Here is a 72,089-nt window from a genome sequence, read left to right as displayed (position 1 = left end):
CCAAACATGGCAACTAGCCCAAACTAAAATTATATTAATTATGTCTCAGTCAAAATACCATAGAATCAACAATCGGGATGGACCTAATCCGAATTCCTAGCAGTAATGGACCCCACGCTCATCATGCGGCGTGTGTCTCACCTCAACATAGCACTACGTTGTGCGATTCCGGGGTTTCAAACCCTCAGGACATCATTTATAACCACTACTCACCTCAAGCTGGCCAAAGTCCTAGCTCGCTATGCCCTTGCCTCGCAAATCAACCTCCTCGCGCGTCGAATCTGGCCAAAACCACAATGAATACGTTACAATAGGCTAAGGGAATATAACCCAATCGAAAAGACTCGAAAAACATCGAAATTCACGAAGTTGGCAAAACCCGAGCCTCGGGCCCATTTCTCGAAAAATCAGAAAATTAACATCACCGGATTCCTTATCTCGCCACGAGTCTATACATATCAAATTTACTAAAATCGGAGTCCAATTGGCCCTTCAAATTCCATTTTGAAATACCAAATTCCCAAGCCCTAGCTTTACCCTCTTTTGATGAATTTCCACAAATTTCCATGTTAATTCTACCATTAAATCATGTATTAAGGTCGAGGAACTCACCTCCAATCACACCTAGTCGAAATCCCCTTCAATTTCCGTCCAATAGCTCTCAAGGTTACTCAAAAATGGAGGAAATGAGACTTGGTTCCCGGATGAAATGTCTAATAAAAACCTTCTGCCCAGGCTTATTTTCCTCTATGCGAACGCGAGGGCCCTCTCGCGTTCGCGATGAACAAAATCCACCTCTGCCAAAAATACCCTTCGCGAACGCGGTTGCACCCACGCGAACGCGAAGGTCTGGACCCTTAAGCTTACGCGAACGCGAGCCTTGTGCCACGAACGCGAAGCACAAATGCTGAGGGGCCTCAAATCCTACTACGCGAATGCACAAGACATACCGCGAACGCGATGCTCTAGCCCCATAACTACGCGATCGCGACCCCTCAGTGCGAACGCGAAGAACAAAGTTCCAACCTCCCCTTTTTCCTCTACGCGATCGCGACACCCCCATCGCGATCGCGATGACCAAATCTCTGCTGCACTGACTGCTGCATTTTCTGCAACTCCCAAAGGCTAGAATTGGTCCGATTGACCCTTCGAAATCACCCCGAGGCCCCCGTGACCTCAACCAAAAGCACCAACACATCCTAAAATATTATTCAAACTTGTTCCAATCATCAAAACACATCTAACAACGCTAAAATCATCAATTCTCATCGAATTCAAGCCTAAGTTTCTCAAAAACATCCGAAATACGCATTTGATCAAAAACCCGACCAAAACACCTTCGAATGACCTGAAATTTTGCACACTCATCCAAAATCACCTAACGAAGCTACAGCAACTCTCGGAATTCCATTCCGACCCTCGGATCAAAATCTCACCTATCAATCAGAATTCGCCAAAATACTAACTTCGCCAATTCAAGCCTAATTCTACATCGGACTTCCAAAACCAATTCCGATCACGCTCCTAAGTTACAAATCACCCAGCAAAGCTAACCAAATCATAAAAACTCCGATCCGAGCTCCTACACAAATAAGTCAACTCTTGGTCAAACCTTTCAAATTCAAAGCTTTCAACTGAAACTGTTCTTTCAAATTCATTCCCAATTTCCTGAAACCAAAACCAAAAATCTACATTAGTAATAACACATAACACGGGGCAAGTCATGCCCGGGAACTGGCGATCAAGGTGCAAAAGCTCAAAACGACCGGTCGGGTCGTTACAACACGAGGTGGTACCTCGTTGTGATTCTTGTTGTTCTATTCTGCCTTGTTTTTGTCAATTCATTGTCCGTATATGATCATTGTGGTTCTCTTTAACTGATTTTTTATGTTATTTTCGTGCTTATACTTTTGGTATAGTTCATGTTGTTAACTGTTTGTATTAGTTATTTCTCTACTTTCCATTATTTATCCTTTTTACATTTTTGCACTGTTTATTAATATCCTAGTAGGTGTCTTGGCCTGGCCTCGTCACTACTCTAATAAGGTAAGGCTTATTACTTACTGTTTACCATGTGGTGTACTCATACTACGCTTCTGCATATTTTGTGCAGATCCAGGTACGTCTGCTCGTGTCGGTCGTTAGAGATCATATGTTAGCTGCTTTACGGAGATTTCAAGCTATGCCTGCTCGGCGTCCACAGGACTAGAAGTCACCTTCCCTTATTCTTATTTACTATTGTATTTTCTTGCATATGATGATGTAGTAGTCGTAGAGACTAGATGCCACCATGACATCCTACGGAGGAAAATTGGGATCGTGACAAGTTGGTATCAGAGCTCTAGGTTCATAGGTTTTACGAGTCATAAGCAGGTTTAGTAGAGTCTTGCAGATTGGTACGGGGACGTCTGTACTTATTTTTGAGAGGCTACGAAACTATTAGGAAAACTTTACTTCTTTGACTCCTTATCGTGTGAATTAGTTGACTTCGAAAACTGAATCTTTGACTTTATATTCTCTCAAAGATGGTGAGGACACGCACTGCTGGATCTGATGATCAGACACCTGCGCCCCTGCTTGATCCTCAAGAGGCTGAGGTTGGGGCAAAGGCTGATGAGGGTCACGTGGTGCGGCTAAAGCACCTTCTTGAGCTGAGACATAGGAGCCACTAGTAGCTCCACTTAGGAGACAGGCATCTGAGGCACCTGTTGCCACCCCAGCACTTCAGGAGACCCTCGCTTAATTCTTGAGCATTTTTGGTACCTTAGCTCAGGCGGGGTTGATTCCACTTGCACCAGCCACATCTCACGCTGGGGGAGGAGCTCAAACTCCCGCGGCTCATACCCTATAGCAACGGGTCATGGTTGATCATGTCCTAGAGGTTATTCCAGTACAACATATTATTTCGATTCAGCCTGCGGTTACGAAAGCAGCATCTGAGGGGGAGGAGCTTATACTTGAGACGTTCAAGAAGTGTCACCTCTACTTTCAACGGTTTAGCTTCAGATGATGCATACAGGTTTCTAGAGGAGTGCCATCATATTCTTCGCACCATGGGTATTGTGGAGACGAGTGGGGTTGCTTTTACTATATTCCAGTTATCGGGAGCATCATTTCAATTGTGGCGAGTGTTTGAGGGGGGTAGCCTAGGCGATGCAGCTTCACTTTCATGGACTAGGTTTTTAGAGTTGTTCTTGAGAGAGTTTGTATCTCAGACCCTTCGGGATGCATGGCGCATAGTGTCTGAGCAGCTCTGCCAGGGTACTATGAAAGTGTCAGAGGATGTTGTCTAATTCAGTGATTTGTCCAGACATGCACCCACCTTGGTTTCTTCAGTCATAGAGCGAGTTTGTCAATTCATTGAGTGGCTCAACTATGGTATTAGATCCAGCATGGCTCGAGAGTTGGAGATAGATACCCCATATTAGCAGGTGGTAGTGATTGCACAGAGGTTGGTGGGTATGTGTGGCCGTGAGATAGAGGACAAGGAGGCCAATAGGCCACGAAGTACTGGAGCATTTAGTGGTGGCCACGCTGCAGCTACAAACTGTCATGGTATAGGCTGTGTGAGTCATCCAGTTCATTCAGCACTTCTAGCTTCTAGTGGTGCTCCAGTTGTCCGAGGTCTCAAGTTGCACATTTGGCTCAACCACTTTCTAGTCCACCTCCGGCACGGGGTTCCTTTAGCGGTCAATCCAGCCGACCAGGCCTGTGTATGTCCTAACAGCCACACCTACCGAGAGCTTTCTTTGAGTGCATATGGTTAGACACTGCCCCAAACTCAGGATGGGTGCACCTCCATAGACCACTCATGCTCCACAGATTCAATTAGGTCCACAGATTTCTCAGGCCATGATAGCGCCCCAATTGCTACTCCACCCGCACAGCCATCTATAGTTAGGGGACGGGCGGGTAGAGGTCGCTTTAGAAAGGGAGGCCGGGCCAGATTCTTTGCTTTTCTGGGTAGGACGAAGATAGTTGTTTCAGATGCTGTCATTACAGGTATGGTTCCGGTTTGTCATAGAGATGCATCAGTCTTCTTTGATCCGGGATGCACTTATTCATATGTGTCATCTTACTTTGTTTCGTACTTGGATATATCTCGTGATTCTTTGAGTTCTCCCATTTATGTGTCCATGCCTGTGGGAGATTCTATGATTGTAGACCATGTGTATCGGTCGTGTTTAGTATTTATTGGTGGTTTTGAGACAAGAGTTGGTATATTGTTACTTAGTATGGTAGACATTGATGTTATCTTAGGCATGGGCTAGTTATCGTCCTATCATGCTACTGTAGATTGTCGCTCCAAGACTTTGACGCTGGATATGCCAGGTTGACCACAGTTAGAGTGGATGGGTGCATTGGATTATGTTCCTAGCAGGGTTGTATCATTTCTAAAGACTCAATAGATGTTTGAGAAGGGGTGTGATGCTTATCTAGTCTTTGTGATAGATGTCAGTGCTGATATTCCTACCGTTGAGTCAATTCCGGTAGTGACAAACACCCCATCAGCATTTATTCACCTAATAAACAATGTATTCTAGCCATATCTTGATTCATTCGTCATTGTGTTTATTGACGACATCTCAGTGTACTCCCGCAACCCGGAAAATCATGAGTAACACCTGAGGATCGTGCTCCAAACCTGAGAGAGAATAAGTTGTATGCAAAATTATTAAAGTGTGAATTCTGGCTTGATTCGGTAGCGTTTTTTGGGTCATGTGTGTCACGCCCCAACCTCGGAGAGCGTGACCGGCGCTCAACCGAGTGGACCTGGTTGAGCAAGCATGTTAGACACTTTCTACCCAACTTACTTATGATCAAGAGAAGTCGCGTTTCCATTAGTTAAACAGTAGAAAGATCATATATATAAACATTACTGATTCATTTCATTTTGCTACATCATTGTTAAGTTCCAAAATACATACATTTCACGATTTAGTGGAACAAGAGTCCAAAACACAGCATAATCCGCGTGACCTTTCTGGCACCCATACACAACACACATAATGCCTACGGAGCCTCTAAAGATACGAAAAGAGTGTAAAGATTGTGCCGAAGACAAGGCCCCGGCTATACCTCGAAAGTGACTACAACATAGCAAAAGATAAAATACAAGACCCCAGAATGAAATGGGGCTCACTGAGTCTGCTGGGAAGAGGATACACCACTAGCTGCGATCAACACTGTCTGTTGTGGAACCACCTACATCCATTTAAAGATGTAGCGCCCCCGGCAAAAGGGGCGTTAGTACTATCGAATAGTACTAGTATGTAAAGCTAAAACACCATCTCAATATAATGAACAATAATACAAGGAGGAAAAACAATCATGAGTTTCATAAGATCTTCAAACAATACTAAAAACATCAAGTAAGGATCACATGAATTCTCAAGTCAATTCCCATCTTATTAGGTTGGGTAATCTTTAGTGCCATATGCCACGATTCACAACACCACCGTGTTCTTACACGGAGTCCGATCTCGACCCGATCGGCTAGGTCATCTCTTTTGAGACATCAACCATATCCACAATTTCAATCAATCATTTTCAGCACAGTTACCACCATGTGTGCGACATGGCCTCCGATCACGGCCCGATCGTCTAGGCCATCTCACTTGAGACATCAACCTTTCAATCAATCATATCACTTCATATTTCTTTTCCATCTTTCAATACATTGGCACGAGTGGCCTCATTTATTAAGTCATTCTTGGCACTTGGCCGTATTTCACAATTCAAATTTCCCCTTTTGACACATTAAATAACATTATTATCAGCAACAATAAGGCGTATCATGTAAGGCATTTGCACACATAAGGGAAAAAACCTGGAAAATCCTAAGCACATAGAGGCTTTTCATACAAATTGGCATAACAACCTTTATTCAATTTTTGACATGAATTCATAACCTTTTTCAACACATATTCCACATTTTTAAACACATTCTCAAATGGAAAGATGACGTGATAAGAATTTAGAACAAATATCGAACATATATCATTCAACACAACACATTAGAGGCAGTCAATTCTAGTATGATCAATTTGGGGGAATTATACCAACTACATGAACACCAGGGGTTTCGATTCTACGAAGAAGGGGATTTATCAATGCATACCTCAATTGAGCCTCTTAAAACTCTAAGATGTTCCGGAATTAGAAACCTCAATCTATTTTAGCAATGTAGCAAAATTGAACCCAAAATTAGGGAAACGATCATAATTCTAGCTCACTTGAGCATTCTATCAAATACTTTGTATGTATTAAGGTTTCATGGCCCTTTTTATGAAAGACTCCACCAACCTATACTCCGTTCTTTTCTATTTTTATCTCACAACCTCCCCACATACCTTAGGAATACATGCATGCAAGGTAATAACTCCCATCCCCATGAATTACCTTGCTGATGGCCCATTCTAGTAACATTTTGAAATTAAGAGTTTGGGTGATAGATTCTTACCTCTTAGGAAGAAGACCTAGGTGCCTCTCTTGATAATCTTCAAGGTGTTAAGAAAGAATTGAAGGGCAAATTTGATGAAGATCACTTTATCCCTCTAATACTCTCTTTCTCTCTCTAAAGATACCAAAAAATTTGCTCAAAATTGTCACGACCAAGTTTTTGAACAAGCCGGGACCGGCACCCAATCACTAAACATGACCGAGCGAACCATATGTGCTTATCAAATCTATTACATGCCACAAGACACTACTGTAACCAAATACTTTTAAATAATTTAAATATCTAAAATAAGCAAACTTCAAAACTTTATTTGTAGTAGACAATGAAATACTGCTAAGTTATTATCAAAAACATCTGCATTTTAACCTACCGACTGTGTCTATGAAGCCTCTACTGATAAACTGACGCACTGCTCAAGACATGAGATTTTCTGGCCAGTTCTCTAAGTAAACAAAGAAATAGCTAAGTAAAGATGACTCTAAGGAATACTTCACAAACAAAAGCGGAGCTCACTTATAGCACTGGAAGAGAAGGAAAATCTAACCTTTAGCCTGCTCGCCTGCAAAACCGGTTCCTATGTTGTACCGCAGACCAACGTAGGTTCCCAAAAGAGAACGTCAGTACCATCCATTGTACTCAGTGAGTCTCAACGACAGGGGACGAAACTTTAATAACATTTACATTATGAGCAAAGATTCTAAATGCATGTAAAACATAAAGATTATAAGAACAATTCTAAAATAATTGCATAATAGCAGTTTTTAAATATTCTAAAAGAAATTCTTTTCTTTTTCTTTCTTATAAAAAAATACTTCACTTTATACTTTGGGAGTTCCAACTATCCTGACTTAATTCTGTCTCAGCCACCGTGTGATCGGCACGGGTTCGATCCCAACCTGATCGAATAGGCCCAATCCACGAGGTGCCACTCGATTCATGGTTCTCAGCGCTCATGTATCATACCTTAGCTTGGCTAAGTAAATTCTTAGCAATGAGACCCTCGGCTCGTGTGCTCCCTACTTTAGCACCAGTAGTTTCAGGAAGTCAACGCCTTGGTCAGGACCCTCGGCCTGGACGATGACCCCTTCTCAGAATAAAGGATACTCCCAAAAATCTTTTCTTTCTAAAACTTCTTCTTCTGACTTTTCAAGTCTATATCCTTTATGGAACATACTATACATACTCATACTATTATCCTTAAATGTAAAGCATGGCATACGAATGAAACAAATATTCAAAAGTATTTCTAAAGAATCTTTCTTCTTCATAAATTTTTAACATGAAAAAAAACATATAAGAATAACACAAAAATCTGAAAATTTATGCACATATATCAGAATAAATCATCTAAACTTTAGCTAGAAAATAATTCTAAGTTAATAGGTACTCACTCGCTCCAATTAAGTACATATTAACTCTTTCAAGCAATTCATCAAACACCTTGTATGCATGCTTTTGTGAGTTAAACCACTTCACTAAAGTGTTATATCAACGTACCTCAAATCTTCTTGGGCCAATACGTAGGCCCCAGTCTGTGATGACCCAAAGGGTCATCTTTCATTTTAAAGTCCATTTCCGTGTTCTGAGGCCTTGAAAACCTCCTTGTATCTCCGCTCGATTTGCGTGCGCGGTCCGGGCGCTATTTCGGAAAGCTTTTATGTGAATTCTAAGAAAAATATAAAATTTGGCCTTTAAAATTGATTAAAGTTGACTTCTGTCAACATTTTTGGTAAACGGACCAGGACCCGTGATTTGACGGTCCCGTAGGGTCCCTAGCCCGAGAAAAGAGTTTTTTAAAGAAAATTGTTTGCTGAAAAATATAAAGACTTCTGGAAATGGTGGCGTGTGTTTTGATGGTATCAGGCCCGTATTTTGGTTTCGGAGACCGGTACAGGTTTAATATAATATGTACGTCATTTTTGTGAAATTTGGTAAGAATTGGAGTTGATTTGGTATAAATCAGACCTTTAGTTGAGCAAAAGGAAATTTCAATGTTCTTGAAGAATTTCATGAATTTGAGGTTAAATTCGTAGTTGTTGATGTTATTTTGATGATTTGATCGCACGAGCAAGTCGGTATGATGTTTTTTGACTTGCGTGCATGTTTGATTTGGAGCCCCGAGGGCTCGGGTGAGTTTTGGATAGGCCATAGAGTGTCTTGGAAGTAGGAAAAATTTGTTGCAGGCATCAGTTCTGGTGTTGGCCTCTAATCTCGCAATTGCGAGACCAGGGCTCGCAATTTCGAAGAAAACAGAGGTGGCAATTGTGAGGCCTTTATCGCAAATGCGAAAAAGGCATGGGCCGGCTTAGTTCACAAATGCGAACAAAACTTCGCAATTGCGAAGAGAGTTTGGGCAGGGGGTGATCGCGTTTGCGATCTTTTTTCCACAATTGCGGAGGTCGGTGTTCGCAATAGCGAGCATTCCTTCGCAATTGCGAAGGCAACAGTGGTGTGATGGTCCTCGCATTTGTGATGTTCCTTCGCATTTGTGAGCTTCGCAATTGTGAGCTTTGCAATTCTGAAGCTCCCGTCGCAAATGCGACATCTGCAGCTGATCAAAACTTCATTTGGATGGGATTTTCACTTCGCTTCTCAAAGTTTCAAACCCTAAACTCCCATAGGCGACTTTCTTCAAGAGAGTTCTTCCCCAAATCACAGGTAAATGATTTCTAACTCATTTTCTTCAATCTATTTCATCTTTTTACATGATTTCGTTTCAAAATCTACGATTTTTCATGGGAAATCGGGTGTTTTCGGGTAGAAGTTAGGATTTTCGAATTTTAGGGATTTGGACCTCAATTTGAGGTCGGATTTCAAAACTAATTGCATATTTGAGTTTGTGAGTGAATTGGTGATTGGGTTTTGGTTCAAACTTCGGGTTTTGACCAAGCGGGCTCGGGGTCGGGTTTTTACTTTTTGGGGAAAACATTGGGAAATTCATGTTCATGCATTAGAATTGGTTTAATTAGCATTTATTGGTGTATTTGAATCAATTATGGCTAGATATGTGTGAATTGGTGGTGGAATCGAGAGGTAAAGCAGTGGTTGAGTTTTGAATTGTCCGTTGGCTTGAGGTAAGTGTTTGGTCTAACCTTGACTTGAAGGAATATGAGTTCCCGACTTTTGTGCTAAATGAAATATCATGTGTGTGGTGTATAGGCGTGGTGTTGAATACATATTCGCCACCAAATTCAATTTTTAGTTTACTTTCCCTTCCCCGCTTCCTATTATACTATTTCTCGTCATATTTGCTACCTGCTTAAACTCTTTCCATGCCTTAACTGCTACTTGATCATAAATGTCCCCATGCCTTAATTACTACTTGGTCATAAATGCTTACGTTCCTTAATTGCTACTTGATCACACATGTTCCATGCCTAGTTGCTTATGTTAATTGTTGTTCTCTCCATTGAATTATTTAGTTGTTACATGTTAGTTGTTGATGTTTTCGTTGAGGTATTATTGGTTTCGTAGCTTCATTTTACTATCCTGTTGGTTTATAATGATTCATTGGTGCCTTATGGTGCGCGTTGGTTGGTCTCGCTGATTTTGTTTCATGAGTGAAGTTTATAATCGCGGCCAAATTCCATTTTGTGGTTGAAGTATAAGAATTGTGGAAATTGAGTTAACTAGTGAAACACCTTGTGTATATTCATTGTGATTGGTGTTGATATATACATATGTTGGGATCGGGTTGCACGCCGCAACAAGGAGTAATAAGGGTGGACAGGTGGGATCGGGTTGCGCTCCGCAATAGGAGGGATAAGGGTCATATGTGTTGAGGAGCAACAAGGGAGGATAAGTGGGATCGGGTTGCGCGCTGCAATAAGGAGGAATAAGGGAGAATATTGATACTGTTATTGTTGGAGATATTGATATTTTTATTGTTTATATGATGGGATCGGGATGTGCTGCATCACTTATTGTTTTGGCATTTATTTCTGTTGAAGTTATTATTGAGATATTGAATTCCCTAAGGATGTATTATAGCTGAATACTAGTAGACTAGTTGGGTCATGTGTTCCTTTAATGCAAGTTCCGGTTATTTTCATTCCGTACTTCTTTTTCTATGGTTATAAACTGCTGCATGTTATATATATTGATATGCCCCGCCGTAGCCTCGTCACTACTACGTCGAGGTTAGGCTCGGCACTTATCAGTACATGGGGTCGGTTGTACTAATGCAAAACTCTGCACTTCTTGTGCAGATCCCGGTGATGGACCGTACGGACCGTAGATCGAGGTTGCTGCCTTCAGTCCAATGGAGACCCGAGGTAGTCCTGCAGATGTCCGCAGGCCTTGGCGTCCCCCTTCTATCTTGCTTTTATTTTTTTTTAACTACTTCTGAGACAGATTTGTATTTTCTTGTTTAGACCTCTATCTGTAGTATTCGTAGACAGTCCGTGAAATTGTGACACCAGTTTTGGGTAGAGTGTCATTATGGATTTCGTATTGGTATTAAATTAAACTGTTAAATTCTTCTCTTCCGCATTTTAGTTTTCCGCTATTTTCTTACATTATTTGGTAATTTGTTAAAAATAAAGGAAAAAGGGTAAAATAATCAGTAATGTTGGCTTGCCTAGCGGGTTCAATGTTAGGTGCCATCACGGTCCCGACGGTGGGGAATTCGGGTCGTGACAGGTGGTATCAGAGCTCTAGGTTGCTTAGGTCTCACAATTCACGGACAAACTTGGTAGAGTCTGAGGGATCGGTACGGAGACGTTTGTGTTTATCCCTCAGGGGCTACAAAGTTAGGAACAATTTCACTTCTATTCATCTCTGTCGTGCGGTTTGATATCTCAATGCTAATTGATCTACTCTATTCTTTCGCAGATGGCGAGAACGCATACCACTTCATCAGTTGATCAGCAGTCGGAGCCCCCAATGGCAGCTCCTACGAGGGGCAGAGGACGAGGCAGGGGTAGGGCACATCCCAGAGCAGCAGCACCAGCGGTGGAGCCTCAGGTTGAGTTTAATGATGAGGTTCCGGCCCAGACCGTTCCAGTGGGACCATCTCAGGTCCCAGTGGGGTTCATAGCTACCCCAGTGCTCTAGGATGCTCTGGTCCGTCTAGTGGGCCTTATGGAGAGTGTCACTCAAGCAGTCATACTTCCAGTAGCACCAGCTGTCTCTCGTGGTGGGGGGAGGAGTACAGACTCCCTCTACTCACACACCGGAGTAGATGGCTCCCCAGTTTCAGACTCCAGCAGCTTAGCCAGTTGGGGTAGTCCCTTCGGGTGTTATGGCTCAGACCGGTGATGGAGCAGCTATGTCCACATATGCTTTATGGAGGTTGGACAGGTTCACCAAGCTTTTCACTACTACCTATGGCGGTACATCTTCATAGGATCCCCAGGATTATTTGGACAGTTGCCATAAGGTTCTCCGGAACATGGGGATAGTGGAGACCAATAGGGTCGACTTTGCTTCTTTTCGCTTATCAGGTTCCACCAAGAAATGGTGGAGGGATTTCTGTTTGGCTAGACCAGCTGGGTCGCCTGCTTTGACTTGGGATCAGTTTTCTTAGCTATTTCTGGAGAAGTTTCTCTCTATCACTCAGAGAGAGGACTATCGGAGGCAGTTTGAGCGTCTTCAGTAGGGTTCTATAACCGTCACTTAGTACGAGACCAGATTTATTGACTTGGCCCGTAATGCTCTTCTTATGCTTCCCACCGAGAGAGAAAGGGCAAGGAGATTCATTGAGGGACTCGCTCAGCCTATCAGATTGTAGATGGCTACGGAGACAGGGAGCGAGATTTCTTTCCAGAATGTGGCTAATATGGCCAGACGAGTCGAGATGGTTCTAGCTTAGGGTAGTGGTCAGGGGTTTGATAAGAGGCCACGTCATTCTGGCAGGTTCAGTGGTGCCTCGTCTGGAGGCAGGGATTCTTTTGGTAGATGCCACTATCCCAGGCCGTTTCATTCAGCGCTTCAAGCATCCCATGGGGATTCAGGGAGTCATGGTCCTTATGTACCTCCTTCAGGGCAGCCAGCTCATAGTGCACCGTCAGCTTCTATCAGAACACCTCCTATTTAGAGCTATTATCGTGGTCAGCTAGCCTGTCAGGGTCAGTCTCAGTTTCCTCAGCCACAGTATTCAGGTGGATCTTTTGAGTGCTGTGAGTATGGTCACATCCGGAGGGCTTGTCCGAGATTAGTGGGTGCTCAGTCGTAGCAGTAGAGTTCTCGTGCCATGATTCAGGCACCACCGGCCCAACGAGCTAAAGGTAGGGGTCAGGGAGCTAGAGGTAGGTGCCAGCCCGCTAGAGGTGGAGGTCAGGCCATTAGAGTTAGAGGCCGGCCGCTAAAGGTGGAGGCCAGACAACAAGGGACCGTCCTAGAGATATAGTTCAGGGTGGTGGGGCCCAGCCCTGATGTTATGCTATTCCGGCTAGGCCCGAGGCCGAGGCCTCTGATGTATTTATCATAGGTATAGTTTTAGTTTGCAGTAGAGATGCTTCCATTCTGTTTGATCCAGGGTCTACGTACTCCTATGTGTCATCTTATTTTGCTCCATACTTGGTTGTGCCTCGTGATGCCTTGAGTGTCCCCGTGTATGTGTCCACTCTATTAGGGATTCTATTGTTGTAGATCGTGTCTATCGCTCGTGTGTGGTTGTTATTGGGGTCTTGAGACTAGTGTAGATCTCTTACATCTTGATATGGTCGATTTCGATGTCATTTTGGGGATAGATTGGCTGTCACCTTACCATGCTATATTGGATTGTCACGCCAAGACCGTGACCTTAGCCTTGCCGAGGTTGCCTCGATTGGAGTGGAGAGGGACTCCTGGTCATTCTATCAGTAGGGTTATTTCGTGTGTGAAGGCTCGTCGTATGGTTGAAAAGGGGTGTTTGGCCTATTTGGCCTATGTTCGTGATTCTAGTGCTGAGATTCCTTCTATGGATTCCCTGCTAGTTGTTCGGGAGTTTCCAGAGGTATTTCCTGCAGACCTACCGGGGATGCCACCCGACAGGGATATTGACTTTTGCATTGATTTGGCTCCGAGCACTCAGCCCATTTCTATCCCTCTATATCGCATGGCCCCGCCAGAGTTGAAAGAATTGAAGGAGCACTTGCAAGATTTGCTTGATAAGGGCTTTATTAGACCTAGTGTCTCGCCCTGGGGTGCGTCGGTGTTGTTTGTTAAGAATAAGGATGGATCAATGAAGATGTGTATTGATTATCGACAATTGAACAAGGTCACCATCAAGAACAAGTATCCGTTGCAGAGGATTGATGATTTGTTTGATCAGCTTCAGGGTGCCAAGGTATTTTCGAAGATTAATTTGAGATCTAGCTACCATCAGTTGAGGATTAGGCCATCCGATTTCCCTAAGACAGCTTTTTGCACTGGGTACGGGCATTATGAGTTTTTAGTGATGTCGTTTGGGTTGACAAATGCCCCAGTAGCATTCATGGATCTGATGAACCGAGTGTTCATGCCTTGTTCGGATTCCTTCGCGATTGTCTTCATTGACGATATTTTTATCTATTCTCGCAGCCAAGAGGAGCACGAGCAGCATCTTCGAGTCGTTCTTCAGACTCTGAAGGACAGTCAGTTTTATGTTAAGTTTTCAAAATGTGAGTTTTGGTTGAGTTCAATTGCATTCTTGGGCCACGTCGTATCAGCAGAGGGTATAAGGGTGGATCCGAAGAAGATAGAGACAGTCAAGGACTGGCCTAGACCCACATCAGCTACAGAAATCCGAAGTTTCTTGGGTTTGGCGGGTTATTACCGTCGGTTTGTGGAGGGGTTTTTATCTATAGCAGCGCCAATGACCCCGTTGACCTAGAAGGGTGGCCAATTCAGGTGGTCGGACGAGTGTGAGGCGAGCTTTTAGAAGCTCAAAACAGCTTTGACGACGGTGCCAGTGTTGGTGTTGCCCACAGGATCGGGGCCATTTACGGTATATTGTGATGCATCTCGTATTGGACTTGGTGCAGTGTTGATGCAGAAAGGCAAGGTTATTGCATATGCTTCGCGGCAGTTGAAGATTCACGAGAAGAATTATCAAGTTCATGATTTGGAGCTAGCAGCCATTGTACATGCGCTGAAGATCTGGAGGCATTATTTATATGGCATGTCATGTGAGGTGTTCACGGATCATAAGAGTTTGCAGTATTTGTTCAAGCAGAAGGATCTCAATTTGAGGCAAAGAAGGTGGTTGGAGCTACTAAAGGACTATGATATCACCATCCTGTATCATCCGAGGAAGGCCAATATTGTGGCTGATGCTTGGAGTAGGATGTCAGCCAGTATGGGTAGTCTTGCGTATATTCCGGTCGGTGAGAGACCACTTTCTTTGGATGTTCAGGCTTTAGCCAATCAGTTCATGAGGTTGGATGTTTCTGAGCCCAGCCATGTGCTAGCTTACACAGTCGCTCGGTTTTTATTATTTGAGCGTATCAGGGATCGGCAGTATGATGACCCTCATTTACTTGTCCTTAGGGACACAGTGTGGCACGGTGGTGCCAAGCAGGTTACAGTTGGAGATGATGGAGTTTTGAGGATACAGGGTCTTATTTGTGTGCCCAATGTGGATGGACTTCGTGAGTTGATTCTAAAGGAGGCCAATAGTTCCAGGTATTCTATTCATCCGGGCGCCGCTAAGATGTATCAGGACTTGCGGCAACATTATTGGTGGAGGAGGATGAAGATTGATATTGTTGCGTATGTAGCTCGGTGTTTGAATTGTCAGCAGGTAAAGTACGAGCATCAGAGACCTGGTGGTTTTTTTCAGAAGATTGAGATTCCTGAGTGGAAGTGGGAGTGTATCACTATGGATTTCGTTGTTGGACTCCCACAGACTCAGAGGAAGTTCGACGCGATATGGGTTATTCTTGACAGGCTAACCAAGTCAGCGCATTTCATTCATGCGGCAGTCTCCTATTCATCAGAGAGGTTAACTGAGATCTATATCCGAGAGATTGTTCGTCTTCACGCTGTGCCCATGCCTATCATTTCTGACCGAGGTACGCAGTTTACATCGCGTTTCTAGAGGGCAGTTCAGCGTGAGTTGGGTACACGGGACGAGTTGAGCACAACTTTTCATCCTCAGACGGACGAACAGCCCGAGCATACTATTAAGATTTTGGAGGATATGCTCCGAGCATGTGTTATTGACTTTAGAGGTTCGTGGGATCAGTTCTTGCCATTAGCGGAGTTTTCCTAACACAACAGCTATCAGTCGTGCATTCATATGGCTCCTTATAAGGCATTATATGGTAGACGGTGTCGATCTCTAGTGGGGTAGTTTGAGCCGGGGGAGGCTCGGTTGTTGGGTATAGATTTGGTATTGGATGCCTTAGACAAGGTTAAGATTATTCAGGATAGGCTCCATACAGCTCAGTCCAGGCAAAAGAGTTACGCTGACCGTAAGGTTCATGATGTGGCATTCATGGTCGAAGTACGAGTGTTGCTTCGGGTGTCGCCCATGAAGGGCGTGATGAGATTTGGGAATAAGGAAAGCTAAGCCCTAGATTCATCGGTCCTTTTGAGATTCTTGATCGTGTGGGAGAGGTGGCTTACAGACTTGCGTTACCACCGAGTTTATCAGTTGTGCATCCAGTGTTTCATGTGTCCATGCTTCGGAAGTATCACGGCGGTCCATCCCACGTGTTAGACTTTAGCACTGTCCAATTGGACAGGGATTTGACCTATGAGGAGAAGCCGGTAGCTATTCTAGACCGACAGGTTCGTCAGTTGAGTTCAAAGAGTTATCCGTCGGTTCATGTTCAGTGGAGGGGCCAGCCTATTGAGGCAGCTACCTGGGAGTCCGAGTCCGATATGCGAAGCTGATATCCCCATCTTTTCACCGACTCAGGTACTTTTCTATGTCCGTTCGAGGACGAACGGTTATTTTAGAGGTGGAGAATGTGATGACCCAAAGGGTCATCTTTTGTTTTAAAGTTTATTTCCGTGTTCTGAGGCCTTGAAAACCTCCTTGTATCTCCCATCCATTTGCGTGCGTGGTCCAGGCGCGATTCCGTAAAGCTTTTATGTGAATTATAAGAAAAATATAAAATTCGGCCTTTAAAATTGATTAAAGTTGACTTCGGTCAATATTTTTGGTAAATGGACCCGGACCCGTGATTTGACGGTCCCGTAGGGTCCGCAGTATAATGTGGGACTTGGGCGTATGCCCAGAATCGAATTCCGAGGTCCCTAGCCCGAGAAAAGAGTTTTTTGAAGAAAATTATTAGCTGGAAAATATAAAGACTTTTGGAAATGAAATGGTGTGTGTTTTGATGGTATTGGGCCTGTATTTTGGTTCCGGAGCCCGGAACAGGTTTAATATAATATTTACGTCATTTTTGTGAAATTTGGTAAGAATCGGAGTTGCTTTGGTATAAATCGGACCTTTAGTTGAGAAAATAGAAATTTCAATGTTCTTGAAGAATTTCATGAATTTGAGGTTAAATTCGTAGTTGTTGATGTTATTTTGATGATTTGATCGCACGAGCAAGTCCATATGATATTTTTAGACTTGCGTGTCTGTTTGGTTTGGAGCCCCGAGGGCTCGGGTGAGTTTTAGATAGGCCACGGAGTATTTTGTGTCACGACCCAAACTGATGGGCCGCGACGGGCACCCGGTACCTTACTAAACCGAGTACCTACGTAGCGTATCATTCGTATCATACTATCATAGGTAAATGAGCCAAAGAGGTTGTCATGAGATATGTACAACAAAACATGGAGAAATACTCTACATTGGACGATCCAACATGTAGTCCCAACTTATACATATGACGTACGAGCCTATAAGGCAAAAATAACCACTTGTACACTGAACATAGGCCAACAAGGCCATACAATCTTTTACGTACATGACATCTGTCTACAAGCCTCTAAGAATACATAATTTTGACAAAGGTCGGGACAGAGTCCTGAACCAAACAATACACGTCTAAATCATACTAACCAAACAAGCAACTGCGAAGCAAATGGAGCGCACTAACATCTTCCGCTGAGTTGATTGCCTACTTGGAGGGATCTCGACCTGTCTATTGGGACCTGCGGGCATGAAACGGAGCATCCCCAAGCAAAAGGGACATCAGTACGAATAATGTATAGAGTATGTAAGGCACGTAAATAAGTACATAACAGACATGGAAGAAATATAGAGTAAATGACTCAACCTGTTAGTCTGGATAATTCTGTAAATTACAAAATAATTATAGTGTCATGCATGTGTATGAATGTCATGTCGTGCATAGGTACATGTGTTCATAACATCATCAAGCCTCTGAGGGCATCCCATCATATCATCTCGACCACTGTGGGAAAATCATTAACGTATACCAGCTGATCAGGTGGTGATGCGTATATAACGCCGTAACCTTTTTCCATATCCCATATACATATATATACATATATACGCGTATATAATGCCATCTGGTCATGGTTCAATGCACATGTATAAATGACTGAAGTGCATGAAAAATATGTAATAATCTCAATATTCCTTTCGGATAAACTTTTTCAACTGCATATTATTCTGAGACCATGAACAGAAGATATAATAATATGTCACATGGGGAAATCAAGAACATAGAGACCCCTAGTATTTCTATGAATAGAGTCGTTTATGAAAATTGTGAGTTTGCTCATTTCTTCTGTATAATTTGGATCATGCAAAAAAGAATGAAGGGATAGTCTTAACATGCGTGAGTCGATTATCTTGAGAAAGATTACACCGTACTCCCTTATCCGAAATTACTCTCAGTTCATTCCCTAAAACTCTTGAGATTTGATTTTGCGTACATACGATTGATGTCAAATTGTGTGTGTGAATGACAATGATACCTTCTTCCATTTACGTTTTTAATCTTCCAAAATACCTTTGCAGACCTTTAGGAGTGGTTGGTTCGTGATACAAGTGGGACAATATCAAGGGAATTATAAGTTTGGATTAAGAATGTGCCTGTAGTTAACGATTTAGTGGGATGGAGAATGATTAAACAAAGATTTTGGTAAAAGGAATCTCATTCTTACTATTCTAAAGTTCACGCCTGTTTTTGTGTCTAAATTGAAAGCCTTTGAATTCTTTATGACTAAGTACTTAAATAATCTTGAATTCCTAAATGTTGCCACCTTTCCCTCAATTGTATGAGTCATATGCACATAGACATAGTGGCTGTCACGTGGGGTGGGGTGGAAAATATTAATCATTATCCACTTATTAGGTAATTAGGTAGTGTCTCGTTACCCGATAATTAACCAATTACCTTCAAAATTAAGAATTTTGTCAAATTACTTAAAATTTGACTCATTTTTTATCATACTTTATACATCATACTATCACGGTCCTATGGTACCTTGTATGGTACTAGTCCATAAATATCGGATATTATAGCTCGGACCGTATTTTATCCCAAATTTACAACCTTTCAACGAAACTCATTTTATTTAATTCGTGTACCCTTTATCCTTCATGGCACTTACTTATCGCTTGTTGTAAATAGCATAAATATGCTAACCTAGAGATAATCTCATTTTCGAGATTCTATCAATTTACTTATGGCGTATTTCTACGTACAAAAATGTGGGGTGTAACATCATTCCCCCCTTTGGAACATTCGTCCTCGAATGTTGGCTAATGCACTTATCATTTTCATAACCCGTAGCTCTTACGAATACTTTAGTGCTCTTCTTGCCATCTAGGCAACTGTTTTGTGAATAACTCCAAAGGCCAGGGCATCCACCCCTTTAGGCCACTTTCTCACACTACGACTTATGGTCGGAATCCTTCGAGTCTCGTAACTGTTGCTACCTATTATCATGCAGCCTGTACGACTCTTACCTTGTAAGTGCACTTAAGCGTCTCTTCTTTCCTTTTTCTTCCGATTTTTATCCATTACTGAAGTTCTTCGCTCGGTATTTTATCGAACTTACGAATATTGCTATATCTTATTTCATAAACCCGGTTATCCTTCCGTATGACTTTACTGTATCTAAGTAGGTCATTTTATACCATAACTCTTACCTCGATTTCTCGTTACTGAAGTTAGCTACTAAACTCCAGGTTACTTTCATTGCTTATCCAATAGGTATAAATCTATGTCCTTTACTGCTTCCACATTACTGTTCATCTTAAGAATGACGGCCTAATCTCACCTCATGTTTTATAACTTTTATCCATCCATTGTTCATTCACCTCAATATTGATCTATAATCTACCCCTGATAACTTAACCTTTATGTAGCACTGCATCTAGGGCTCACGTTTCATCGGGGAACATCTGAAATGATTAGACTTATCCACCCGGGGCGATACCATGCTTTCATAACCGTATCTCACAGCATCCCAATGCGATTCACCTTGCGTGGGTATTTTAACCCTGTTCAATTCATGAGATTCCTTTCTTTTCTTTGTCAGATCATTACTCAATCGAAGGTCCAAACGTCATCCTTTATCTATCACAATTACACCCTCATTCTATTACTAGGGCAACATTCCACATCTTCTAAATGTTATTAGTCTTAGACTCCTTTGATTTCATTCAGGCTACAGTGAGCTTTGTACAACTTACAGAAATCATCTACACTTCTTGTTTTCATGGGCTTAATCCTGAGGACTTGTCCATTTTCTTTACCTTCTCACTTGCCCATTTTTATCCTTACTCCTGTCTTCAAGAACCTTGTCACTTCACCATACAATAGCTTGCGACCTACACAACTCTATTTATATTACTTGCAATCTTTCAACTTGCTTGCATCATAGATTTCTTAATGTCATTTTGGAACGTCAAGCGAGACATCACATTGTCTCTAACTCTTCTTTACTCTCTTAGTCAGGCTTTTCGATACCTAGACCATAGGCTGGAAGATATGCTACTGATGATGCCGCTATTATTCCTAGATACTGAATCCCCGTGCTTCTAGCCTTTTATTCGAGGAATGGACTATTCACGATCTTTTGCCTTTGAGTATCTCATACGTTGCTTACCTTTGCCTTAAAATCTTGCATCATATCTTCTATCTCTTTCATGACCTCCCTTCCACATAGGTATGACACCACAACTTGATGCTCTATTATAATACTATAATCCGGTGGGAGCTTCATACTGACTACTTATGAGGTTATTACTTTTTTTTTAACTGGCTTTATCATAGAGCCGTTATAGACTATGGTTGCTGTACTATCTCTCCCGTACCTCTGATTTTAAGGAAGATCCTGCAATGTTCTCGAGCACGATGTTTCCATTTTTCTGGGTCAATAATCAAACTCCTGATTTACTTGGGTGATGTAACTCTTTAGTTTCCTCCTTCTTCTGATCGGCCTTTACATCGGCTTAAGATATCTTCCGATCTGTGGTTCCTGGTATTAGTTATTTTCTTTAGCCTTTCATGGGTGCTGAGCAATATGCATGGTACAATCCTTTATAATTGAATCCTTCATTTATTACCTGGGCTCAATTCTTTCTTTTAACGTATACTAGAATCTTCTACGGCTGTATATGATGCATGTATAAAACTCCGAACCCTTTAAGTGCGTTCATAACGTAACCAACTCTGGATCATTGATCGAATAATTTCTTTCGTTCCATCTTAGCTTTCTTTCAACGTAAGTTATTACTTTTTCTGGTTATTTTGCCCTCTTGTTACGTCCATTCTTAGCTTATCTTAGTGTCCACACATGCCAGAGTTTTCGTGCAACTCATATGATCTTGAATATTACTTTTAATTTTACTTCCCGTTCAATTGCCACGGTAGGTGCCACTTTCCTTTGGAGTGTTTACAATGTTGTTGTGAGACTGCTGTTACAAGACCATTTTCTCTTTAGGTCATTGTGCTTGGGTTGAAGCCTTCTTCTTTATTTTCTCAGCTAGTCTTTCGTTGTAGTACTTAGGGATAATCCCTGACCCTCGTAAAGTTGTGAGCTTGTTACGGACCTTTTTATGTCCTTCCTTGCCTATAATTATTCGTAGTTGCTTACCTCCGTGCCGTTGTTCTTGTAGGGTTGCTTCTGAACTAACATTTTGATTGCCTTCCCAGTGGCACTTTCTTTTATCCCCGTAACACTCATACGGTACCTTTAACTACCCCGGCTCCTATTTGAATATATCTCAAGTATTATAATGACATTACTGCGAGGATGAATTCTCCATTTTGGGGTTTACAACATTTATCTTGCTTGATCTGCTGATTTGTCTGTAACTTCTTATCTAGTCATGACTAGGCTCTTCCTGAATCAACTACTAATTACTCGTCGGCCAATTCTCATATACATATTCTGTGTAATTTGTAACGACCCGACCGGTCATTTTGAGCTCTAGCGCGTCGTTCAGTAGTTTGAGGCCATGAGCAGCTTCACTTCAGGTACTATGACTTGTACGCACGGTCGGATTTGAATTTCGGGAAGTTCGGGGTTGATTTGGAAAGAGAATTCTCATTTTCGGAAGCTTTAAGTTAAAAGATTTGACTAAGACTGGATTTTTGAGTAAACGACCTAGGAATCGGGATTTGAAGGTTCCATCAAGTTCGTATGATGATTTCGGACTTGGGCGTATATCCGGATCGAGTTTTGGAAGACCCGCGAACGTTTCAGCACCTATTGTGGAAGTTAGCATTTTTGGAAGAATTTCATAAGTTTGGGTTGAAGTGCATTTAAGTGTTATCAATAACGTTTGGGATTCCGAGTCTGGGAATAGCTCTGTATGGTGATTCTGGTGTTGGGAGCGCGATCAAAAGTGAATTCGGAGGTCCGTGGGTCATTTTGGAGTCATTTGGCTAAAGATAGAAATTTGAAGGTTTTTGAGGAGTTTGACCAGAAGTGGACTTTTTGATATCGGGGTCCGATTCCGATTCCGGAAGTTGGAGTAGGTCCGTAATGTCAAATATGACTTGTGTGCAAATTTTAAGGTCAATCGGACGTGATTTGATAGGTTTCGGCATCAAATGAAGAAGTTTGAAATTCTAAGGTTCATTAAGCTTGGATTGGAGGTCGATTCATGATTTTAGCATTGTTTGATATGATCTGAGGCCTCGAGCAAGTCCGTAATGGGTTTTGGCACTGGTTGGTATGATTGGTTGCGGTCCCGGGGGCCTCGGGTGGATTTCGGATGGTTAACGGATCGATTGGTACTTGAAGGATGAGCTGAAGGGGGTCCGGTTGCTGGTGTAACCGCTTCTGCGGAGGGTTCACCACAGAAGCGGCCCCGCAGAAGCGAGGAAGGGAACCGCAGAAGCGATTAGAAGTGAAGGAGTCAGAGGTCGCAGGTGCGAAGGAAATTCTGCAACTGCGTGATCGCAGATACGGTCGGTGCAGTGCAGAAGCGGGCTAGGGCAGCTGGAGGAGTACCATAGAAGTGGTATTGGAACCGCACCTGCAAAACCACAGAAGCGGTCAAGTGACCGCAAGTGTGAAAATGCTGAAGGCAGAGAGTTCTTTTAAATCGGGGGTTGGGTTCATTCCAACCCAATTTCTTCCACTGGAGTCGATTTTGTTGCAACTTTGAGGTACCATTTTCACCACCAAACATGAGGTAAGTGGATTCTACTAGTTATGAGTTAATACTTGGATTATATACGGATTTGAGAATGAAAATTTTGTAGAAATTATGGGTTTTTCGGAAGGAGACCTAGGAATTTATATTTTGGATTTTTACCACGATTTTGCGCATGGAATTAAGAGAAAATCATATATTTGAGTTCGTGAGTTTATGGCTAAGCTTTATCTTCGAAAAGTTTCAGAATCCGGGCACGTAGGCCCGAGGGCGTTTCTGCCAACTTTTCGATCGGAGTTAGGAATTGCTATAAATTGGATTATTACGAGTAGTTGATCATATATTAATGGATTTGCATAATTGTTGGCTAGTTTTGGAGCGTTGTGCATCAATTTGAGTCCTTGAAAGGGCGTGGAATGCCGGTTATGGAACTTCGGAGCGAGGTGAGTCTCCTCTCTAACCTTGTAAGAGGGAATTGTCCCCATAGGTGAATTAATTGGATTTGTGCTCCTATTTGTGGGGGCTACGTACGCACGAGGTGACGAGAGTCCGTGCGTAGCTACTATTATGTTTATGTCCGGGTAGTCTAGGACCCAAAAGCATGCTATACTTGGAATATTTGTAATCTTATTGACAGTTAGAATTGCTTAAATCACATCGAATTAGTAAGTGAATTTCTAAAAGGATTAAACTTCATTTTCTTGAATTGTTAAAAGAGAATTGGCTTTTCCTTGGATAATTGTTCCTTGATGAATTCTTGATTTGACTGATTGTTGTCTTTATTTATATTTGACCGCGTCACATGGATCATTCGCGAGCGGGGTAATAGATGCAGCTATGGTTCGCGCCATTCGACCCTCTGGCAGTGCACAATTTAAATATTGTTGGATTGGGCCGTACGTCCTCGGCATGATTTCCGCATGCTTGTATTGCTTGCCTTGAAATTTATTAAAGTGATATTGTTTCTTCCCGGCTTGAGAATAAATGTATAAATGATGAAAAAGGAATTTGGGAATTTCATATAAAAAAAAGAATTGCTTACTTGCTTCCTTCTTTTGAATTACAATAATGTTTATAAAAATCCTCGATTAATTATATTATTGTCGTATCAATATTGGACCACTAGTAAGTGTCGAAGTCAACCTCTCGTCTCTACTTCTTCGAGATTAGATGGGATACTTACTGAGTACATGTTGTTTTCGTACTCATGCTACACTTGCTGTGCATTTTTGTTGCACAGGCACATGCATCTCTAGCGGCCTAGTGGGCGTAGCAGCATGGTTGATACGGAGACTTAGGTGAGCTACACTTCTCGAGACGAACAGCAGCAAGCAGAGTCTCTTTCTGATTTCCATATTTCCTTTCTGTCAAATTTGTATTTCGAGCAGTTGTTGTATTATATTGTTTCATAGAGATAGCTCATGCACTTGTGACACCGGGTTCTGGGATGTCTATGGGGTTATTCGGTATTTTGAAATTGTTAAAGATATTAGTATTCATTCAGTGGAACTTATTATTTATTGTTTGAGTGTATTAAAGAAGTGATTTCAGAAATATTTGAAACGAGAAATCTCAAGTTAAATTGTGTTGGCTTGCCTGGCAGTGGTGTCCGGCGCCATCACGACCCTTAGTGGATTTTGGGTCGTGACAACATGGTATCAGAGCACTAGGTTCCCTTAGGTCTCACGAGTCATGAGCAAGTCTAGCAGAGTCTCACGGATCGGTACGGAGACGTCTGTACTTATCTTCGAGAGTCTAAAGGGATGTTAGGATCACTTCCCTTCTTGATTTCCTCATCGTGCGATTTGATTCCTTTGAGGCTTATGCCTTTGTTTCCTTGCCAATCGATCTTATGCGACGCGAAGCACTTATTATAAACCAAGAATCGAGAAATTTTAAAGGCACTACAGAGATGGTACGGGACGTTTCTCCCGGCATAGTTGATTTGACTATTGGCGTCGCCTGGTGGAAGGATATTATGTTTTTCCAGCTTAGTAGTTGTACTTCTGAGAGCTCTTAGGCTAGGCACAAGTTGCCATGATGCTTATGAACGATTGTCGCGCAGTATTGATGTGATGGTAGGATGCTTGCCTACGTGTCGGGGCAGTGAATGACTTGGAAGGAGGTGTACTCAGTGTACAATTTTGGGATTCGGTATTTCATTTCCGGAGGAGGAAAGCAATTGGCCAATGAATGTCCAAATTTGGATCAATGGAGTAACGAGACTTGGTGTTTTCAAGTGTGGTGAAATTTTTATCTGTGACGCGGTGTCGTCGTCCTCGATTGTATGTGTTAAGTTCGTCGGTGTTATGTTCTTCTGCAATTCGCCTTTGGGGTAAGACATTGTGAAATAATATTGGAGAAATGACTGTTAGATATCGCGGGGTGCGGTGGTTCCGGATTGAATCGTGTTTCTAATGTTGACAGCTCGAGAAAGACAACCTTCGGAAAGGTTTAAAGTTGGTAGCGATTTATGGGTTCAAGTGCTACGAAGATAGATTTTATTTAAGGCAACAACTGAGCAACAAAGGATGAGGAAGGACATGTGGAGAGTGCCAGGCGGCGGTTAACGTTTCTAGAAGGCCAGGTATAAGAAGTGAAGGTCGAGTAGTTGATTAAAGGAGTGAGTTCCGCCAAAGTGGGAGAGTGGAGGAGATGCATATAAGTTTCGTGATAGGATGACCACACACCTTAAGGAATGTTTTGAATGATATGGGGATTTTAGCGGACGATGATTGGGTCTACGGATTTAATTTGAAGTATGGGCTATTACTCGGCAGGAGAATTGATTTAACGGAAAGGAGCTGCTTGAAATGAAAAAGGATGCAACATAACTTTTAATTGGAAGGATGTTGCCGCACATTTAATTGATGTCCACGAGGGGTGAATGGTCTTGTACAGCTAGAGAGTGAGCTCGGACTTAGGTGGGTTATCTCCAGTGAGAAAATCGGTGGTCGCATGGTTGGGGAATCTTCTGCGAAGAATTCTATCGGTTATACAGCAAAGAGATCGGTCATGCGAATGTGGTTGATGATTCAGAGTATAAAAGGGGGTTTTACAGAAAGTTTCGAGAATTTTGGCAGTTGATTGCGCAAGGTTATGTCAATAAGAGATAAAGAATCCTGGTGAATTCCAGAGTTGTGTAATAGTGAAGCTAAGTGGGAGAGTCCCGCCGCCTGTGATTGGGTTGCATGGTTAACTACTTGCAAGGTTTCTGGTTATTAGCATATTGATGGGTTAATTCAACTACGGGAAAAGAACATAAGTGGAAATTTGAGCAAAAGAATTGTTAAAGGTGTGCTTGGTTGGCCTTAGTGGCTCATGTACAGACTTGGGGAAGGATTCAGGATTTATGCCTTGTATAGGTGCGGGTTTCAGTGGAAGTGATTCTGTCGGGTGCTTCGTCGAGAGGGTATTCATGTGCTAGAAGATTCATGGAGTTGATTATATTCGGGGCCAAGTCAGAGCGGGTGGCTCTCAACAACGGTCCTAGTGGATTCAAAGGGGTAAAGTGCAGTGCCTAATAATTTTGAGCCTATAGGTACGGTTAAGAAGCAGGCTTTATAGCAGCTTATGAGAAGAGGCCCAGAATGTTCTATGATGTTTTGACTTGCAGTGTAGCATTTGGGAGGTATCAAATGGTTCGTGGGATTTGAGACAGCATGGTCTCGTGATTCAAGGTCACTCGGGATGAGTGCGGATAGAGTGTGTTATGTGTTGAATGGAGTTATTATTATTTCTAAGGAAACCAAGGATAAATTGGAAGAAGATAGATTGGTTAGCCATAGTTGAATTGGCATATTGGTGGTAGTGATCAGTACCTTCAGCGCGATCAAGTTATGCAAGTGATTTGTGACGGAACGTGTGAGGCTTGTCGGCCGCCATAATTGATGTTATTCAGAAGTATCTTACTGTTATGGCCTGTTATGTGTGGGCGGATCCCGGAAGGGCTATGGTGGCTTAGACCACTACTTAGAGATTTTCATATTCTACGATCATGAGAATTCACTCGTGTGTTGCGATGTTTCTCTTGGAATGAGTTAAGTAAAAAGTTTGTATATGATGAAGTGTTAACCCATTAGTGGTTCCGGAGTTATGATGAAATCGTGTTCTATCGTATATTGGTATGTAGTCACCTGATTGATTGAAGAGTTAAACCAAGTATGAAGATTGTGGTGATGTCGTTAAATTGAGAATTGATGCCGGGAGGGCACTCGGTTTATTGGGTTGTAGACTGTGGAGGATTACTCCGGTTATGATGGTTGTTCTGGTGTGTTATCAGAAAAAAGGGAGTTATTATGGATCTTTGAAAGGTTATTAGCCTAGTTCAGTGCGATCAGAATCGGCTTGAGGTCTGTGGATGGATTTAAATGTGAATATGGGCTCTATATTAGGCAAGATGTGTTCATTTCAGCAATGCGCTCCTTATGGAAGAGTAGTCGGGGTGTTATTTTGTCGTCAGCCATTTCATGTAATGATATATTGCGCCGTGTGAGTTGTGAGATGGCTTGGTTAATTTCTTATGTGTTGAGGTTCCGCGTAGAGAGGATGTTATATGAGCAGAATGACTCTTGAGATTCAGATCGTATATCACACCTCTGTTGTGCTTGGGTTTTGTAGCTTATAGCGCTATATGTCTCCCCAAGGATGGTATCATGCACTTAGCATGCTTATGACCGATATTCGGTATTTTTTTTTTGTAATGAGCAATCTAGCTCGGTGTGTATCTCCTTATGTAAATTTTATGTGTGGATCGGGTAGCACGCCGCCATGGGTATGTTGGTTTGATCGGGTTGCGTGCCGCAACAGTGGGATGTTGAGTACAGTTCCCTATATCTATTTTTATGTGTTTTGTTTCCTATTTTCCTAACGAGAACTTGTATTAGCTGTGTGAGTTGAATAGTCCCCTCCAGAGTTCGTTTTCCTTATGTATCATGTTCGAATTGGTAGCCTATTGGCACATTGTGGCAGCGTATAAGATTTTGATCATGACTGGGGTGGCTTGTTGCTTGAGCAGTTTGTACTGGGTAAGACAAGGTTATTGGATCTAGGATCAGTGCCATCGGATTATATGAAGTATATTAAGGAGCAAATACCATTATCTGGTTTAGAAAGTAGTAATGTTCTTGTCAGGAGTGTAACCTCAATGATTTGTTGACTTGGCTGTTAGTTATGAATTTCTACACATCTCTTCCATCGTGGCGGTATTGCGAGAGTTGGAACAAGACTTATATATATATCTTGAGGTGCGTTGTGAGCATCAGATTCGGGGAATGTTGGTTATTATGATCAGAGAATGTTATTATGGTCCTGTGAATAATGTGATGCATGGTGAGAATTTAGCAAGGGCATGCAATCATGTTCTGGTACCTCGTGTAGTGATTGATACGATATTCATATATTGGAAGCAGGCCTGGCAAAGAATTCCGGATGTTGGAATAGGGCTCTAAGCTTATTTGCTTGAACTAAAGGGGATGTCTTCAGAATTGATCAAGCTAATGCACTCAATTGGGTTGTAGTAGCACGGGTAGGTCCACAAAGTGTTAAACAGTGATTTCGGACAACTTCAGTGCAGTTCTCAACACGTTCGAGGACGAACGTATGTTTAAGTGGGAGAGAATGTAACGACCCGACCAGTCGTTTTGAGCTCTAGCGCGTCGTTCAGCAGTTTGAGGCCATGAGCAGCTTCACTTCAGGTATTATGACTTGTACGCACAGTCGGATTTGAATTTCGGGAAGTTCGGAGTTGATTTGGAAAGAGAATTCTCATTTTCGGAAGCTTTAAGTTGAATATTTGACTAAGATTGGATTTTTGAGTAAACGACCTTGGAATCGGGATTCGACGGTTCGAGCAGGTTTGTATGATGATTTCTGACTTGGGCGTATGTTCGGATCGGGTTTTGGAAGAACCGGGAACGTTTCGGCACCTATTGTGGAAGTTAGCATTTTTGGAAGAATTTCATAAGTTTGGGTTGAAGTGCATTTCAGTGTTATCAATGTCCGTTTGGGATTCCGAGTCTGGGAATAGCTCTGTATGCTGATTCTGGTGTTGGGAGCGCGATCGGAAGTGAATTTGGAGGTCCGTGGGTCATTTTGGAGTCATTTGGCTAAAGATAGAAATTTGAAGGTTTTAGAGGAGTTTGACCGGAAGTGGACTTTTTGATATCGGGGTCGGATTTCGATTCCGGAAGTTGGAGTAGGTCCGTAAAGTAAAATATGACTTGTGTGAAAAAATTGAGGTCAATCGGACGTGATTTGATAGGTTTCGGCATCGAATGAAGAAGTTTGAAATTCTTAGGTTCATTAAGCTTGGATTGGAGGTCGATTCATGATTTTAGCATTGTTTGATATGATCTGAGGCCTCAAGCAAGTCCGTAATGGGTTTTGGGACTATTTGGTAAGATTGGTTTGTGTCCCAGGGGCCTCGGGTGGATTCCGGATGGTTAACGGATCGATTCGTACTTGAAGGATGAGCTGAAGGGGGTCTGGTTGCTGGTGTAACCGCTTCTGCGGAGGGTTCACCGCAGAAGCGGCCCCGTAGAAGCGAGGAAGGGAACCGCAGAAGCGGTTAGAAGTGAAGGAGTCAGAGGCCGCAGGTGCGAAGGAAATTCCGCACCTGCGAGATCGCAGATGCGGTCGGTGCGGCACAGAAGCGGGCTAGGGCAGCTGGAGGAGGACCGCAGAAGCGGTATTGGAACCGCACTTGCGGAACCGCAGAAGCGGTCAAGTGACCGCAGGTGCAAAAATGCTGGAGGCACAGAGTTCTTTAAAATCAGGGGTTGGCTTCATTCCTGTCACGACCCCAACCCCGGTCGTGATGGCGCCCAACACAATGCTAGGCAAACCCGACTAATTCAGCACTCTCAATCCCTCATATAGAGTTCATTACCAACAAACAGGGTTTAAATACCAAATTAATGTGAATAGAAATTTGCAACAGAAGATAAAATGTTCGGAAATCAAGGTAACATCACTACATAGCCCATCGATACGGCGTCACGAGTTAAGAGCCTCTAATACAAGTCAAAGAAACAGCCTAAACAAGAGATAGTCTAAAATACTGAAAGTAAAGAGGATAGAGGGAGAAATCGGTTCTGCGGACGCTATGCAGCTACCTCGATGACTCCGGTGAAATCTGGCCAACAGAAATAGCTCGAACTATGCCTCAGGGATACCTGTATCTGCACACACGGTGCAGGGAGTAATGTGAGTACTCCGACCCAGTGAGTAATAATAATAAATAATGACTGACGGAAAGAAATCTTGTAAAAGCACTAAGAAGTTCTATATCAAAGCAGTAAGGACATTTAAACAACAGCTAAATGAAGAAGTCAGGCAGAATCCTTTAAACCAGTACTCAACTCGTATACTTTTCACAATAACCGAAATCATAAATATACCGCTGCGGCGTGCAACCCGATCCGTAATAAATATATTGCTACGGCGTGCAGCCCGATCCAATAATAATAGTCGACTGCGCTCACTGGGGTGTGCAGACTCCGGAGGGGCTCCTACAGCCCAAGCGCTATACTGCTGCGGCGTGCAGCCAGATCCATATATATATATATATATATATATACCTTAGTGCGGCGTGCAGCTCGATCCATATAGGTATACTGCTGCGGCGTGCAACCGATCCATATATATATATATATATATATATGTATTTATATACCCTGCTGCGGCGTGCAGTCCGATCCATAACATATCAGTCATCCTGACTATTGGGTTCTCAACCCTTCTCAATCAATATAAACTTCGCCCCCCGGGCGTACTAAGATAAGATAGGGATCCCAGCCCACATATTACTCTCATTTTGGTTTAGCTATTTCAAAAGCCGGTTCATATTATATTAAACAGTTAGAGACATGACTGAGGGTATGATTTTTTTTAACAAGTAAAGTGAGGTCAATCAGTACGATGCCCTTAAGGGTTCTACAGGTCGGCACAAGGCCCCAAACGTGGCGACTAGCCCAGACTATAATGATATTAGCTAAGTCTCAGTCAAAAATACAGTAGAAACATCGATCAGGATGGACCAAGTCCAAATCCCCAGTACTAATGGACCCCACGCTCAACATGCAGCGTGTGTCTCACCACAACATAGCACTACGTTGTGCAAATCCGGGGTTTCAAACCCTCAGGACATCATTTATAACCATTACTCCCCTCAAGCCGGCCAAAATCCTAGCTCGCTATGCCCTTGCCTCGCAAATCAACCTCCTCGCGCGTCGAATCTAGCCAAAACCACAACGAACACGTTACAATAGGCTAAGGGAATATAACCCAATCGAAAAGACTCGAAAAAACATCGAAATTCACGAAATTGGCAAAAACCCGAGCCACGGGCCCACTTCTCGAAAAATCAGAAAATTGACATCACCGGATTCCTTATTTCGCCACGAGTCTATACATATCAAAATTACCAAAATCGGAGTCCATTTGACCCCTCAAATTCCACTTTGAAACACCAAATTCCCAAGTCCTAGCTTTACCCTCTTTTGATGAATTTCCACAAATTTCCACGTTAATTCTACCATAAAATCACGTATTTAGGTCAAGGAACTCACCTCCAATCACACCTAGTCGAAATCCCCTTCAATTTCCGTCCAAGAGCTCTCAAGGTCGATCAAAAATGGTGGAAATGAACTTAAGCTCGCGGAACAAAATGATTTTTAAAACCCTTCTCTGCACAGTGATTTTCGCATCTGCGGTTCCTTTACCGCATTTGCGGCTACCGCTTCTGCGGTTATGCCTCCGCTTCTGTGGATCTTCATTAAGTCCACGACCGCTCCTGCAGTCATCTCTCCGCATTTGCGGATCCCGCTTCTGCGGATACCTGTCAGCTTCTGCGGAAATACCAAGCACGCCAATTCGCTTCTGCGACTGATCTACCGCATTTGCGGCATCGCAGATGCGGCCCCCAAGCCCGCACCTGTGGAAACAGCAAACCTTCCAAGAACTTGCACCTGCATACCTTCCTTCCACACCTGCGCAACCGCATCTGCGGTTCCTTTTCCGCAGATGCGGAAATACCAGAAACCAGGCACACCAGCAATCACATAAGTCCAAATTTCATCCCGATGGCCATCAGAAATCACCCCGAGGCCCCCGGTACCTCAACCAAAAGTGCCAACCCATCCTAAAACATCATTCAAACTTGCTCCAATCATCAAAACACCGCAATTAACACCAAAACCCTAAAATTACATCGGATTCAAGCCTAAGTTCTTCCAAAACTTCCGAATTACGCATTTGATCAAAAACCCGACCAAAACACCTCCAAATGATCTAAAATTTTGTACACACATCCAAAATCACCTAACGAAGCTACATCAGCTCTCGGAATCACATTCCGACCCTCGGATCAAAATCTCACCTATCAACCGGAATTCGCCAAAATACTAACTTCGCCAATTCAAGCCTAATTCTACACTGGACCTCCAAAATCAATTTCAATCACACCCCTAAGTCACAAATCATCCCCTGAAACTAACCAAATCACCGGAAATCACATCCGAGCCCTCTAACTTACAAGTCAACATCCGGTTGACTTTTCTAATACAAACCTTCCTTAAAGAGGCTATGTGTCTCATTTCCATCCAAAACCAATCCAAATCGACTCATTCACTCAAGACTCTTATAATAAAACATAAGGAAGCAGAAAATAGGGGAAACGGGGTGGTAACTCATGTGACGACGGGCCGAGTCGTCACATTTCTTCTACTACACACTCTCCTTCACAAGTGCGACAAATATTTCAAAGAGGAAAATCGCAACATAACCAACATACCCAAATACTACAATACTTACCAAAACAATCACAATCACCAACCACACATCAACTATCACAGGTACCTCAACTGCAACCTAATCAAACTTCACCACTACCTAGACCACAAGTAATATGTCAAGAGCCCCGGATGATGAACAACCCACTTTTTCAACATGATAAAAAGGCACCTTGAATGAGTTGAACAACATCCAATAAGTTTTCAGTGACAAATATATGGGGGATAAATTGAACCAAGGGGAAGAGACCAAATGAGTTTGAGAATATCCTTGAAATTGCAAAGAGAAAAAGTAAAAATGAAAGACAAAAGAAAGAGAGAAGTGAGAGAGAGAAAAATGATAACTCTAGAGTAGAAAAAGGAGAGAAAGTGTGGAGTGAAGTGAGTGAGTTATCATAAGAAAAGAGTGAAGAGCTTGAAAAGAAAATGAGAGAAAAGAATGAGGGAAAACAAAAGAGAGTGAGGATTTTCCATATTCTAATGCTAATAACCTTTCTTCTTTCTCTAGTTGTTTTGTATCTTTGTGAATGAACTTTTGGAGATGATCCCTCAAGTAAAGTTCAATCTACTTTGAAGAGCTTGAAAGAAGATCAATCTACCTTTTCAAGAAAACTTATGGAATTAAATGAGCAAGTTCAAGGTAAAGAAAATACTTTAGAGGAGCTTCAAGGTAGAATAACTTATCCTTCTACTCTTGCTGCTTTAGTTGATTATGGTGACACTTTGAGTTTGAAAGATAGCTATGGCATTGATGAGTTTGATAATTCTGAGAAAAATAATTGTGGCATGCAACTAGTTAAGAGTTCTTGTATATTATTGGATGATTCAAGTTCTTGGTTTAATGACTCTTTAGCTAGTGATGATGTTGAGTCTTATGATAGCCGACCTTTATAGGATGATGAATGTAATGATTCTTTTGACTCTACTTTAACTTCGTTGGAAGAAAATTTTAACCTTTATAAAGAAATGAGTTAAGAAGAATGTGTTGATGATTTTTTTTTTAATTCTATTTTCATTCCTTTGAAAAAAGATTCAATTTTTATGGTGAAATGAGCAAAGGTGAGTGTGGGGATGCCTTCTTGGAGAGTAAACAAGTTACTTACAATGACATAAATATAGAAGAAGAAAACTATCATTTGTATTCCAATGAGTTGACTTCTCTTGTATTTGATCTTGATGACTCTTATGCATATTTTTATGATGATTTTGTTGCGTGTGAAAAGGAAAGTAAAGTTTTTTTACGCTAGAACTAGTATTAATTGCTTTACTTGTCTTACTCCTACTTTTGAAAAAATATTCTCGTTGGATTTTACTAATGCTTCTATGAGAAAAAGTACAAATGTTTCTTTTGGAGTTTTGAGTGACCATTTTTAGTAAAAAGAACCTAACTTTATTGATTATTTTCTGAAAGTTCAACAACAGAAAATTGTTAAGGGTAAAAAAAATCTTGAACTAACACTTTGGCATACTTTTTGTCAAGAGCTTTTTCTTTTGCCCAAAAGGAAGAATGGTATGTACGTTTGGCTTATACTTATCTTGTGTTTATCTAAGGCCATTGAGGTAAAGACTCTTAACACTGAGTATTGTGATATTCTTTATATGATGATTCATGATGATCTTGGCATATCTCTTAAGTTGTCATGTGAAGTTGTTGGAAAGTGTGTAGATATTTGGGGATTAAAAAATATGTTTGACCCTGGAGTTATTTCTTATCATGGTGAAGTGTCTTTCTTTGGATTAGAGAGTATGATTTTTATTGCTTCTTATGACACTTGGTTATACCATAATAGTGTGCACTTTGTTGATGATTTTACAAGATTGTGGTTTCGTTGGAAGCATGAAACTTTATATTCTCTTGATTCTTCACATGAGTATTATTTTTTTTATAGTCAAGTTTGTGTCATTTGTGTTGGAGATGTGTTCTTTATAGATTATGACACTTGGCTATATCATAAGAGTGTCACTTTTGAGTGCAAGATTGTGATCTTTGATCTTTTAGCTTGGACATATATCTCTTTGATTGTGATTGGCTTAGTATTCAGGTTTGTCCTTTTTTTTGGGTTTTGCAAGGTCCTAATGCGAAGACGAATTTCTTTCAAGGGGGAGGATGATACACGCCGAATGAGCATGCCTAACGTGGATGATTTCCAAGTCAACATCATAGCATTGGAGTGCTTTAAAAGAGTCGAGATCAAGAAGGCTATTTTGCTATTTAGGCTAGTCTTGTAATTTAGGTCTACTTAGCTTCCTTTACAGCTAAGGGTAGTTTTTTTTTATTTTGCCTAAATAGCACTCTAGTACAAATAGCTAAGCATTAGTGTATTTAGAGCTAGACTTGATGAATGATAAACTTGAATACATGAAAGTCTCATACTCTTTCCTTTTCTTTTAATTAATGCATTTATGAGTTTATGCCTTCAATTCCTTTATTGCTTTATTTATGCTTTCATTAGTATTAAATTATTCTTAGTTGGTGAGGAATTAGTAGTGAATGCTTAATTGCTTAATTACTTTATCAGGGTTTTCAAGAGTTGCCAATCTCTTGAGGGTTTTCTTAGCTTAGGGTTGCAATTAATTGAGTTCATAAAGGAAATTAGGCTTCATAGCTTAATTGGTTCTTGTTCTTCCAATCAATTGTAGGTCTAGCTCTTATTTTTTATTCCATGTATTTTTCTATATCCGTGTTTTTATTCATAGTACGTATCATTACCACATGGTATTTATACTCCTTTACTTGTTCCGACTTCTAAATGGATTAATATATGTGTTTTCATTCATAGTATGTTTCTCCACCACTAATATTTGTAGTGATAGATAGATTTTCAAAAATTGCTCGTTTTATTCCATGTTTGAAGACTAATGATGCATTACATATATTTGATTTATTTGTGAAGGAAGTAGTTAAATTACATGGCATACCTAAAATTCCGTTAATGATAGGTATGCTAAACTTTTAAGTCACTTTTGGAGAGTTCTTTGAGGAAAGTTGGGAACTAAATTATCATTTTCTACATATTGTCACCCACAAACTGATAGGCAAATGGAAGTAATTAGGATCTTAAGGAATATGTTGAGAGCTGTTTTAAAAGGAAAATTAACTTCTTAGGAAGAACATTTACCCATGGTAAATTTTTCCTACAATAGAACTATCCACTCTTGTACTAGTAAGTCTACTTTTGAAGTTATTTATGGATTTAATCCCCCTACCCCCTTGATTTGCTACCTTTTCCTACTAATGACATTGTGTAACGACCCAACCGGTTGTTTTGAGAATTTGTATTTCGTTCAGCTATTTGAAGACTTGAGTAGCTTCATATGATGTATTAAGACTTGTATGAATCGTCGATTTGGTTTTCAGGTGATTCGAGATTGATTCGGAAGAATGATTCTCCACTAGGAAGCTTTAAGTTGGAAGAGTTGACCAAGTTTAAATTTTGAGTACTGATCTCAGATTGGAGTTTTGAGGTTCCCGTTAGGTTTGGATGGTAATTTTAGACTTGGGCGTATGTCCATTTTTGCATTTGGATATTTCTAGAAGGTTTCGACACTATTTGGCGAAAGTTGGCAATTTGAAGGTTCGAAATGTTCATAAGTTTGACTGGGAGTTGACGATGATATCAGGTTCAGATTATGGTTCCGGGAATCGTGTACGCTTCAAGGCAGTTGAGGAGGCACGAGAAGAATTATCCGGCGCACGACCTCGAGTTAGCTGTGGTTGTCCACGCATTTAAGATATGGCGGCATTATTTATTTGGTGTTCATGTGAATGTCTTTACATATCATAAAACACTGCTGTATATATTCAAGCAAAAGGAGTTAAATTTGCGACAGAGGTGATGTCTAGAGTTATTAAAATATTACGACGTTACCATTCTCTACCATCCAGGGAAACCTAATGTTGAAGCTAATGCCTTAAGTCATTGGTCGATGGGTAACGTAGTGCATTTAGAGATAGAGAAAATGGAGTTATCTAGAGAGCTTCATCATGTGGCTTGTTTGGGGGTTTGGTTAGTAGATTCTGACGATGGTGGAGTTTTACTCCAGAACATTGCAGAATCATCTCTCATAGCTGAAGTAAAGGAAAGGTAGTACAAGGACCCAGAGTTGGTCAAGTTGAGAGAGCGAGTTCTGCACCAAAAGAAGCCGCTGTTAGAGCTTAGGTAAGATGGGGTTCTCAGATACAGGGGTCGTCTATGTATTCCATATGTAGCAGGGCTACGAGACATGATTATGTTAGAGGCACATATTCATCCTGGGTCGACAAAGATGTATCATCACATTTATGATGTATTCGTGGAATGATATGAAGAAGAACACTGCTGAGTTTGTAGCCCAATGTCCTAATTGTCGCAGGTAAAGGTAGAGCACCGGAAACCTACAGGGCTAATGCAGACTATAGATATCCTAACATGGAAATGGGAGGCGATAAAAATGGACTTCATCATTGGTTTGCCTCGTTCTCATCGTAAGTTCGATTCTATATGGGTGATAGTCGACATGATCACGAAATTAGCCCATTTCCTACCGGTCAAAACTATGTATTTTGCCAAAGATTATGCGAAGTTATATATTAAAGAGACAGTGAACTACACGGGGTACGATTATATATTATATCTGACCGAGGGGCCTAGTTTATAGCGCATTTCTAGAGTCATTTCAGAGAGGTCTAGGGACCCATGTGAATCTCAACATAATTTTCATCCACAGACTGATAGAAAGGCCGAGCGCACGGTTTAGAAGCTCGAGGATATGTTACGAGTATGTATGTTGGATATTAAAGGAAACTGGGATGATCATCTACCTCTTATCGAGTTTGAATATAATATCAATTACCACTCTAGTATTCAAATGGCTCCATACGAGTCTATGTATGGGCGTAAGTGCAGATCTCCTATAAGGTGGTTTAATGTTGAAGAATCTAGGTTACATGGATCAGAATTGGTTCGGAAGGCTGTAGAGAAGATAAACCTTATCTAGGAGCGACTGTTGATAGCTCAAAGTCATCAGATGTCATATTCTGGTATGTGCCGACGAGACTTAGAGTTTGCAGTTAATGACTGTATATTCTTAAAGGTTTCGCCTATGAAGGACGTGATGAGGTTTGGCAAGAAAGGCAAGCTTAGCCCACGGTATATTGGGTCATATAGGATTATTCGAAGAGTGGGACGAGTAGCTTACAAGTTAGAATCTCCTTCAAAATTAGAGCATGTCCATCCGATTTTCCACGTATCTATGATACGGAAGTGCATGGGGATCCTACTCGAGTGGTGCCCATTGATGATGTACAGATCACGAAGGACTTGTCATACCAGGAAGTTCTAGTTTTCATCCGAAATAAGGAGATAGCCAGCGTGAAGGTTTTATAGAAAAGCAGGAACATGGAAGAGATGATGTGGGAAGCGGAGGAAGAAATGAAGTCTAAATATGTAAGGCCCCGTAAAAATTTCGCTAAGGAATTTCAGGTTTTGTGGTGCCGAGTTAGGTTAAAGTGCTCAGTAGTAAAAAAAGAAATTATTTATCTTCACGGCTCGCAAGCTCTCCGTGACACGGGCTTTTTGGGTTGAAGAATGCACTGAGGAGTGGATGAAAAGTTTTGGCAGAAGAAGGCAATTCTGCGGTCTGTTTCGCGACCGCAGAGCCGTTTTGCGGGACGCATAATCATCGCAGAGTTGAGCAGAAACATTGTTGAATTTTGAGGGTTGTTTCGCGGTCCATTGTGCGATCGCATACTTGTTTCGTGGTCCGCACTTCTGTCGCAAAGTTAGGATAAGGAAATTTCGTTGGGCGATTCAGTGGCCCATTCTGTGGCCGCATAAGTAGTCTGCGAACCATAGACCTATCGCAGACCGGTCCAGTACAGCCCAGTTCCTGGGCATCATTTTTGCGGCCCATTTTGCGGGCCGAATACCTGTTATGCGGTCCATTTCGCAGATCTAAGTCGGAGGGTCCATTTTTCTATTTTTATAACCCGACCCCATTTTGATAAATAGCCTTTGGGGCTTAATTTGGGACGATTTTCTGGAGAGTTTAGAGAGTGGTAAGAGTGTTTTAGAGAGAGAAGGAGGGAACCTAACAGTCCAATCATCCAATCTTGCACAAATCTTAAAGAATCAAAGAAGCTAGCCACTAGATTATCATCTATCCGGGTAAGTCCTATGCCTAAGCTTTCATGCAAGGGGTTAAGAGTTCAAATATTTTGTGGCGTTGGAAATAGGCCATGCATGTGGCACTAGGTTGTAGTATGTGGAGTTAATGAACCATTTTGGTAGTTTCTTGTTGAAATTTGGTGAAGGAGGAAGGGATTACAATTTTAGAGTTTTGTAGTCTATTTTGCATGGTAGGTGTTTGACAAAATTCCTAGGAGAGTTACACCATGGGAATCCTCCTAGTTATTAACCGATTTTTGCTATGTTCCTATGAATTGTTATTTCTAGAAGTGTTGAGGCGTTGTAGTAACTTAAGAAAAGCTCAAACAAGGTATGTTGGCTAGACTTTCTCTCTCAGAGTCGAATTCGATAATGTTTCCATAAGTTCAAGTATGGTTGGATCAGAATTCCTAATTTCTATATTCCAGGTTATCCCCTATAAACTTGATTATGCCGAATGAGCCTTATGTCGAAAGATAGATGGTCAAGGTATGGTTTGCATATTAAAATGGCATGCCTTTGAGTCGTGTTTTAAATGAAAACTAGTATACCAATTGGGTGAGAAAAACTCGATATGCTCAAGACTCCTAATTAGTCATATGTGTACCTAAATTCTTGATTGAAAATGTATTGTTGTTGGTAATCTATTATTGCTGTTGGTAATCTATAAAGATGCTTGAAAATGAAATAAGTGAATTGGGGGATATAGTGGGTGGCCTACGTGCCAAGAATCTAAGTTATAATTGTGACTAGTTATGCCAATGAAATGAGAAAGACTATGAAATGAGCCTCGACTCAACTGTTTTTAAATGACTTCTAAAGTAGAATTTGCCTAGAAGCTCTTGTACTCAATGTATGCCCATAAGTGGTTGTTTTAACTGATGCCCTGCCTTATAAATACATCCATTGTGATTCGAGTTCTTACATACTCCGATATTGAAATTGTACATTGTCGTTGTTGGGAAAGAGTATTTCATGAATAATTGGTGTATTGCTTGTTTATGACTTTGATGTATGTTTCTATTGCTGGTTGGTATGCCTCATTCTTTGAGATGAACCCTTTTGTGTTTAAAGTTTCCATTACTAATGAACTTGATGTATATGATTTCTGAAATATTCTATATGTTGGTATTTGGTGGTGATCCTTGAAATTAAAAGAAGTGAAAGTGTTGAATATGAAATACGGCCATCGTGCCATGAATAAAGAATCTTGTGAATGGCCAAAGGAGCCAAGAAAATAGTGTTATTGTGGGTGGTTGAAAATTATAATGAAGATCTATACAATGCGAAAGATTCTGAGATAAATACATTTCTATTTATGTTACCTTTGTGTGCAAATCAAATCAAAAATGTTTTTGGTAGTATCATTAGCAAAACCGAGGAAGGGTGGGTCATAAGGCCCACACCTGAAACTACACTTGCCGGTGTAGGGGTGGATTGTGATTTTTCCCCTCATTTGGGATGAAATTGAAATATTGATGAAATTATAATTATTTCCCTCAATTGGAATGAAACTGGACCTGTGAAGTGGAAAAGTCAACTCACACGGCATATGTGGGAAGGCGGCCTAGCAGATCTGGTGGAGATCGGACGCCATGTTGCGCACATGGTGGTACTACTCTTGTAACAACTTTCTTTCGCATCACATGTCAAACCACATTATTCGTGGGGAGATGGCCTAGCTGATCGGGCGTGATCGGACTCTGTGCTAACAAAGACGGTGGTATATTGGTGCTAATGATCTCCCAATCAAAAATATATATTATTTTCGTATTTTGAAAATTTTATGTTTCAATTGGGCATTTGAATATTTTTGATTGTGACTTGATGTTTCTGTGGTTTTCCTTTCTTATATGGTCATTCTATTTTGAAAGAGGACTTTTAGCTATACATACTAGTACTATTCGATGGTACTAACGTCTCTTTTGCTAGGGGTGTTGCATCTTTAATGGACGCAGGTGATTCCTCAGCTGGCAGCATTGATCAGTAATAGCGGTACACTCTCTTCAGCTGACTTGGTGAGCCCCACTTCATTTCGGGGTCATGTATCTTTTGTTTCTCATGTATTTGAGGTATAGCCGGGGCCTTGTTGCTGGCATTTCCATATTACCCTTCAGTTGTACTTAGAGGATTCGTAGACAGATTATGGGTGGTGTTTGATGTTGGGGATTGGACTAGAAATGTTGGTATTTGGCAAACATATTTTTCATTAAATCTATAAACTTGTAATATTTTTAAAATTATGACTGAAGCTACTAACGGAAATGAAATGGAAGTTGCTAATGAAAACTTCTTAGTGTTTGATTAGTGGAGTACATCTCCTCTTTATTTATGGATGAGTTTAGCTAGAAGGAAATCTAACGGGCTTGCTCAGTTGGGTCCACTAGGTTGAGCGCCGGTCGCGCTCCCTGAGTTTGGGGCGTGACAAAATATGCCCACTTATTTCAAACTAAAGATATGACTCAAGATGGATATTACAGCATAGCTCAGTTCAAACCAGTAGGTTGTGAGGTGAGCTCTTATTTTTGACTTGCAGCACTTATGATTGCCGACCTTGTGAGGACAAGTGTTGCTATTTATAGATATGGCCCTGTGTGGCACGTGTATTGTGTTTTCTGGCTGCGTGCAAGTTGGGCTAAGTCCAGTTTACAGAGGAGACACTGCGAATTGTTTTCAAGTCTCTAAGAGTTAACATTCGAGGACGAATGTTCTTAAGGGGAGAAGGATGTTACACCCCTTACTTTCATGTTAGAATGCGTCTTAATTGAATCAATATGAGCCGAAAAGTGTAAGGAACCTTATGAAGATAATGATGGGCTAAAAGGAGTGTTAAGGAAGTATCATAAGGGTTGGAGTCAAAGATGTTATAACCCGTACTTATGGGGTAAGACTAGGAGTACTTAATATTCTATGGAGTTTGTGTTTAAGGTAATTAAATCATATTATATTCGTATGTTAAATTTTAAAGTCAAACAAGTTGTAAAGTAAGAGTCGGAAAAAGTTATTGCAAGTTACGTTCATAATTTTACTAAATTTGGGTCTAATGTCACTGAGCTTTTCTTCCAATATACTTGTAGTTACGGGTTTAGTTTCCAACACATTAAACCGTTCATCGATACAAAATCAGAGTAGAGATGTTCGTATTTTCGCGAGATTGCGCATGCAGCCCCTAAGGAACCCACTTAGGCGGTGGCCAGCCTTTTATGTTTTAAACTAGTCAATTTGTCCGCACTTTGCGCGGTCACAAAAAAATATTGAATTTAATATATGATCTTGTAGTTAATTTGGTCGAGATATGAGAGATAAATTTTGTGTATGTGCATATACAAATATTTATATTTACTCTGACACCATAACTTTCTATGTCAACAATTCTCAAATTTATTTCATTCAAATCATAAAAGTAGAAAAATGATTATTGATAATCATTGATCATGCACTTCACAGATCCCTAATGCATAACATACGTGGTCTTTGGAGCTCTTCCCACCAAGCATGATATGAAGGTAAATCCATGTTCATAGATTTTGATAGATATGCAACAATCCTATAAAGGCTTGAACTGAAGCCATTGTGAACTTCGAAGCCCGCAAAAAGAAATCTAATTCAATTATCCTAAATCACTTACTCAAACTAAATAAAGTACTCATCAAAGTAAAGTTCTTATCACCCGCAACCTACTTGATAAATGAAAGACCAATACATAACTTCAAAGGAAACGAAAGGGAAAAAAAAGGACAAATAATTAACACATGAAGTCACTTGATAACCTGCGGTTGTATCATGTATTTAACAAAATTAACTTCTCCTTATCCTTACTTTCAAATTCTAAATTTGTTTGGCTATCAAGACTCGCTTGAAAATAGTTTTTTCTTGCCGGGAATTTTTCTTGAAAATAACTGTTAGTTATGGAGGGAAAAAAAAGAAAGAAAATTAACGAAATTAACTTTTTCCGACCATTACTTTTCAATGTTATGGTTAGTTCTACAAAGAAATGTCATTGCATCTCATAAACTAATGCAAACCATAGAGCAATGTGTCAATAATAAACTTTCCTTTAGTATTGTAGCCACTAAGCGCAACTCGAGTAAACCATAACAGGTTTTCCGGACATCCTAAGTGTCTCTTTCTAAACCTGGGTATAAAGGGAAATAGAGTCACCTCTTAGCTTGAATGTTAAAAGTAAAATTTATTCATTACTTGCAGAAGAAAATGTTAGTTCTATTCACTTTATTTGGGTTTTTCATGGCATACCTCTGTTCTTCCTCCTCTTTTTTTTTCCCTTTAGTTTCCCCCTTCTGTTTTGCAGGTATTCATTACTGGATCAGAGCGTGCGACGGATGTCAAAATCGGTTGGAGGCAGCGGGAAATTTAAGGTTACTACGGCAGGACGACCTTGACATTTATGACGATTCACCTAGGTTTCGCACTAATCGGGAGTTGGTACCTCCTGTTCTTTGTTTAATATTTCTGTCTTCCCTTGTTAGTATCCAATTAGTTTGTGTTAGTTTAAGCCTGATTCTTGATTGACTATAATTATTTAGTGCATCTGCCTGGATATTTTTCTGTCTGTTTTAGCGACAGTTCTAGCGTAATTTCTATAGATTATAGTGGATGGGGTGAGTGATGGTGGAATAAGGTCATGTCCTCGGGTGGGGGAGGGGTAAAAGTGGTANGGGGGGGAGGGCAAAGGGGGCAAGGGAGTCTCTAGGCTGAGAGTGGGGTCCTGGAACATAGGAACTTTAACGGGAAAGTCTATAGAGTTGGTGAAGATCCTCCAGAAGAGGAAGATCCACATAGCTTGTGTCCACGAGACTAGATGGGTGGGTTTGAAGGCCCGAGATGCTGATGGGTTTAAATTGTGGGTCTCAGGACGCGAGAGAGGTAAGAATAGGGTAGGTATCTTGGTTGACATGGATCTTAGGGAGCTAGTGTTAGAAGTTAGGTGGTTGAACAACAGGCTGATGGCTATTAAGCTGGTTGTGGGAGGGTCTACTTTAAATGTGATTAGTGCTTACGCGCCTCAAGTGGGTTTGGACGAGGAGATTAAGAGGCGCTTCTGGGAAGAATTTTATGGGTTGGTACATGGCATTCCGCTCATCGAGAATTTATTCATAGGAGGGGACTTCAATGGTCATATTGGAGCGATATCTGGGGGGTATGACGGCTTGCATGGTAGCTTTGGCTTTGGAGTTAGGAATGGAGGAGGTACTTTGTTGTTGGATTGTACTTTAGCCTTTGATTTGGTGATTGCCAACTCGTATTTTCTAAAAAGGGAGGAGCACTTGCTTACATTCCGGAGTCGTTGGCCGAGACTCAAATTGATTATCTACTCCTCCGGAAGTACGATAGGAGTCTCTGCATGGATTGCAAGGTTATAACAAGTGAGAATCTCACGACTCAGCATAGATTATTGGTGATGGACTTAGAGATTTCAAGGAAAAGGAGGAAGAGGTTCGTTTATGGTCATCAGGTGGGGTGCTTTGACTAGTGACATAGCACAGGAGTTGCGGGGAAAGTTGTTGGCTATGGGAGTAGTGGGGACGCGAGCTGTATGTGGACCACGACAGTGAAGTGTATTAGAGTAGCTGCGAGAGAAGTGTTAGGGGTCTTGAAGGGTTTATCTGGCAGCCACAAAGGTGACTGGTGGTGGGGTGAGGAGGTACAAGAGAAAGTGGCAGCACGGCAAACGGCGTACTTGACGCTTATAGAGAGCATGGATGAGGAGGCGAAGAGGGTGAACATGGAGGGGTATAGGAGGGCTAAGAAGGAGGCAAAGTTAGCGGTTACAACAACTAAGACTACAACATTTGGGTGTTTGTATGAAGAGCTTGGGGCCAAAGGCGGGGACAAGAAGTTATACAGGCTAGCCAAGGTGAGAGAGATGAAGGCCCGTGATCTGGATCAAGTTAAGTGTATCAAAGATGAGGAAGGTAGAGTCTTGATTGAAGAGGCTCAGATTAGAAAAAGATGGCAGACATATTTCCATAAACTCCTAAAAGAAGAGGGTGATAGGGACTTTGTGTTGGGCGACTTGGAGCACTTCGAGATGCGCAGGGATTTCAAGTATTGTAGGCGCATAAGAGAATAGGAGATCGAGGGAGCTATGTGTAAGATGCAGAGGGGTAGAGCTACCGTGCTAGATCAAATACCTGTGGAATTTTGGAAAAATGCGGGTAAGGCAGGTTTGGAGTGGCTCATTAGGCAGTTCAACGTCATTTTTAGGACGAAGAAGATGCCCGATGAATAGAGGTGAAGTACGATGATTCCTCTGTATAAAAACAAGGGTGATATCCAATATTGCAGTAATTATAGGGGGATTAAGCTGCTAAGCCCACTATTAATGTTTGGAGAGGGTGATTGAAGTAAGGGTGATGACCAGTGTGTCCATTTCTGAAAACCAGTTCGTATTCATGTCGGGGCGTTCGATTATGGAAGCCATTCACATTGTGAGGATATTAGTGGAGCGGTATATGGAGATGAAGAAGGACTTGCACATGGTGTTCATCGACCTAGAGAAAGCATATGACAAAGTCCCAAGAGAGGTGCTCTGGCGATGCTTGGAGGCTAAACGGGTCCCAGTAGCATACATTAGGATGATTAAGGACATGTATGATGAAGCTAAGACTCGGGTTAGGGCAACGGGAGGAGACGCGGAACACTTTCCGATTATGATGAGGTTTCACTAGGGATCAGCTCTTAGTCCATTTTTATTTTCCTTGGCGATGGACGCATTGACGAGACACATTCAAGGTGAGGTGCCATGGTATATGTTATTTGCTAATGACATAGTTTTAATTGACGAGACACGGGGTGGTTTTAACGAGAGGATGGAGGTTTGGAGGCAGACCCTAAAGTCTAAGGGTTTCAAGTTGAGTAGGACCAAGATGGAATACTTGGAGTGCAAGTTCAACTATGGTACAAAGGAAGAGGATATGGTGGTAAGGCTTGATACGCAAGTCATCCCCAAGAGAGGTAGTTTCAAGTATCTTGGAGTTATAATACAAGGTAACGGGGAGATTGATGTAGATTTCACGCATCGTATTGGAGTAGGATGGACGAAGAGGACGCTCGCTTCCGGTGCTTGTGTGATAAGAGTGTGCCGCTGCGACTTAAAGATAAGTTCTACAAGGTTGTAGTTAGACCGACCATATTGTATGGAGTAGAGTGTTGGCCGATCAAGAACTCTCATACCCAGAATCTACAAGTAGCTGAGATGAGGAGGTTGAGGTGGATGTGTGGGCATACCCGGTTGGATAAGATTAGGAATGAAGTTATTCACGAAAAGGTAGGAATGGCCCTCTGGAGAATAAGATGCGGGAGGCGAGGTTGAGATGGTTCGGGCATGTTAAGAGGAGAAGTATAGAAGCCCTAGTTAGAAGGTGCGGGCGGTTAGCCTCGGTGGGTAGCAGGAGGGGTAGGGGTAGGCCTAATATGTCTTGGGGAGAGGTTATTAGGCGGAACATGGCGTAGCTGGAGCAGACTGAGGACATGGCCCTAGACAGGAAGGTGTTGAGGTCAAAGATTAGGGTAGAAGGTTCGTAGGTAGTCGAGCGTTTCTCTTTGTCTTACTCAGTTTGCTAGTATTAGTGTTAGTATGATATCTTTTATCCATAGATGGCTATTCCTACCTAGAGTTTGACTGCATTCTTGGATTCAATCTTATTTCATCTTACTATTATTCCTACTTGTTGCAATTACCTTTTCTTTTTTAGTTGTTCTCTAGCCGAGGGTCTATCAGAAACATCCTCTCTGCCCTTCCAGGGGTAGGGGTAAGTACCCTTCCCAAACCCCACTTGTGAAAAACTACTGGATTTTATTATTGTTGTTGTTGTTGTATTTTACATTATTTGTTCCTTCATTCAAAATTGTTCACCAAAAGCAGTTATAAGATCGTAGGAGCATTTTAGACATCAGGAAGTAGCCATGAATACTTACTCTAAGCATGTCTTCCGATTCTCTTTGTTCATCCAATTCCTAAAACCTGACGATCCACATCATTATACTTGCAGGTGTTGTTTGCCTTACAATTATAAGTGTAAACAAATAATCCATGATTTTTTAATCATAAATCATGAGTGTTCTTTGTTAGAGAAACGGTAAGTTCCTCTTCAGAATCAAATAATTGTTGGACAGTAAGTCATGGCTAATCATGAACTCATCGGACTTTCATTATCATGCCCAACTGGTCCATTTAAGCTAAACGACCAGATTTGACTTCCTTTTTGCAGAGTTATTCATTTATTTTATATTAATGATTTTCCCATGTTCTTCTTCACAGGGATCCAATTTTTCAAGAATACATTTACATATACGTAACATCTAAGAGGTTAGTAATGAATCAAAAAATATGATAATATTTCATGCTTCTTTCCAAAGAGATAACCTTTTACCTTATGAAGAAAATATTAAGTTATCAATTTGAATTATGGACTAATAATGAGTAAATCTTATATGCAGGAATTAATTTAAAAATCACAAACAATTATGAAAAACAAACTGCATGTAGTCGATTAGTGAAACATTCAAAATCGATTTTGATGATGCATGGAGATAACCTTTTAGGAAGTGGAAAATGTAGCAAGTTCGCCAACATAGATTAATGGCGATGACTGTAGCCATTTTGTGCAATAAGAAATCAATTCTATGTATAAAAGCCAATTGTTGTTCTTGTTGTGCTAATTTATTTTAGTAATCCCGTCTAATTATATAAAAACAAAAATTGCTCAAAGTAGTTGATACTAAGAAGATTGCAAACTATACAAGATATAGAAAATAATAGCAGATAATAGTAAGGACATGTATTGAGAAGAGGTCCATCCAAAGTAAAGCATGTAGTGATGGCATTTAAGAAGAGGAAAGGCCAAAAACATAGGCAGCCCCTTAAAGTTGGCTCTAATTTTCATTTAGACACTTCAACTAGGACCTGTATTGGCCAAAATCTGACCGCTGCGGTCGGCCTAACCGAGATCCCGTCCAAGCGACGAGATAGTGGAAGACGACATGGTTTGCTCCAAAACCACTCACAATACCCGCCATGACAAAGAACGATACTCAGGGAACGACGAAAGCGGACGTGGTGTGAAAGCGTATTGACCCAAGAACATAGTGAGGATTCCATAACTATATATAGGGAGGAAATCTTCCGTTGAGGGGGTCATTTTCTCTCTTTTTCCTCTCCTCTGTAATCTTCTTAGCAAAAGGAAGACAAAGTCATCTTCCATGGAAGATGAAAAGCAGTCATCTCCGTCGATTAACAAAAGAAGAAATGAAAAACATCAACAAGATTGATCACTCCTATTTCATCTTATGCATTATTTTCTGATTTGTTTATGGATCTGGAGGTTATTATGTTTGACTAAGATTTACCTCTTCATCTTTGTTAATTGATTTAATCGCAAACGTTTCGATAACTTTTGGTAAAACAATTTGGCGCCGTCTGTGGGGATTTCTTAGTGAAAACTTCCTAGTCTCCTCCGGATCAAAAACCGAAAACATGATCACCCATCGATAAGAACGGTATGTAAATATCACACGCCAACCTAGATCATGTAGCACCTCCGTTACTCCCTCTAGATAGGAGGTGGGTTCTCCAGCGTGGAAACTACCGAGCCATTGATGCTCATCATAATCTCCCCCTTGTCATGGATGTCTTGGATATGCTAGAGGCCACAGAGGTAAATATGTACCTAAACTTACTTGTTATAAATTCACTTGTGTTGTGCATACTCACTTTTATGTTATTATTTGATAGTCCATCTGCATGCCATACAACGACGACTTGATAGCTGGCCTGCCCGATTATTTCTCGGTCGGCCGACTGATTTGGAGCACTTCCGTTCCGCTGATGTGCCTCGATATTGTTGAGCATCATGCCATCTAGCGGGCACTTCACCAGTTTGACTGTCCGCAGACTACGCCGAGGGAGCCTACATGGGAGGCTACACATTATCAGCGGGATAATCGTTCGAGGGCGGACGACGCATTTCTAGCATGGCTAGAGGCGCAGGTCCATACTTGGGAGCATCGAGAGGACCTGATTCCGCCACCACCTTCACAGATCCAGGCGGCGTCTATTGAGATTTATACGTCCTGATACTGCCGTCACACTTGACTGATGATCGGGAACCCTGTTCATCAAGCTGGCGGTCGGTACAGACCATACGCAGGGAGCCACGAGGCACTGGTATGTTTTTTTTGGAACCCATACTTATAACTATGATATAGCATTATGTAATTAATATTTTAAATGTTGTGCATGCTATTGGTCATCATTTGTTCTAACAGTTGGGACTGCAGATGCAGCAGCATGCCGACAATCCTGTAGTCGCCGAGTATGCCCGGCAGGTGGTAGAGCTGGCTCTCCGGACACTGCAGCGAGCCAGAGAGGACAAGAGGCTGGATCACGCTGCTGAGTATGTGGCACCAGAGCAGCACCATCGGGGTAGGCCTATCGCACGAGGCAGGGGTCGGGCACGAGCCAAGGCTGCCCCACGAGGCAGGGGTGCCCCACGGGGTCATGGGGGACGGCGAGGAGGTGGTCCCAAGCAAGGGGGCATTGAGGCACCTGTTGCACCACCTTATGAGGCACCTGATGAGGATCTTGGAGATGATTAGCCGGGTTACATCCCTCAGCAAGACGAGCCTTCCAGCAGCATGCCGTCGTACAGCCTTTAGCTAGAGCTGCCAGCAGCGCAGGTCACCCCGTCAGATCCATTGTTGATCACGGGTACATTCGACGAAGATTTAGAGCAGTTCTTTTCAGGCCCATCTACCGCTGTTGAGGATCGGCCGACCCAAGACGTGGATGGTGGTCACAGGTTGAGTTTGGCTCATCCCCGGCTGTTGCAGCGGATCTATCACAGGCGCAGGTATTTTGTATTACTATTAAATTTTAATTTGTTTTTTTTTCCTTAATGATTTGCCATAACTTAATTTTAAATTTTCTTATTAAGGCTTCGTCTCAACCTATTACGGAGCCCACTTTATGCGATTATGAGGGCACCACGGATTCTTATATTCAGGAGCCCGACGAGACCATGGTAAGAAAATGTTTTTGACTTAACACGTACATTACTAATATACAGTTTCATATACTAAGCTTACTAATTTTTTTGTAGGTTGCTTACGGACCGACGGCCCCTTCTACCGATCCTGCCAGCTCTACTGACGATCATGTTGTAGCGCATCCTCACATAAAGAGGCGACGTTATGAGGATGATCCTGATAGTGTACCCGAGCGACAGGGGATGCGCCTCAGGTCAGCGGCTGCATTGAAGCACACAGGCTTTTGGACACCTTGATTGTTTTTTGTTTGTATTTTATGTAAAAAAATACATTATGTAAATAATGGAAAATTTTTTATTTTAATAACAATTTTATTTTAACACAATTTGAACAACAATTTTATTTTAACACTACAACACAAACACAAACATAGCAAACCTTACATAACATAAATCCAATACAACTAATGAAAATACATGACACGGGAAACATAAAGATACACTACTATGCTCAACACGTACATGTCATTGTTTAGTCACGACCGCCTAGTATTCTCTGCTCCAACCACTTAAATTTGTCTTCCAGCTTATTTTTTTCTTTTTCCACCTCCTTGAGTTTCTCCTTCAACTCCGCAACTTCTTGTTTGGATTGTCGCTCTCTTTCCCACTGCTTCAAACATAAACTATAATGATGCTGCAACTTTTCTTTGTAGTATTCCTGCTGACAGAGTTCATCAATCCATACCTCAAAATTGCAAATAGGTTCATCGGGAACCCTGTAAAACTTGTTCATACAAGCCCAGTAGCAGCTTCCAGCTTCTTCCCAACAGTCGTGCATCATGCATTTTTTGCCACACTCTCACCTTGGGACATAAAGGGGTTCAGACATTTGATAAAGCGTAAAGAAAAACCTTAATTTTATAGAAATATTTGATATTGGTTATTGTTAAGCGCAGAAAATAACTAGAATACGCCCGTTATTTATAGGCAAGACAACACACAAAACGTAGTATTGTACCGCGCTTTACATATTTAATTTTTCTGAATCGAAACAGCTTTTGCGCAGTCGGTCAGCTTTTCAGACCGACAAGATAACACACAAAACGTAGTATTGTACCGCGCTATACATATTCAATTTTTCTGAAATGAAACAGCTTTTGCGCAGTGAGTCAGCTTTTCAGACCGATAAGACAACACACAAAATGTAGTATCGTACCGCACTATACATATTCAATTTTTCTGAAATGAAACAGCTTTTGCGCAGTCGGTTCAGCTTTTCAGACCGACAAGACGACACACAAAACGTAGTATTGTACCGCGCTATACATATTCAATTTTTCTGAAACGAAATAGCTTTTACAAAGTCGGTTAAGCTTTTCAGACCGACAAGACAACACACAAAATGTAGTATTGTACCGCGCTATACATATTCAATTTTTCTGAAACAAAACAGCTTTTGCGTAGTCGTTTCAGCTTTTCAGACCGACAAGACAACACACAAAACGTAATATTGCACCGCGCTATACATATTCAATTTTTCTGAAACGAAACAACTTTTGCGCAGTCGGTTCAGCTTTTTAGACCGACAAGACAACACACAAAACGTAGTATTGTACCCCACTATACATATTCAATTTTTCAGGAACGAAACAACAATGTCTTGATTTTTCCTTTGTTATCTTTTATTTTCATGTATGCTGCTTTAGTTATGGTTGTTGTGCTTTTATCTCTTCGAATATTATGTTATGAAATTTCAATCTTCAGATTGGTCTTCTTTACCAACACCAATAAGTTGAATGTTGGACTACCATATCATCATCCCAATTCAAAAGGTCATGTTAAAAAATAAGATGTAACAAAATTGTGGAACATAATTTTATTTGATAGATATTGCAACATACGCAAGTATAGACACTTACTATAAAAAACATTACGAAAACATAACACTAGGTGTGTCCTTGATTGTTGGGTACATTCGACGAACTTGCACCAAGAGCAGGATTACCACCGCCACCCACACCAGCTGAAGGACATTTACGACGGTCGTGTCCTGTTTGCGAGCATATGCCACATTTACGCGCATAAACGGTATCACCAACATCCATTTGGTTCTGTATACGCTTTCTCTTTTGCACATGCAGCTTGCGCAAATAGTCCTTGTTACACACCATTTTAAATGGTTCCGGCGGCCAATAATGCTCAGCACCCAATGGCTGCAACTGCCCACTATATGTGTCTACGTACGCAGCAACACTGTATTGCCTATCAACATAGTTGGTTGCCCCTAAACCAACTTGTTGAAATCACTTCATGGCATGTGCGCACGGCATGTAGTAGATTGTCCATTTCCCACATGAACACAACCTGCTCGCTTCATTCACCATCTGTACCCCGGTGTCCGCGGATAGTGGTACGAACTTCAAAAATACCCCGGTCGTGATCGTACTGTAAATACGAATGCCAATGTGCTCACCTCCTGTACTTCTCAAATCTTCTCATCGGTATTGGCATAAATTGAGCACCCCTGTCCATCAAATCCGATGCAGCTCTATGCCTTTCAACGAACCTCTCCGCAATCTGTTTGAATGTCATCCGGACCATGGCAGTAACAGGCAATCCACGTGCAGACTTCAATAAGCCATTGAATGACTCCGACACATTTTTAGTTAGGGCTCCCCATCATCTGCCACCATCATCATGCAATGTCCACTTGTGAAGCTCATGTCCTATCAGCCAATTATAGGCTCTTTCGTCTAACTGCTGGATCGCTTCCATGCCCCTCCTAAATTTTCACTACTGGTGCTCAGTTGCAGCCATCCACATTAAATCATGCAAGTCCTTATTGGGATATTTCTTCTGGAAATTGGTCTTTAGGTGCCTCACACAGTAACGGTGGTATGCATAAGGTTCCTGCCATTCAGGCAAATGCCGTACAGAACTTAAAATACCACCATGTCGATCAGATATTAGACAAATACCTGAACGTTGTTTAACAACATGCCGCTTCAAGTGGTTCAAAAAAAGCGTCCACGTCTCTTCGCTTTCATTGGCACAAATGGCAAAAGCTAATGGAAATATTTGTCCGTTGGCATCTAGTGCAACTTCGATGAAAAGCTTAATATCATACTTTCCATAGACATGAGTACCGTCTACGGAAATTACCGGACGACAATGCACAAAACCATCAATTGCTGGTTTAAATGACCAGAACACATAGTTGAAAATACATTCCAGTCTTCCTGGACTCCGCTCACGCCTCCATTCAACACAGTCCCGGGGTTAAAGTGTTGCAGTGCGGCCATGTACCTGAGTAGAGATGAAAATGACTTATCCCAGTCACCATAAATAATTTCAAAAGCACGTTGGCGCCCGAGATATGCCTTTCTTTTGGTTATAGTACACCCATACTCCTGGTGGACGGCTGTAATATCTTGAACCTAATGGAAACTTCCAAGAATGGAATCAAGACAAGAGAAATCAAGTCTACATCCAAGCTGAAGTGATTCTCATTGAATATGTCCATTTCACACCTGTGGGTGCTAATATATTTACCCACTTTCCACAACCCCGATTTCTTCTTGCTGGCACGCAACATCCAGTGACAACCCATAAAGTCTCTACGGCATACAACCTTGTATACCTTCGTAGTTGACTCCCTTACCGTCATCTCACGGCACTTTCTCACGCTGTAGATTCTTACAGCCCTGATTAGGCGAGCTTTATCGGAAAAATACATGCCCTTTGCCAGCACCGCTGGTCTAGACTCATCCCACATTGCTGATCGAAATTCGTCAGCATCCCTTGTAAGGTCATCTACATCCGGCATACTTGACAAATTATCAAGGTAGGGAATATTCCGCTCATGAAACGACACATGAGACTCGTACACTCTTGGTCTAACAAGAGGTGGAGGAGCATGCTCCCTCGTCAGCTCAGGTTCGACATTCACTTCCTCCTCATCATCACCCTCATCAGGGAAGGGTGTGTCATCTCCAGACTCACCGGCATTGTTGCCATAATCACTATCATCTTCCTAACTCTGCGGATCTGCCAAATCACGAGTCAATACGTCGTCTATGGGCAACTGTGTGAGGTCAGGAACATCAAGTTGCTCGTTTTCACTGCACAAAAAGAACAAAATGATAAGCTACTCAACTTGATAAATACTTTAAATATAGCTATATCACTTCACTTACAAGTCGTACTGTGTTGACGTTCCATGATGGACATTTTCTTGTAGGCGATGACTCCCGGATGGACCACCGTGGTCCAACACGCCAGAACTACGCATATTCTAACTAGGAGCGGGGTCATAACTTGTAAAATTCATATCCGGATGGTACCCCCTATGAAAAATATGAGTGTTAATACAAATCCAATTCAAACATAAAATAAATATCGCTAAAGCGTAGAAAAATTGAAGTTTACCAGTCGTCTTGTGGATTATATAAAGTCAAAAAATTATTTCCTCGCTGCTTATTCGCCAGTGGTGATAAGTTTAAATCAAGGCAAACTCTTTCATCAGGAATCTGTCCGGCAAAAACTACTCCAGAATAACTACCCGATGACTGGGGGTTATCCCTACTATGCACACCCTCATTATTGGGAACGTCTTCAACCTTGACGTACATTTCTAACAATTTTATTACAATAAATTCCCTATATTCATCTGGATTCCACAAAAAATATCTAAGAGTTTCATCATCTTCGATGTTAAACTCAGAATAATAAGCAAACCCCTGCGGAGTCACAAAATACGAAAATCTACCGGTTACTTTAAGGTTCATCGAACGTTTCCTCACACTCATTTTCTTACGTAACAACTATACCAATTTATCGTACTCCATTGTAAGCGACAATTTAACATGACACTGTGGAGGTGAGCTATACCTCACAGAGTTATTCTCCATTACAACCTCCCCCCCCCCCCCCAAATATAATGAAACCCTTATTTTTGGCTCTTCAGACATTATAAAAAATGCTTGATAACAAGAAGAAAAGTATGAACGGAAGTTTGAAGGAAAGTTTTGAATGGATTTTCATAAAATCCTAGCGCCTTTAAATAAGGCAAGTCCTAGCTCGGGGTGCAAATTTTTTTTTTAATGTAAAACGCAGTATAATACCGCGCTTTATATATTTGAATTATTGTTATGTCAGTTAACCGCTGAACACTCATTGGTGGGCCTAAAAAAGAAGTAAAACGCAGTATAATACTGCGTTTTACCTAAACGCAATATTATACTGCGCTTTACTTAACGACTTAAATTTTGTTAAAGTAAAACGCAGTATAATACTGCATTTACATAGAAAAATAATTTTTTTTTAAACTGTATAAACGTATTTTGAGTCCAAAAACTTGCCATTTAAGTTTCTGACTCATCTCCTTAGCGGCTGATATAATTCTGCCACATGGGGTTGTTATCATAGACAGTAGTTGTTTGGCCCATCCGTGTTAGGGTCGGTAATGTCTAAGCATTTAATAAAGCAAAAACAAACACAACATACAAAAAAATTGCCTTCTTTTTATGCGACAATCGTTTGTAGGATGTTTCAAAAAAAAAAATTATTCGAAAATTATTGAAATTATAATACATCATTTCTTTTTAATCTTCGGGTGCAAGCTAATAAGTTCATGAAAGAGGGAGAGAAAAAAAAAATAAATAAATAAAGAGGGAGAGCATATAATCATTTTTGAGCATATGACTCTGGCCATTTCTTAAATTTGCTGTCATCAAATTATGAGGTGTTAGGTGAACTGTTTCAAAGCATAGTAATCTGTCACTCCTCACCTGCGACCTCCACTAACCCCTCCCTCCACTCCTATATAAATCGACACAAACAAACCGTCTTCCTCACCAATTAACAGCACATTTTTTAGCATAACACAATTTCTCAATTTTCACCAAATTTCAATTTTTTCTCAGAGATAATGGCTCAAATTAGCATTACTATCCAAGCCTTCGTTCTTGCCATCCTCCTTGCCGCTGTTGCTTCCTCCGCACAGGAGACTGGGATGTCGCCGGCGCCGTCACCGAACGCCGGAGCCGCGTTCTCTTTGCCGGCTTCCGGTGCTTTGATTGGGACATCTCTGCTTGTCTCTCTATTCGCTCTATTGAAGCAATGAATTCGTTCCTACTACTTGAGAGAGTCCATGTTTTGTGTGTGTAGAACAGAGATGCACGTTTTCTATATTTATTTGTATAGTCATTTGGTGAATTGGTGGTTTGTCATTGTTCCGGTATTAACCTGATTCTTTTGTTAACTTATACTACGTATTATCGGTTGAAATAAAATTCCTTTTGTATATTCTAGCCTGTTTTAGTCCCCTTTTTATTTTATTTTATATCGTTTTCCAGAAATTAAACGTATATATACATACATATATACGTAGTTACATGCCGTATGTGTCAGTATATACTGTGTACTAACATTTATAATTTAAACTTAATATCACAAAAGAATATATAGTAAGTGAAAAGATACTTCACACTACTAAATTAACTTTTGTTTAAAAATGTATTAATGTATTCCACTTTTTATTCGAGGTAACTAAAGCCATAATGTATATTGATCCAAGATAAAATGGAAAGAAACTGATGTTGTAACTAATGCTCCTTCTACAGTTGAAATAACTAAATTTGATGTAAATACCAGATATATATAAAGTATTCTATAGTTGCCTCCTAAAGATTCTCATAACATAGAGGAATGACATGTACATGTAATAACTACTTTATCAACTGTTTACCGTGAAAATGGTAACAACAATTAAATTTATAAATGGGATTCTAAAAATACGCGATCTATTCCCGAGCTAGTTTGGAAGGGTGATTAGTGTTAAGTACGGAGTAAGACAGTAAAGATCAAGCTAGCCAAGATAACAATCGAACCAGTAAGGGGGGCGTTCCCGGGCTTAGAACAAGCCAGTAGATACCTCGGGGCCAGGCCTCGAGCCTACCTCGGGCCTATCGGAGGTAATCTTATCGAGGGTAGTCGGGAAGGGGATAACAGATAAGTATGTGTATAAAAAGCTTTATACCGTCAATCTTGAGCTAAATGACGAAGAACAAATGAAGAATAATAAAATGCTAGGGCGACCTCGGGGTCGAAGAACACAATTAACTTAGAAGAAAGAGAGAGAGAGAGATATTATTGCTTATTGGAGAGGTGGAGGAACATCAGTCCCTTACAAGGTGGGTGAGCCCCCCTTATATAGGCGAGGGGACTCGGTAAAATATGCATATATTATTTAAAAGAGTATAAAGATGGGACGGCCTATCGCACGTCATCTCAGTAGGTTACAGATGGACCGGCACTGTCAGGTGTAGCCATGTGCTTCGGAGACATATCCTCTCACCCTGACCTCGGGCCCTGCTTTCTTTTATTCGAACCTCGACGAGTCCCGAGGCCGAGAACTCGATCGTGGCCTCCTATCCTCGGGGTCTCGAGGAAGGCTTCCAAGTTTGTCTTGATAGCGAAAATCAAGTCATCTGATTTTACCGCGTACATCAACAATTCCAATAAGTATGATCCTATTTTAACTATATAATAAATGAAAGTTGGGAAGTACGACGAAGGGTAATTTCTTGGCTTTCAACTCTTTATTTCCCTTCTTGCTAACACTCTGCGTAGATTTTCATGCCCTCACTGATTTGGCCATTTCTTCGTCTTCATCACTCTATATTTCTTGCCTTATGTTTTGTCTTTTGCTATGTTGCTTTATCTTCGTTTTGGGTTGGTCTTTTCAATGATTTTTGTGAGCACGTGATTTTTACCCTATGTGAAATACTCCTACAAATTAAAGAAATAGACTTTTCCCAACCGTTTGCAATTTTATAGGATTTTTGTAGGATTTTTTGTTAATTGTTTGCATTTTTTGTGCATGTTTAATTCTATTAAAATCATGAAAAATGTCAAAAATACCATACATTGCATTGAGATTTGTTTTCATGTGTTTAGGATTAATTAAGTTAGTTAATTGCTTTATTAAGATGAAAATCACAAAAATTGGTTCACTTTTACATTTTTAGCTTTTTAATCTTAGATTAGTAATTTTCTCTTTTAATCTAGGAGCAACTAATTTTCTAAATATATAGTTAGATAATTAGCTTAATTTTATAATTTAAATAATTTAGGAATTCAATTTAGGTTTTTAATTAATTAGAGAAAAAAAAGGGAATTGGAAAAAGGCTTAGTTTAGCTTTGAAATTAGGCCAATTTATACCCAAGTCAGCCCCAGACCCGGCCCAAAAACAGGCTACCCGGTCCAGGCCCCCCCTCCACTAAACCAAACGACCCCGTTTCTGTTCCCTTCATCACAACTGTTGGATCATTGTGATCCAACGGCTTGGAACTGGCCGTTCAATTGATATAAAGATGTCCGAAAATGGTTCCCCACCCCATTTCGAAACCCTCTTCACTCATCTCTATCCCTTACCCTAAAGACCAGCCGCCTAAAATACCCCCGCCGCCTCCGCCGTTGACCACCCGCCGGAAATCGCCTTACGGCGGTTCCTTGGCTCCAAACTTCCCCAAATTTTTTCCAGGCAACCCTCGTCCTCTCCTCTTTCTAAATCCCTAAACCCTTTCACCCAAATCCCACCCGAATCCCACCAATTTCAGATCTGGTAGCATGCAAACCCTAAATTGGAGATTCCAAGAAGATTTAAGCTGGAAATGGGTGTTACTAGTTTGTTCTCAACGAGAACAGTCGATTAACACCTATTTTGACTTAAATCAGAGAAGGCTGGAGCCAACTGTCGTTCGTGCAGTAGGTACATCTATTATTCTTTCCCCTTTCTATTTCCTCATCCTTCTTTTCTTCTTTAGCTTTTTCTCTTTTCATCACTCTGTTTTTCTTCTAATTTTCTTTTTTCTTTGACCAAAATGAAGAGGGTTGGTTAGCCGTAATCTTGGATTGTTAGGGTTTCGTTCTTTTTTGTTTCTGCATGCTTAATCAGTAGTTTTAGGGTTCACTAATCTATATGTGTTGATCAGAATCCTCATGTTTGTTTAGGGTCTGTTTATTTGGTTTAGCTCGTGTCTAGTTAGTCTATATTAAAATCAGTATGCTAGTTTCCTTTTGTTGTTATGATTCCCTGGTATAATATGTTGGTCTTTTCAATGGGTTTAATTCTTAGAAAATGGTTCATCATTGATTAATTCTGGACTCATGTTAGTGTTAGGTTTGAATTTTTTCTGTTTTTGTTTCACTTCTGATTCAGTTCATGTCAAATGAATTTAGGGTTAATTTAGAAGTTTTATTGCTTAATAATATGTTCCTTTGATACTTTCTTCTGTGTCGATTCTTGTCTTGTGGTGTTAGTTCTGATTTGCAAATGAATTGGAATTATAAGGGGGTTAATTGAATAAATGAAAACTTAGGAGGTTAATTTGGGAAATAGAAATAGGATTTTCAGATAAGGTTAATATTAGAAGCTTCTAGAGTTTGGGGCAGCTGGCCCTATTTGGCCAGCACAAAAATGCCGTAACAAATTAGAGGCTAACACCTGTCCCAATTCTGTTAAAAAGATGATTTTAGGGGCTGTGTGAGGGAATAATTCTCAATTTCTGTTTCTACAGCACATGGCATTGGGTTGCCTATAAGTAGAACCCCTCCCTCACTCCTTAGACAGGGGGACAGATTTCCAGACCCCAGAAAATACCCCAAAAAGTTCATTGTTTGAATAGCTGAATTTTTTGATTTTCACAAGAAAAAGCTAGAACAAGTTTTCTTAAAATATCCGGATTCTTAAGGGTTTAAGCATTGTTTAAATTTGGAGCTGGGTTACTCCTGTTGGTTTTCTATTCTTGCTTCTTTGCTGACTTCAGGATTTCTTTTTTTGTTGCTGTATTCAGGTACTCCTATGAACTTTTGAATGGAAACTGAAGATGTAAAGAATGTATTCTGCTTGTGCTATAATTTGAGTGTTTCAAGATGTTAAAACTATGGTCTCATATGTATGCTATTTACATTTTGTTTAGCTTGGCATTTTGGTTTTGTGTAAATACTCTAAATCTAGATATTTAGCCTCAACTTGGTATCCATGTGGTTGATCAGTTTAGCTTAAGTCAATTTCATATTTGTTTTGGATAATTTTTAAGCAACCATGATGGTTTATGTAGTGGATATTAGGCTCTGTCGGATTCTGAAAGCATTTTTGTGATTATTTGATAGTTCACAACTAAATGTTAGCAATGTTAGTAGTCCTTAATCAATTCCAGTTTGTTTTGGTTCTTAAAATCGAAGTTAGTTGAAGTTTTCTCTCTTAAACAACATGTTTTGATTAATGTTTGTTATGTTCCATTAATCTAGCTAATACCAATGCTTTGCATGTCATGTGGATAATACAGTTGATTCAGCATATTGATCTTCAGATTTTAGTATCATTGTTTTGTTATTTGTGCATCTAAAGCTACCTGAATTTCAAGAAAGGTCTTGGCATGTTTAGGGTTTTCAGTTTGAATATGAGCTTGATTGTGGCCGCATAAGTTGGCCTGTTTGTCAGAAGGCTTGGAGCGACCAGACCTGTTTTTCTCTTATTTGGGCTCAATGTCGAGCCCAATAGACTTCAGCCTTAGTTTGTTTTCTTTATGAGGTTTTATGTTAATTTAATAAAAGAAGGATTTTAATATGGAGTTTTGTGAGACTATTGGGCCAGGTATCAGCCCAAAATGGGACAGTCTTGATCGCATTTAGACCTGATGAGGTCTTTGAAGATCCGTGCCTTTTTGGACTCAGCTTCGAACCCAGGAAGCTGCAACATCCTATATTCTTGATCAAAAGCTAAATTGGGCCTATCGTTGGTCCAGTTTACCACAGATAATTAAATATCCCTTATATTGTTCAATGCTTACTTATATTCATTAGCTGTAGATTTGCCTTAATTAGATGAAGCTTGAACATTCCATAATTCATTTCTTTAGTTGAATACCTTTTTTTTAAGAAGTTGAGGTATGCCATCCACTCACATAGTCTATGGCCCGCACATCAATATCTTTATTAATGTAGAAACATGCTTTGAACTCTCGTAGTTTTGCTTTAGGTGCGTTAATTAAATAAATTTGTCATAACTACGGGTACGGTTCCCGTGACGTAGTTGTGATGCTTAATTTCTAAAATCCGGGGGTACATTTATGTGACCCGTCCATAATTTAATCTTGTTAATAAAATAAACATACTGTAGATCGTGGGTACGGTTCCCGTAACATGATTCGCAATGTGTAATCAAGTAATTAGTTGCATGACAATCGGATTATTAAAAGCGGTTTTAAAAGGGATAAAATGCACATAGGTTTCAAAAAGGTTTTATTAATCAGAAAATTAGGCCAATAACAATAGTTGAGCGACCGTGCTAAAACCACGGAACCCGGGAATGCCTAACACCTTCTCCCGGGTTAACAGAATTCCTTACCCGGATTTTTGTGTTTCGCGGACTGTAAAACAGAGTCAAACTTCCTCGATTCGGGATTTTAAACCGGTGACTTGGGATACCATAAATTATCCCAAGTGGCGACTCTGAATCTGAAATAATAATCCCGTTTCGATCATTGTCACCTTAATTGGAAAAACTCCCATATACCCCTTTTCGGGGGTAGAAAAAGGAGGTGTGACAATTTTACATTTCAATTTCCCTTATTCTCTTTCTAAAAATATTTTGGGTAGATTTTGCGTATGCATGTAATTTTTATTGCTTGAATGCTTCTAGCTTTAAGCATATTGAGTTGCTATCTGAACAAACGATTCTTATCAAAAGGGAAAAACTTGGTGCAATTAAGTTGTTTGACAATATTGTTTACCCTAAAATCCGAGTAACAATTAAACTTGTATTGTGGCTTCAAAGATATATGATTTAATCCAATACTAACTGATAAACAAGGAATCAAGTGTGTAAATTAAAGAGTAAGGTAAGTCAAACCAACATATAAGCAGACCTCGACCTCGAACAATGACGACCTCAAGGTAAATGAACAAGAACAATAAGATAGTAATAAGTTGATTCAGATGAATAGTAGGCAAGAAAGTGGAAATGTATATTCTCTTCTGATATGATGATGCATTACAAATGATTGGGGTCACCTTTATATAGTAGGGGAATCCTAAATAAGGTACAATTCTAATTGTAGTAGGGAATCTTATTATACAGTTGTCCAACTGCCTAGTACAAATCCGTTCCGGAATTTACACTGTGATCTCAAGACCACCATGGGAATCTCGCTCTTTCTGTTATAAAACCATAAAGGTATTATCTCGAGGTTGTTCATACTCGGCCCCAGTGTTCATCTAGAACTTCAATCTTCGAGTTTCGTATTCTGCCATCGGGCTCGAGCCCGGCCCATATTGAACTCGTTCTCGACGCGACCCCTCGAGCCTACAAATTTTTTTTTAAATATATATATATTATTTTTCAAAATCAATATCCGAATAACAATAGTCATGAAAGAACCAAAACCCTAGAACGAGAAGTTTAGCTCCACATAGACATGGTACCAAAACAAAAAATCATACAAAGAAACATAAAAATTACTAAGTTTGGTGGAAGAAAAGATGAAACCCGATGAATTCCGGCCTCCATGGCGGCTCTGTGTCAAAAGTATGTCCAACCCCCTCAAAATACCGTTTTTCCATGCATATATACCAAGTAGGGTTGGGCCTAAACAATTATACCTTCTACAATGTGAAAAAGGACACTTTTCCCGGGTTTTACTAGCGCGGCCGCGCTAGTGACCGCGCTAGTGGCCCAGTGTTCTGCCTGGCGAGCGCGGCCTGAGCGCGACCGCTCTAGTGATGCGCATTTTTCACCCTGTTCCGATTAGAATTTAGAAAAACGTAAAAAATGAAAGTTGTAGCCCTTTGAGTTAGCTTTCCAATCATATATTGTGTAGATCAAATGGAGTTCTGACCAAAATGTTATGTGTATTTTACTAGACAGTGCACAATATGCCTACTCGAGTCTTCGTTCGCTCTAACTATCATCCGTTGACCGCCAAACACGATCCCGGCTTAATTCCTTGAACTTTTACTCAGACTTCAAAGCTACAAATCACTTGAATTTATTCCATAACATCTACATAGCTCGAAATCACTCCTACAAGGCATAAAACACACCATTAGTGCAAAACACTAGCGACTAAAGCTCAAACTCAATTAAAGTGCAGTAAATTAGAGTGTAATAATCGACCAAAATACGTAATTATAGCCTATCATCAACCATATATAGATAGTACTCGCGTTTCTTAGAATAAAATGATAAGAAACAACTTGAGCCTCGATTTTCTGGAGTCCTTAATGATGACATCATTCCCGTGACGTAGGCGCTCGAAGTGACCGAAACGTCCCGTCGGTTCGTTTCCCCGAAACATTAAATGTTTTACCAGTGGTGGTCGGTCATTAGCATAGTCGAACCGTCGCCGCTTGTCTATAAATACAAGGCTCAATTTCAAAATGAAAACTTTACTTCAATCTTCATACCATCTTCAAACTCCCTTTATCTCTCCCCCTCTTCATCTTTGTTTCTCATTACCCGTTACTTGATTCCTTTTAGTTCTGAAAAAAAATATCAAGTTCTGCCTACATACGCCTCTTCTAACCCAAATCAATGGCAAAAACCTCCAAAACAGTTCCTCAAAAGGAGAAAGCTTCCTCTGTCTCTTCCCGGCCGGCTGACGATAAAGCGCCGGCCCTTTACGAGATTATTCCTGACCCCTGCGTCATAAAGAAAGACTCTTAAGTTGAAAATCCCCCCGCAATCCCTGGCCGATGCGAGCATGTATCGAGGTATATTTGCTCGATAAGGGAGAAGAACCTTAAGTCCATGAAGAAGGATTGTGGCTAGGGGAACGAGGTCGTGGTATAGATCCCCGACACCGAGGAGAGCATTACTACTCATGTGGAGGGGTTCCTGAGTATTTGCACTTACCTCTTCACATTGGGTCCCATCTATCCAATCGTGATCAAATTCTGTAAAAGGTATCAGGTCACCCTAGCTAGATCCACCCTTCTTTCTGGCGTATAGTGATCATGCTTTGCTATTTCTCCAGCAAAGTTGAGGGGCTAGAGTTTACTCTTAATCACCTTATCCGACTATATCGACCTCAACTTTACCGGGGGGTGATTAAGCTTCAACGCCGGTCGGCCAAAGCCTTCTTTACTAGCAATGACGAGGATAAGGATCGGGGCTGGGTGAGCCGGTTCATGCGAGTGAGGACCTCGGACGTCATCCCCGAGGAAAAAATGTCATTCCCAGAGAAATGGAATCCCGATTGTAAGTGAAGTCCTTTTCCCAGTATCCTATTATATTCAGTGTTCGCATTGTGTGATGCCTTCACCTTTTTTTTGCAGCGGTTGCTTGGATGCCCCATGGGGTCGCCGACCTCGAAGTCTGGGTCCGAAAATTAGATGCAACCTCCTCGTATGACGAGCGCAAATAGCGTGACTTGGCAAGGGGTAAATGGGAAGCCAAACACCACGGTAAGTCATTCTCCTAAGTTTTTTACGCTTTCTCCTTTACTGGAGATGTCACCTTACTCATGCCTGATTTTCATTCATGTAGGTATTGGAGATGTCTCTGAAATGAGGCCAGCCCCGCCCGGGAAAGAGACCGAGTCCCCGATTCCAAAATCGGGGAAAGATAATAAGAGAAAAAGGGTTTCAAAATTCGAAGACCCCCAAGATAGGAGGGGTCCTACTCGAAGGCAAAGGAGGAACCTCATTCACGTGGACATAGATTCAGTCCATCAACCGAATAATGAAGAAGAAGACGAGGGCGAAGAATCGGCTCTGGTGACCCGAGCCTCGAAGCCAGTTGAAGCCGCCAAGCCCTCTGAACCGGAGACCCTGCCTCGTGGTGTGGAAGCTCCGAAGAAAAATGTGGGCAAAGCCCCCGAATCGCCTGAGGTCGAGATTGTTCATCCGCCTTTAATAAGCACACCAAAGGGGACAAGTACCGAGATTCCCAGGGCTGAACAGAGCATCTCGAGCGACTTGCTCGGGGCCATGACAACACTCTCCTCCTCTACCAGCTTATTCTGAGGAGGCAATAAGGGAAGCTCAAGCTTTGCGAACGCCTGACCCGAGCGGAGTCCCCGATGAAGAAGATTCTTTCCGAGATTGCTTTACTGGGGTCGATGATGCCGCCGACCTCAACGACGCATCTACCCTCTTCGAAGAGGCTCATCTTCTTTTCTCTCAGGTAAGCATTAACTCCTGTCATTGCAATTTCTTCTTCTCCCCCTACCCTAACTGATATCTCTTTTTCTGCGTAGGCCATTACCAGGTTTAGGGCCGAGTTGAGCCAATGAGGCCGAGCTCAAGAATTCCTCGGATGAAGGAAGGCCCTGAAGCTCCTTTGTAGCAAAAAGGAGGAGGAGCTCAAGGACCTTAGGGCAGACTTGGCCAAAGCTCGTAAAAATGAGGCCGAGCTAGACAAGCAGGTAACCGTCATTTTGAAAGAGTATGGTCTACTTGACCCAACTATGGAGGCTAACACTTTAGTGTCTCAGCTGCAGCAAAAATTGGAGATGATCAGGCAGCTTCGAGGGGAGGTAGATCAGGTTAAGGCCGACTGCAACCGGTGGAAGGAAATTATGGACCGACTTGCTGCTGAGAAAGAGGCTACTCTACCCAAACTGGCCTCGGTAGAGACCCATCTCCGGGGTGCTAAAGAGAAAAATTTGGCCCAGGCCAAAAAGATCGATGAGCTCGAGGCCAAACTTGCAGCAATCGGAGCCGAGGTTGCTGAAGCCAGGGCCGAGGTCGAGAAGACGAAGGCCACAACTAATAAAACCGTTCCTGTGTACTTAAGGGATGCTGAGGCTGCTCAAATGGAGCTAAGGGAAGCCTCCGACCGGGAGAAATGGAGCAATGATTTGGCCAAGTGTCAATCCCGGAGGGAGACACTCGAAGAGATCCATGCTCGAGGTTTCAACCTCACTGATGAGATAGCTCAAGAAAAAGCGCTCGAAGCCGATGCCAAGTTTCTCGTCTCCTCTGACGACGATGATGATGATGAAGGCATCCAAGGCGGGTCCGATAATGAAGTTGGGCCCGAAGAGGAAGCTGCTCCTGAGGGAGATACCAGACCTAGGCATAGATAGGATTTTTCTTTCTCTTTTTGTATCTTTCTTTTTGTAAGACCTTTTGTCGGTCTCTTGTACATATCCTTTTCCAAGTATATAAAAGAAGAATTTCCTTGAATGTTTTCTCGATGTTTCCCGCCCTACAAAATTCTTGTAATAACTTTATTCTTTGAACGGTGTGTTTGAGATTTTATCTTAGATGGTTTCTTTGAAATTGTCGTGGTCGAGTTCGAATAAGGTTCGAACTCCGGGGCATAGACGCTTACGGGCTCGTGCCAGATAATGGTGAGTCCCAAATCCATAATCAAGTTATTATTTATTTAGACTGGGGATAATCAAACCCTTGAATTCGGATCGGGTGAGAACAAAATCTCGAACCCTAAGAGTATTGGCCCTTAGGCTCTTTTAGATCGGGCCATTATGACCTCTAAGAGATGGATATTATTTCCCCCTTTCGTCTTAGAAGACTTAGTAAAAATTTCTGTATGTTTATGCCTTGGCATGTATCTTTTACCCATTGGGTTTTTTAAGGGTTTAGTGTTGATCGGAACCCTTTTATTTTTAGCGCCTCCGCACAAGTTTGTATGTGAATAATTCGATACCTCTTGAGGTTTTTTGAGGGCTGATTTTATCAAAGCCCTTTGATTATTTTGTTGAGGGTAGCCTTTATTAACCGGTTTTCATAGAATTTGAAGGCCTATTTTTATTGCAGGATTCGGATGTCTCCGAGCCGCGTTATTTCAGCCATAGCCTTCGGGTGTGTCTCTTGGACTTGTTTCCCAATAACACTTCGAACTTGTTCGAAACGTCAGTCCCCGAGTTTGATGGCCTTGGCCTTTAAGTCGAGGGATGTCTCTTTGAGGTCTTACGAATTTGCGTTTAGACAACTCGAACGTGTTGATTGTCGATGACAGTCCTCGAGTATTCGGGGTGTATTTGCGTTTTGGCCCTTGAGCCGTTTCTCACAGAATCACAAGTATGGAGTTCGTATAGTAGCAAATTTCTTTGAGACACAAAATGTTTGATATAGAAAGAATGCTTCTTTGAATAATTCATACAAGCGTACATGTTTTGCCATCGGGGCTCAACCATTCAATATGGACACGGTTCATTTGACTGTTTGGCCCATTACAAAGTTTTCCTATCAAGGGCCTCTTTGGCGTGAAGTATTTTCCTCGAAAATATAACCTCCAAGGGTGATTCCCCCCAGTATTTGAGGTTGATTGAAAAGAAGCCTTAGATACTGTTGAATTTTCCTTAGGTAGCACATAGTTGTTGCCTCGTTAAAAACCTTGCCGGAAAAACCCATTTTGAATAAGACCCGATCTAAGGGAAAAAGAGTGCAACGCGTGCTTTAAAACCCAGGGTCTTCGTGTAGAAGGGTGCCCTCGACGTCATCAATCGAACATCTGCAATGAGTTAGTATTAAATATAAATGGAAAAGGGGAGAAGGTCATACCTTAGCAATAATATCGTTTGAGTAATGATACATTCCAATTGTTTGGCAATTGTTCGCCTTCCATCGTGCAAAGTTTGTAGGATCCCTTTCCGATGACTCGGTACGGTCCTTCCCAATTCGGGCCTAGTTTCCCTTCGTTTGGGTCTCGAGTATTGAGGGTGACCTTCCATAGAACTAAGTCCCCGATTCTAAAGTGTCGAAGGTTGGTTCTTCTATTATAGTATCTCTCGATTCTTTGCTTCTGCACAGCCATCCGAACAAGTGCAGCTTTGCGTTTTTCATCTTATAACTCGAGGCTAGTATTCATAGCCTCGTGATTTGATTCCTCCGATGCATGTCAAAATCTAGCGCTGGGTTCCCCGACCTCGACTGGAATTAAGGCCTCGAAGCCGTATACTAAAGAGAACGGGGTTGCCCCAATGTTGGACTTTGATGTCGTTCAATATGCCCAAAGAACCTCGGGTAGAGCTTCTCTCCATTTTCCTTTTGTGTCGTTCAACCTTTTCTTTATATTTTGAATGATAGTCTTGTTTGTCGATTCGGACTGTCCGTTCCCGATCGGGTGGTGCGGCGTTGATAAGATCATTTTTATTTTGTGTGCTTCGAGGAACTCTGTTACCTTGTTGCCAATGAATTGCTTCCCGTTGTCGCATACAATTTTGGCAGGTATCCCGAATCAACACACGACGTGGTCCCAGATGAAGTCTATAACTTCTTTTTCTCTGACTTTCTTGAAGGCCTGTGCTTCTACCCATTTAGAAAAGTAGTCAGTCATAAACAAAATGAATTGAGCTTTACCTGGGGCCGTTAGTAGAGGGCCGATGATGTCCATTCCCAATTTCATGAAAGGCCACGGGGACATGACGGAATGAAGTTGCTCCCCGGGCTGATGAATCGTTGGTGCACACCTTTGACATTTATCGCATTTTTTGACAAACTCCTTGGTGTCTTTTTCCATGCTATCCCAGTAATATCCTGCTCTAACAATTTTGCGAATCAAAGACTCGGCGCCGGAGTGGCTTCCACAAGTGCCTTCATGGATCTCTCGCATAACATAATTGGTGTCCCCCGACCCTAAACATACCACCAATGGCCCATCGAACGTCCTTCTGCATAATGTTCCATCTTCATCCATGTGAACCGAGCAGCCTTGGTCATAAAGCCCTTGATTCTTTATGGTCCGATGGGAGCTTCCCATTAGTTAAATATTCAACGTATTATTCCTCCAATCCCAAGTCAAACTTGTAGAATTTATCTCGGCATGACCCTCCTCGACTACAAATCTCGATAACTGGACGACAGTCCCCAGGATAATATCATCTTCATAGACTGATGACCCCAAGTTTGCAAGCGCATCAACCTTACTGTTTTGTTCTCGAGGTACATGATCTAAATTCCACTCCTTGAAGCGGTGCAAGGTGACCTATTGCTTGTCCAAATATCTTTGCATCCTATCCTCTCGAACTTTGAAGCTTTTGTTTACTTGGTTCACCATCAACAGAGAATCACACTTAGCTTTAACGACTTCTGCCCCCAAGCTTTTAGCTAGCTCGAGACCTGCAATCATGGCCTCATACTCGGCCTAATTATTAGTCAACCTAGAAGTTTTGATAGATTGTTTAATAGTGTTACCTATGGGTGGATTCAAAATGATTCCAAGCCCGGAGCCTTTCACATTCAAGGCACCGTCCGTGAAGAGGGTCCATACCCCCGATGATGTACCCGATTTTAGCAGAAGTTCTTTCTCCTCTTCGGGTACGAGAGTCGGCATAAAATTGGCCATGAAGTCAGCTAAGATTTGAGACTTGATGGCCGTTTAGGGTTGATATTCGATATTGTACCCGCTAAGTTCGACGACCCATTTGGCCAATCCGCCCGATAACTCGGGCTTATGCAAAACATTTCGGAGAGGATAAGTGGTTAACACATAGGGGGTGACACTGGAAATATGGCTTTAGCTTTCTAGATGCGCTTATTAATGCAAGTACCAATTTTTCTAATCGTGGATATCTAGTTTCAGCATCTCCTAGAGTCCGACTTACGTAATAGACAGGGAACTGTGTACCTTGCTCTTCTCGAACTAGTACACCACTTACCGCTATTTGGACACTGCCTAGTATAAGTACAACTTCTCATCCACCTTCGGAGTTTGAAGAAAAGGTGGGCTCGATAAGTATCGCTTCAATTCTTCCAATGCTTGCTCGCATTCTGGGGTCCATGCGAAATCATTTTTCTTTTTGAGTAAGGAAAAGAACCTGTGGCTTCGATCTGATGACCTCGAAATGAATCGGCCCAAGGCGGCTATCCGTCTTATTAGCCTTTGTACGGATTTCACACTATCTACGATGGTGATATCCTCGATGGCCTTGATTTTGTCGGGATTTATTTTGATTCCCCGATTTGATACCGTGAAGCCGAGGAACTTGCCCGAGCCGACCCCGAAGGCACATTTTTCTGGGTTAAGCTTCATGTTGTACTTTCTCAAGATTTTTAATGTTTCCCGTAAATAAATTAAATGGTCCTCTACGCGCAGAGACTTAACCAACATATCGTCAATGTAAACTTCCATTGATTTGCCTATCTGTTCCTCGAATATTTTGTTAACTAGGCGTTGGTATGTAGCTCCTGCATTCTTTAGCCCGAAGGGCATTACATTGTAACATTATGTTCCGTACTTAGTTATAAACGAGGTCTTCTCTTGGTATTCCGGGTTCATTTGAATTTTATTGTACCCGGAATAGGTGTCACGACCCAATTTCCCCTCCGTTAGGTTTTGTGACGGCACCTAGTCTTAAGGACTAGGTAAGCCTAATATTTACAGAAGAACAACAATAATAAATAACGTCTTAAATTTTTTTCTGGAATGAATCCTTTATACAATGAGCATATTCCCAAAACCGGGCAGTACAAGTCATAAGCTCTACAGAGTTCGCTACCACCTCTATATAAACTGTTTGGAAAGGAGTAAAAGCAGTTGAATATAAGTAAGAAGGTGACTCCGAATCCTGCGAACGCAGCAGCAGGTTTACCTCGAGTCTCCTCAGCAATGGTCCGCACAGCTAGTAACGATCAACACCTGGATCTGCACAACAAAAATGCGCATAAGCGTAGCATGAGCACACCACAACGGTGCCCAGTAAGTATCAAGACTAACCTCGATGGACTAGTGACGAGGAACAGTCAAGACACCTACCGGTCTAATAAATTGTACAAATATAAGCATAGGAAAAACGGAACATGATATATAGATATAAAGACTACACACTATGGCTAACAATACAACAATCACAGTAAGGGAAGAAAAATGTAAAGTAACAGCGGAAATACCATAATAATGACATAGAAGAGCGAGCAAAATCACAAACCCAAAGCCTAAATCACAAATACAGTAAAGGTAAGCAATAATTTAGAACCTACGACAATGTTCACATCAAGTATTAGCCAACAGACTCCACGAAATACCGAACCTCGGACAACTTACAGCTCACGGGTCCCAATACCTGAACCCTAACACTTGGCATCCTGTGCCCCGATCACACCTCATGGTCACGCTGACAACTCACTTACTAACTAGAGCTACTCTCACATATATGACAAGTAGACGAGGGTGTACATCTATATTCAGCAATATCAGGAGAACTTCATATCCAATGGGAGTGTTCAACTGTGTGTATGCTTGTGCAAGTGCTTTAACATAGTTCCTACCAGCTAATAAGCATATGGAAAAGAATGGATGGCACGTAAGATGTTTTCTCACAACTTCCACGAGATAAAACTCATACAGGTAAGCATACCACAACACAATATCAAAAAACAAGAATGCCCCCAGGCCATCACAAATCATCACAATCAATCCCTGACATAGCCCACCTTGTCTCGCCACGTGTGCAAATAATAACATAATAAGTGCCCGCCTTGTTTCGCCACACGTGCATCATAATGTTCCCACCTTGTCTCGCCACATGCGCAACCTACATATAAGCATATATATATATATATATATATATATATATATATATATATATACATATATACATACATACATATCCCGCCTTGTCACGCCGCATGTGGAATATGTTAATAGTAGCAATAGCACGGCAGAAACCTCGTGCAACGTCATAATAATAACCGCACGGCAGAAACCTCGTGCATCACAATATCAACAACCGCATGGCAGGAACCTCGTGCATCACAATATCAACAACCGCACGGCAGAAACCTCGTGCATCACTATATCAACAACTGCATGGCAGAAACCTCGTGCATCACAATATCAACAACCGCACGGCAGAAACCTCGTGCACCAGCACAACAAGTGCCACATCAACAGTGACAATATATACAAGAACACGGCAAGTAAATCAACTCAAGAACTTTCGATAACAAGGAGACGGTAAAACTAGCTCACAAGGAATAACCATAATAGAGAATACTAAGTGTAATAAGAATAGCTCAACAAGGGAGAAAATAATGTGAAGCAACGATCCCACAATATGTAGTTCAACAACAAGGAAGCTAACACGAACTAAATAATTCCAAATAAGGAAATGTCAACTAAATATAGGATACCTAAACTTCTTTTTTGGTTGGGCAAATTACGAAGAATATACAACAATTCCAATTAAGGATGAGCAGCGGGAAGATAATCATAACCTCACTTAAGACTAAACAATTACAGGAGAGACCATAATGGTTTT

The 72,089-nt window shown here is 41.3% G+C and overlaps 1 protein-coding gene across 1 annotated transcript; it reads left to right on the top strand.

Annotated features, from left to right (window-relative positions):
- The first annotated feature begins 36,315 nt into the window (after nucleotides 1–36,315).
- LOC109237502 lies at nucleotides 36,316–44,941 on the top strand. The gene is made up of 7 exons (XM_019403816.1): nucleotides 36,316–36,418; nucleotides 36,591–36,789; nucleotides 43,160–43,226; nucleotides 43,338–43,353; nucleotides 43,395–43,469; nucleotides 43,588–44,224; nucleotides 44,350–44,941. Exons 1-7 carry the CDS (start codon nucleotides 36,316–36,318, stop codon nucleotides 44,939–44,941), a joined length of 1,689 nt encoding a protein of 562 aa, XP_019259361.1.
- Nucleotides 44,942–72,089: the final 27,148 nt, after the last annotated feature.

The sequence above is a fragment of the Nicotiana attenuata genome, unplaced genomic scaffold (assembly GCF_001879085.1).
Source record: "Nicotiana attenuata strain UT unplaced genomic scaffold, NIATTr2, whole genome shotgun sequence".
Classification (NCBI taxonomy): Eukaryota; Viridiplantae; Streptophyta; class Magnoliopsida; order Solanales; family Solanaceae; genus Nicotiana; species Nicotiana attenuata.
The sequence above is the reverse complement of the archived record's forward strand: the minus strand, read 5'-3'. Positions and strand labels throughout refer to the sequence as shown.

What these genes read in the sequence shown, in the direction of transcription:
- LOC109237502 (XM_019403816.1), top strand. Translation starts at nt 36,316, where the DNA reads ATGATATCAGGTTCAGATTATGGTTCCGGGAATCGTGTACGCTTCAAG. An exon ending in ACGACCTCGAGTTAGCTGTG is followed by an intron (nt 36,419 to 36,590) that starts GTTGTCCACGCA and finishes TCTACCATCCAG; the next exon opens with GGAAACCTAATGTTGAAGCT. An exon ending in ATAGCTGAAGTAAAGGAAAG is followed by an intron (nt 36,790 to 43,159) that starts GTAGTACAAGGA and finishes TCTGTTTTGCAG; the next exon opens with GTATTCATTACTGGATCAGA.